We start from the raw sequence: 65,943 nt of genomic DNA, 5'->3' as shown, positions 1-65,943 counted from the left end.
CCATGTCCATTTCCTCTTCTTTATTTCAACTATGATATCCTTAACCCCCGTTTGTCCCCTAATCCACTCTGCTCTCTTCTTGTCTCTTAAGGTTACACCTACCATTTTTCTTTCCATTGCTCGCTGCGTCGTCCTCAATTTAAGGTGAACCCTCTTTGTAAGTCTCCAGGTTTCTGCTCCGTAGCTAAGTACCGGCAAGATACAGCTGTTATATACCTTCCTCTTGAGGGATAGTGGCAATCTACCTGTCATAATTTGAAAGTGCTTGCCGAATGTGCTCTACCAAATTCTTATTCTTCTAGTTGTTTAGAAAAAATTTATTGCCACAAACGTCAATAACACTCAACAGAACATTTCCGTCTTAGACATACTCTAACGATGATGACAAGACAGACGTCATTTACATGAACATGGATATGAGATGACGTTGAAAAAACATGTACATTCGATGGTTCACACAAACACAACCACAAAATACTTCAAGGTAAACAAGAGACAAATAAAACATAAATATGTACATTTTGCATATTTACATGTTGGCATGCCATTTCTGCCGGCACATCGACAGATCAGCCTACCAATACCAGGCCGGCCGAAAGACAAGTTTCACTCGTCCGTCATAGACCGACACAAAAGGGCAAGACCAGTGCCGAAGAAATTCCTCTTCACCGAGGAAGAAGAGCTCCTCCGACAAAACAGACAGCAGCTCCGAGTACAATCGTTCTAGGATCGGGTAGAGCGCGCGGCGGCGGCGGCCCGCTGCAACCGCCTCGCAGCGGTTGCGCCAGAGGCAGAAAGCGCCGGCAACAATGAGAAGACAAGCGAAGCGGCCTCGCGAACAACGCCCAGAAGAAACGAAGCGATTTACTCTGAGGCAGTGAAATCCAGCATGTACGGCTCTCCAAAAAACGCGAGCAAAGACACAATGCCTCAGAAAATGCTGATTTGTTTCCCGAAGGGAGCAGTTCGGACATGTTGCTGACTGGACTATTCTCCACCTTTCGAGGCGGTCGAGAGTGGGAAGTACACCCCATCCCAGGCGCCACATGAAGTCCCGAAGGTGTCCAGGCAGAAAAGAAGCCGTTAAGGAGCTCCAAGACACCCGTCTAGAGCGAGCACGGCGGGCTGGCGGGACCAACGGAAGCACCAAAGCAGCAGTTGTCTCAACTATGTGGTTGTTCAAAACATCTATGCCAGGACAGCTCGACTTGACATGGCGAAAAAATGCAACAGTTGTTGCATAAAACGCAGGAAGTGTTATTGACTGTGGCCCCCTGTTAAGTTGCACATTAGGCATCAAATGGCGAAGGTGAGTACCCAGAAAGTAATATGCAAGCGTTCGTGCGGGAGATTCCTCCCCTTGCACTAGGCGCAAAAGGAAACGCAGTGCCAGCAGCCGACAGCGTATGGACACTGAAGGGAAAGCAAAGCCTCCTTGAGCACGCTGCTGTCCCAGTGCCGCGCGAGAGACCAACTCAGTGCCGCCTGACCAAAAAAAGGAACACAAAGCAGACTGAAGTGATCGCACGATACGTAAAGATGGTTGCACGACGTGAGAAAGGTACCAAATGCGACCGCAAAATACAGTCTGCGCAAGGTACCTCCGCTCAAGAAGCGGGAAGTCAAAATCCCGTGCATCCTGAATTTTCAGTCTTACTTCCTCGAGATCGTTTAACCAAACAGATTCGCAAATGCCGTAGTGGTTGTATGAAATACCTAAAATACGAAGGGACGCGGCCGGCTGAATGGGAACACCAGCGCTAAGCCTGGAGTTTGGAGAGCCAATGAAGAAATACCGGGATTTGGAGATGTTCAACGCTGCACCTGAAATGTCGCCATACTGGAAAAATACATGCAGGCTGCGTGAAAGGCTATCTTCATCTGAAAGGTACAAGGTTATATCATCAGCGAAAGCTGTGACTTTCACGACACCAGGAAGCGCAAGACCCCGGACACGTGAATCCGCGTCAAGAGCACGCAAGTATGGCTCAAGGCTGAGGACAAATAGCACAGGAGACAATGGACATCCCTGACGGACCCCACGTGTTATAAAAAAGGCAGCACTTTCCCAACCATCCAGAACTAGTGTGCTTTTCAGACCAGTGTACGTATTTTTGATCATTTCCACAAACGAATGAGAAAAGCCGAAGGCTGTGAGCACATTAAAGATATACGCGTGCTCTAGTCGGTCAAACGCTTTTTCCTGGTCCAAAGACACAAGGATACCACGCGCAGATCACGACAAAGTATAAGCTATGATATCCCGTGTGGTATATGACAAGCTGTGTATTTCTCGTCCAAGCACTGATGAAGTCTGGTGATGACCTATTAGGGTGTTCAACAGACCCCTCAAACGTTGAACGGCTACCGCCGCGAATATCTTATAGTCAACGTTGAGAAGCGTGATAGGTCTCCAATCTTCAAGATTAACAGAGGAAGCATCACCCTTTGGAATAAGCCCAATGCGTCCATCTCGAAAACTTGATGGAAAGACAGCGTCCTCGTAGCATCGCCGGATTACCGCGGTAAATGTAGCACCAATCTCATCCCAAAATGTCAAGTAAAACTCGAAAGGTAAACCGTCTGGCCCTGGGGCCGTTCCACGTTTCATAGATTTCAGTTCCGCCTTTACCTCTTCAGCCGACGGAGGGATGTGCAGGCAATCTGCAGCTTCTTGAGGAATACGGGGCAAACTTCTAAGCATTGGCGGTGTTTCATCACAGTTAGTCCGCATGGCCGAACACGACATTGCTTCAAAATGCGCCAAGAAAACAGATCGATCACGCGTAGGAAGCCGCTGCGCAGGTGGTATTTGTGCTGTCATAGAGACAGGTGGCTCTGATTGCCCAAAAAAGGAATCTCTCGCGTAGCGCAGCACCTCGGGATGTGCACATGGGTTGTGTCTACAGCGCCATGCTGCTGCCGCCAGGGACGAAGCAGCAGTCAAGCGCTGAAAGCGTTCACGCAGTTCACGCTGCCACGCTCGCATCAGAGGAGAAGGCGTCTCGGCGCGCAAAGCAATGCGTAACTTCATCGCGGTATCAGCAAGCTCTTCAGAAACGCGTCGACGAAGCGAACGCCCCTCTACTGCGCAGCGCAGGCGCCACTGTGTTTTAAGCGCATCCCAATCTTCAGGACCAGACGCCGTGAGCGACACACGTATTGCGCGTGACAAATCTGATCTTGAGCGCGGTCCTGCAGGACGCGAACATCAAGACGCCATGGCTTTTCTGAGAAAGAAAATGGAACTTCGACCTTCAAGACAATAGGCCGATGATCAGATACGTACACAGGAGAAGGTGGGAAGGACGGAACGCATAAATCAGAGACAAACGCCTCTAACGCTCGTGGGATATAAGCCCGGTCGAGCCTGCTGGAGGATCGTCCACGTCGCCATGTCCAAACAAAGGTATTTCCGTGCACTACATTGTGCGCGTCTAGTAATGAAAAGTGGTGGACAAGGCGGCGAAGCTCGCGTGAATTCCAAGCAGACCGGCCCCAGCCAGGACCTTGTACATCGGTTCGCGTATTTAGAACGCAGTTGAAGTCGCCAATCAAAATGACATCACGACCGTCAAGAAAAAACACATCCAGGTCTCTAAAAAAGTCATTAGACTGTCCAGCTTGCGCTGGCCCATACACACACAGTATCCTTAATCTGAAAGAAAAGTAGCTACAGTCTCGAGGTTAGGCTCTGCGGTTATTACCTCTCCTAAGTAGACATAGTCTTTTACAACTTGAAGTGCACTATTACCTATCTCGAAGCGCTGCTCCTTTTCGAGGTTGTTGTACATTACTTTCGTTTTCTGCAGATTAATTTTAAGACCCACCTTTCTGCTCTCCTTGTCTAACTCCGTAATCATGACTTGCAATTCGTCCCCTGAGTTACTCAGCAATGCAATGTCGTCGGCGAAGCGCAAGTTACTGAGGTATTCTCCATTAATTCTTATCCCTAACTGTTCCCATTCTAGGCTTCTGAAAACCTCCTGTAAGCACGCGGTAAATAGCATTGGGGAGATTGTGTCCCCCTGCCTTACACCCTTCTTGATTGGTATTCTGTTGCTTTCTTTATGAAGCACTATGGTAGCAGTTGATGCCCTGTAGATTTCTTCCAGGATGTTTATATATACTTTATTTACGCCCTGATTCCGCAGTGTCTGCATGACGGCTGATATTTCTACTGTGGACATACACGAATCTAATTAGACTCTTTGAGCTAGAGCTTGCTAAGACGCGTAACAAGTCACCCCAGAAAAGCAGACACAAACCCAAAAGTTGGTGGGATGAGGAAGTTAAGAGAGCCATTGAAAACGTCAGGAAGCCTCTAGGGAACACAGACATGCTAAGCAGCCGGGTGAACCGACAGGTGATGTTGAAAGAAAATGGGAAACCTTTCTAAGCTGTAGAAGGGCTGCATCCCTTCTGATCAATGAAAAGATTAGAAGAAAGGGAGCTCAGTGGCTGGCAGAAGTACATACAGAAGATAGAAAGGCAGCTGCGAAATTTCGGAACCATCTAAACTCCCTAAGAAATGAGACGAGCCTAGAGCAGAGTTTTATAACTACAGCCCAAGGTGCCAGGCTAGAAGGGGACGAAGCTATTGAATATATAAGAACAAGGATGACAGAAAAACTTCAACAAAGAAGTACATTATGCACCACAATAGACAAGGACGAATCAAGTGGTGCAATGGCTCCATTTTCACAACAAGAGCGGGAAAGGGCTGAGAAAAGGGTTCCTAGTAGTACATCAACAGGCCCAGATGGCATTCCAATTAGGCTGATAAAGACATTAGGTCCGAAGTCTAAGCAGGCTTTGAGAGAGGCAGTGAGCAAAATAATAATCAATGGTGAAGTTCCCGATGGATGGAAATTTAGCAGGATGAGCATGATCTATTAAGGAAAGCGGGATAAAGCTGACATAAACAACTACCGTCCTATAACAGTGACATCAGTGGTCTACAGGCTGGCGACGCAGATTATAAAGGAAAGACTGCAGGTATGAATAGAAGATGAGGGGGTGCTGGGGGAACTGCAGAATGGGTTTCGGAAACACAGGAGGTTGGAAGACAATCTGTTCTCACTGACGCAGTGCATCGAAATAGCAGAAAAGGAACACAGGCCCCTGTGGCTAGCATTCTTGGATATCAAAGGAGCGTACGATAGCGTGGTTCAAGAGGAATTGTGGGGAATACTGGACACACTAGGCGTGGAACTTGTAGCCACTAATCTTTTAAAGGGTATCTATAAAGGTAACATGGTAGTTATAAAGTGGGAAAAACAGGTATCCAAGCTTGCAGAGGTAAAACGGGGGCTTAGGCAGGGGTTCCCCCTGTCACCATTATTATTCATGATGTACCTACAAGGATTAGAGGCAAAATTAGAGGGAAGTGGACTGGGCTTCAACCTCTCTTTAGTCAAACAAGGAAAACTTATTGATCAGGCACTACCAGCATTAATGTACGCAGATGATATAGTGCTAATGGCCAACAACAAGGAAGATTTGCAGAGATTGATGGACATCTGCGGTAATGAGGGAGATAGGTTAGATTTTAGATTCAGTAAGGAAAAATCAGCAGTCATGATTTTCAATGACAACGAAGGTAGTGAGCTTAGGCTACAGGAGGTCACGCTAGAGATAACAGATAAATACAAATATCTGGGCGTATGGATAAGCAATGGGCCCGAGTACCTGAGGGAACACGAAATATACGTGACGACTAAAGGTAACAGGAATGCAGCAGTGATGAAAAATAGGGCACTGTAAAATTAGAATAGGTATGATGTTGTGAGAGGAATATGGAAAAGGGTCATAGTTCCTGGGCGGACGTTCGGCAATGCGGTATTGTGCTTGAGATCAGAAGTTCAAGCAAGATTAGAAATTAAGCAACGTGGAATAGGTAGGCTTGCTTTAGGAGCTCACGGGAATACACCAAATCAGGGAGTACAAGGTGATATGGGATGGACATCATTTGAGGGCAGGGAAGCTAGCAGCAGGATAAAATTTGAGAAGCGATTGAGAGAAATGAAGGAGGAGCGTTGGGCTAGGAAGGTTTTCAGCTACTTGTACATGAAGAATGTCGATACAAAATGGAGGAAGCGAACCAGGAAGTTGACTGGTAAATACTTAGAAACCAGCAGGTGGCCAAACCAAAAAAAAACTATTGGTTAAGAAGAAAGTGAAGGAAACGGAGACTGACATGTGTAAAACGGGCATGATGAAGAAGTCCGCACTAGAGATCTTTCGAACTTTTAAGCAGGAAATTGCCAAGGAAAGGATCTATGATAATACTCGGGGTAGTCTCTACTGTTTGAGGCAAGGACGGGAGTACTGCGAACCAAGACATATCGGGCCAAATACGAAGGGGTAGACACAGTATGCAGTGCGTGTGGAGAGGAAGAAGAAACTGCCGCACACTTGATAATGTTCTGTAAAGGGCTTCACCCTATAGTTCAGGATGATGGCGCAGAGTTTTTCAAAGCACTGGGTTTTAGGGACCAGAAGGCCAAAATAGACTTTAACCAAGTAGACTTAACTAGAAGGAGGTTATCTGATTGGTGGCTAAAGTCAAGGCACGAGTGAAAATTAAACTCTTCACTGCAAAGTACGAATCCTCAAACTCACTTTTTAAGGAAAAAAATAAATATAGTTTTGGGTTCATTAAGTATTACGACTTGGTGGCGCTAGCCACCGCCCGATCTAAAGGGTACAGCTATATCCATCCATCCATCCATGGCAGGACCGGTGCCTCACATGGCAACGCCGGCGTGAAGCGATGAAATGAACGCCGGTGAGCACGCGCACCGCGTAACGTCGAAATGTATTGGCGCCTTGACTGTGGCATGTAGTCATGTTCTCACTTGACACGCATCTCATGATTATAATGTTTGCACCAGTCACATACCTTCGTCATTCATTGTCGTCACGTTATACCAAATTTGGCATATGTGAAGCTAGCGAAACTGCCGCGAGCGCATCATGAGTGTGGGTTGTAGTAATGTTGTTACATGACACGCATGTCGTGATTATCATGTGGCGATGTGTAATTTACTTACGTCGTTCGTTCGCGTCGCGTAGTAAGGAGTTTGGTACATGTGAAGCTAGCCAAACCTCCGTGAACGCATCATGAGCGTAGCATGTAGTCATGTTGCTACATGACGCGCATCTCATATTTATTATGTATGCACCAGTATTATGCTTTTGTCATCCATTCACGTCCTGTAATATCCAATTTGTTATAAGCGAAGCTATAGCAAAACGGCCGCCGGTGCAGCATGCGTGTTGCATGTAGTCATGTTGTTACATGACACGCATCTCATGATTATAATGTTTGCACCAGTCACATACCTTCGTCATTCATTGGCGTCACGTAATACCAAATTTGGCATATGTGAAGCTAGCGAAACTGCCGCGAGCGCATCATGAGTGTGGGTTGTAGTAATGTTGTTACATGACACGCATGTCGTGATTATCATGTGGCGATGTGTAATTTACTTACGTCGTTCGTTCGCGTCGCGTAGTAAGGAGTTTGGTACATGTGAAGCTAGCCAAACCTCCGTGAACGCATCATGAGCGTAGCATGTAGTCATGTTGTTACATGACGCGCATCTCATATTTATTATGTATGCACCAGTATTATGCTTTTGTCATCCATTCACGTCCTGTAATATCAAATTTGTTATAAGCGAAGCTATAGCAAAACGGCCGCCGGTGCATCATGCGTGTGGCATGTAGTCATGTTGTTACATGACACGCATCTCATGATTATAATGTTTGCACCAGTCACATACCTTCGTCATTCATTGGCGTCACGTAATACCAAATTTGGCATATGTGAAGCTAGCGAAACTGCCGCGAGCGCATCATGAGTGTGGGTTGTAGTAATGTTGTTACGTGACACGCATGTCGTGATTATCATGTGGCTATGTGTAATTTACTTACGTCATTCGTTCGCGTCGCATAGTAAGGAGTTTGGTACATGTGAAGCTAGTCAAACCTCCGTGAACGCATCATGAGCGTAGCATGTAGTCATGTTGTTACATGACGCGCATCTCATATTTATTATGTATGCACCAGTATTATGCTTTTGTCATCCATTCACGTCCTGTAATATCAAATTTGTTATAAGTGAAGCTATAGCAAAACGGCCGCCGGTGCATCATGCGCGTGGCATGTAGTCATGTTGTTACATGACACGCATCTCATGATTATCATGTCTGCACCAGTCACATATCATCGTCATCTATTCACCTACAGCAATACAATTTTGGTATATGTGACGCTAGCGAAACCACTGCGAATGCATCATGAGCGTAGCAGGTAGTCATGTTGCTACATGACACGCATTTTCTCAATTTTCATGTTAGGGTCTGTCGCTTGTGTTCGCCTTGCAATACTGGCATACCAATCCAGTTTTGCAACATGACATGTGAACTAAACCACCACAAGAGCAGCATCACCATGAATTGTAAATCATGACGTTCATAACATACATGTCATTATTTTCATGTTATGACTACTCAAATAAGCTCTTATTACAGTCATGTTATGACATACCAAGTTTGGTATTGATACCATTATCGAAACGGCCAGGAGAGCTAAAAGTCGTAGGTGGCTAGATGGACAGATACGCTCAAAGTCGCTGAAGTTCGCGAAGAAATGCTTCGCATTTAAAACATCACGTGATTATGTCCTCTTGGCATCACAGAATTCCAAAGTTTTTGTTGTCTTAATGACTTCACCAAGGGCAATCTAAATAGGTCACTAAAGTCGGAACCATAAGTGGTCCGAAACTTAGTGCGAACGACGTCAACCGCGTGACAGTTGGAGCGCTAGTACGTGATGAGGGGACAAATAATGAAAAAAAAATTAAACTTTTATATTCAATAGTTTTAAATTTATTTATTTAAAAATAGCAAACTTTCAAATAAATATTTAGTCTTTTGTATGTGGCTGAGCACCGGAATTTTTCGTTTAGTTTCAAAAACAGCGGGCGCATGTGCGCAGTCTGGTAAAATGGGCCTATGGTTTAGGGGGCGTATACCAGAGCGCATTACCAGGTCAACGAGGCATCACTCGATTTTCCAAGGTGGTTTCGTGCGTACCTTCAGTAGTTTACTGATTTCAAATATGATAGTTTTTCTTGGGGACCTTCGACACAAAAACTTTGGTCTGTCTGCCTGTCTGTCTGTACAGTCACCTGTTTGTCCCCGCTTGACGATACCCCAAACAGTACCAAACGATACTTCAAACGGCCAATGCCATCCGCAGCACCCACCATTATTGGTCAAGGTTGAGCGTTCATACTTGTGCGATTGTGAATTAAAAGGAAATTATTGCGCATATTTAAGGCCCCATAACTACACGTCAATATTCTGTATGTGTGTCTTTTTATTAGAAAATGCGTACATAAATCAATCTAAGCATCATAGCGTTTATCACACTGCGCTGACAGTGCAACGCTTGCACGAAAAGGCAAGTGTTTCCAACGCTTTGCTAAGACGACACTGTAGTGGCACCTACCCGTTGCCTCGCGTTTTATACCTTAGCACCTTCGAGACGGGCGCGCAAGCCACGTGCTTCGCTTTCAAAGATAACTGCCAGATAGCGCTCATGTCTCACGTGTGAAGTGACTTGATGGACTCGTTCGTCTTCGCTCAACTCCGCTGCACCCTCGAGACACTTTAACGCAGCGCCTCCAGAATATCATTAACCAATTTTCTTGCGCAGAGCATAAAATAAACGTTTTGTTCACTCTCCCCAGACGCAAGACTATCGTCTTTCGACGACATTTGCAGTGTGACAAGCAGACACGGGGCCGATTTTCTTATGTTCTGTTTGCTGGTGTGACATTTCAAATCTCAACTAGCTCATAGAATGTGTAGATAGCTGCTCCTGTGGCTGCCGACTGCTTTCGCTGGCACATGGCCGGCGTGCGTTCGTCTTTGTTCACTGCGACCGCAAGGGCCTAAGAAACGAGACGCCGTACTCTACGGCTGCCAAAGCTAGATTATCGAAGCAGCTGTCTCGCTGCAGTGGTTTTTAACGATTGAGCAACGGCAGGTTTTGAACTATGATGCTATTGGGCTCGTTAACAGTTCTCTCACAATTACCTCTGTGATTTTTCTTGTGCACATTGCAAGTACGTCATTTGGCTAATAGAAAAAAATTCTCCCTCAATCTTTTTTATTGTTTTTTCTCTCCCGCATGCAATTAGTGAGGCACAAGGCACAATAAGATCACGTAATATTAAAGGCAAGTAACAGGTCAGCAGTTCAGAAAATTTTCGATTTTGCACCATGTATAGAAATTGCGCGATGTGGCTACCACTTCCAGTTGTGACTTCATATTTTATTTTTTATTTTTTGTTTTTGCTCTTAGTTGTCCCCTCCTCACGTAGATGGTGACGGTGTCAATGGCGCACTGACTACCAGATCCATGGGTTTCTACGAGTTACGTCACCAGTTTACATATACCTTGACTTCACAGTGAGTTCACATACCATAACACAGAACACGATCACATCATCATATGACATATTTGTTGTGCTCAAGGCTGGCCAATTACGAAGAGAGAGCCAACTATTGAAGGTACTATCCGTCCTATAAACAATATAAAAGCAGGTGAGGAGTCAAAAACTTCCAGAAGAGCTGCAAGGCAGGCTCAACACATTAATTGAGATGAACAGATCATGGCATCCGTCAAACCCTGTTAGTTTTTTTCTCTTTTTTCTATTGTAGACTACTCAGTCGGTTGGATGGTAGGTCTGTCTTTCGGTTGGTCGATCAGTCGGTCGGTGAGACCTTAGATATGGGAAGTAGAACAAATCGGGCAAAATGTCGTAACACAGTTAAGCATGTGTGTTTGAAATTCCTAACAGTCGGATAAAATGCCACATTTCACGTGAATATCCCGTACGTCAGGCGTTATAATAATGTTTTTGTATAGTTAAAATTCACAGGCTACAGTAAGAATAAGTCACTGGTGCAATAATTTAAGCAGCGTAATTTGCGTATAGTGAGCCGCAGAATATGAAACGTTAGCTCCTGTCAGGCGGTTCTCTTCCTGATGAAATTTCGCGCCGGGTGGGGGGAGCAAGACGAAGTGATTCTTCGTAGAACACATCTCGCTCGTCTGAGTGCTTTTCTGGACTTTTTGCTACCGTTGTGGGGTGTATTGCCCCGTACATTGCGGTAATGGATGTACAACCTCACGAGGCAACGCCCCACTCCGGTTCGACCGTGGCCACTACCTCGAGGAAGCGAGGAAACACATCCAGTGAGAGCGATGACACTGAGCTGTACTCCGAATCTTGCGACGAGTCCTCAGATAACGGCTTTCAACCTGTCCTGCATTGCAAGGCCAAGCGACAGATCGTCAATCCATCGTCGGTGTCAACTACAGCCACCGTGAAAACGGCGCCCCAGCGATGGCCCCATTCCATCCTGTTCGTGCCAAAGAACGCTACCGAAAGTCTGCGTGTTCTCGACAGGCAAGCGCTTTCGCTCTATTTTGAGAACACTGTGCCAAACGAGATCAAAGACGTACGGCTTAATACAAGAAGAAACATCCTGGCTGTCGATGTGCTGCACCCGAGTGCGCTGAGCACGCTGGAACAAGTAACACAACTGAGAAACATTGCAGTTAGGTGCATCATACCAGCCGATGTGCGACCACATCAAAAGTCATTTACGATATTAACATGAAAATTCCAAACGCAGACCTTCCAATACTTATAAAACCAGCGGGTCAAAACAACGTCATTGTCAGCGTTGGACGGCTTGGTAACACACACAGTGTGGGAGTAGCGTTCAAAGGTGACTGTCTTCCCGCATACGTGAAGGCTGGCAACTTTCGTGAACAAGTTCGACAATTTATTCCCAAAGCCGTGCCATGCTTCAATTGTCAGAAGATCGGCCATGTAAAGGGTGTTTGCAGGAGCTCCACAGCGTGCCCCCGGTTCGCCAAACCACATGCAAAAGACAACTGTAGCGCTACCACACTGAAGTGTCCTAACTGTAAGGGTTCTCAGTAGGCTTCTTCGAAAGAATGTCCGCACATAAAGAAAGAATTTTCTATTCTGAAGCCAATGGTACGAAACAGCCCAACCCACTAAGAAACTGCTGAGAATATCCGGCGAAGACGACGTCACCGTCGAAAGTCTTCACGTCGGACAGCACCAACTTCAGGCAATAAGTCGACGCATCAGGAAAGATCGCCAGGTGCAGATTCCAGTACGGCAAACACATACGTTGGAAAAGAGCAAAGGGGCAGATCAGTCTCTACAGAATAGTGGCCGCCACTTACACGTACACAACGCGCAGAAGAGCCGCAGCAGAAGCCGCCGACTTTAGAGAAAGATGCTGCAATGGAGGACTTGCGAAACACAGATGAGCAAGTGATAGCTCTTTTGCGACCCTCAATTAACACAATTCGCTTGTTGTTAAGCAACATGCACACAACGTCAGCAAGAAGTGCATTGCAAGTACTGGACGCTTTGAGTACAGTACTCGCAGCGCTTGAGTAAATAATGGCTCACCAGCTACTGTCTTTCAGAGGAGAGGTCCGTAAGGCAGCGATTATTCAATGGAATGCCAGGGTACTGAGATCACGCATCGCCAATTTCCCTCGGTTTGTGTATACCAATAAGTTTCCCATCATTGTCATCTCAGAGCCAAATTTGCAAAACGAAGACTTTCTGGTTATGAGTCATTCATGTCGTCTACAACTGCGGACAATAGCAAAGTTCTGATGTTTATTCGCCGTGATTTCACCCACATTCATTATCCGGTGTCACCCTACGACGACAATCAATATATACGTATAACAGTGAAAAAGATACTTACCATCACGGTTGTGAGCGCCTACCTTTCTCCGTCGAGCCATTTCGACCATACAAGACTACAAGATATCCTGTCAGCAACCTCTCACTCATGCATTTTAAATGGCGACTTCAACGCTCATCAGACAATCTGAGGAAGTTCGAAGACCAATGTTAAAAGGAGAAAGTTGGTGTCCTTCGCCTCCGACAACCAACTTTTCTTGCTAAATGATGGCAGACCAACGTTCCTACGTGGTTCAAGGTATAGCAGCTGCCTTGACCTGGCCTTTGTCTCACGAGGCCTCGTCAAGCATGCTGAGTGGTTTCGAGACATAGAAACGCATGGAAGTGACCACATTCGTCCTTACGTCAAAATCGAAGGATTGTTCAATGCAAAGATACGTGATAGTGTTCAGAGAGTGGACTGGTTGAAATTTCAGTCTCTTATGGAAGAGCAATGTGAAGCAAACATATCCCTCTACATAGAGGAGATCATTAAAAGCACAATACACGACACTACGTGTACCCTCACCTACTCTCCCAAAGTAACGGAATTTGACATCGAGCTAGAACGACTGCGAGCAATCCGACGGCGTGCTGAAAGAAGATACCGACGTAAGGAGGCAATAGAAGTCTTACGGATCGCTCGATGTATACAAAAGAAGATTCAGCGCCGGATAAATAAACTTGATTCGCAACGTTGGACTGTTTTTTTGTGAGTTGCTTGACCCACGAAAACCTTTATCCCAATTGTGGAAAACGGTACGAGGTCTCCGCACAAAATCCACTCAGTGTTCACCATTCAGGGCTCCCGCACTTTCTGAACACACACGCGGCATTGACGTGGCAGAAGACTTCTGTGTCAGAGTATCTGGGCCACTCGCAGTGGCCAATAGCCTATTGCCCTCTACCAACTGCCCAAAAACACTGGATTCCCGCATGGATATGCTTTTTTCCATCGTTGAGCACAGAGCAGCACTAGTTTTGTGCGGACGCACGTCGGCACCAGGGCCCAACAGAATTCTTTATAGGGCCCTGTGTCATCTGGGTGAACGTGCGAGAATCCTCCTTCTGGAGTTGTACAACAACTCCTGGCAAGATAGAACGCTCCCGACAAACTGGAAGACAAGTCGCCTAGTTCCACTTCTGAAGCCAGACAAGTCACCGTTGGAGCTCTCATCTTGTCGCCCGATCGCATTGGCCAGTTGTGTAGGCAAAGGTGTGGAGAGGATGATAGTGGGATGCCTGGAGTGGTACTTGGAGTGTAACAAAATTTACTCAGATGACATGGCAGAATTTTGGCGTGGATCATCGATTGACAACGTAGTCAACCTGGTCACTTACGTCCAACAAGAGAAAGGCCGCAAGCGTCTCGGCGTATGTTTGTTCCTAGACGTCAAAAAGGCGTATGACAACATTACGCATGAAGCTGTTCACACCACTCTCGAAGATGTAGGAGTAGGTGGTCGGATGTATCGCTGGATACGTAGTTATTTGTCAATGCGATCCTTCTTTGTGAGCACTGAAGACGGTCAAACCTCTCCACATTACAGCCACCGTGGCATCCCCCAAGGTGGCGTACTCAGCCCTGTGCTGTTCAATCTTACGTTAATTGCTCTCACTGAGCACCTTCCAAGCACAGTCCGGCTATCAATGTACGCAGATGATATCTGCGTTTGGGCATCGGCAGTAACACGCCTGCAGTTACGAGGGAGAATTCAAAAAGCTGCCACTGAAACGCTACGATACCTCCGAAATCGAGGCTTGGTAGTTTCTTCTGAGAAATGCGCCCTCGTAGCTTTTATGCGAAAGTCTATGGATAAGTATACTATAACGACCAATGGTCAAACTGTACCATACGTTTGATCGCACAAGTTTTTGGGCGTAATAATTGACAGGAATGTATAATGAAGCGATCACGTTTTGTACATGAAGAAACGATTAATGAATATAGGTAATATACTGAAGTTCTTTGCAGGGAAAACTTGGGGAATGTCTCCCAGTGCAGTGCTAAAGCTGTACAGGGTATTTTCTTTCGGTTTCCTGCGGTACAGCTTACCGTCATTGACCAATGCGAGTAAAACAAACCTTCGAACGCTACAGAGTGTTTAGTCCCAGGAACTCCGGATTTGCCTTGGCTTGCCTCGTAGTGCGTCGACAATGGCTACTATAGCATCGCCGGTGACCTCATCACGACAAATATTGGCGTTGAGGCACTCAGGACACATATAAGGCATATTTTTCGGACACCCTGCCACCACCTAGCCTTTTTACCAGCAGAGAGACCACGTTCCTCATTTTGCCAAACGGTAACCACATATCTCGATTCTTTGCCAACATGCTTCACACCCGCTGCCAGGCCTTCAACTCTTCCTTGGTGCCTGACTCAGGCTAATACCAGGCTAACTATACCTGGCATCCAGAAAAAAAAGCAAATATGTCGTCACCTGCTCTTATGCAGCTTGCTCTGCTCTTGTTATACGAGACGTATCAAGGCTGTATACACGTATACACCGACGGCTCTGTTTTACAGAAGAGTTCAACAGCATCGTTTGTAATACCAATAAAAGACACAAGAAAATTCAAGACCTCCCACCTTACATCAACGGGAGCAGAGCTCACAGCTCTTCGTTCCGCATTGCAATTCATAAGCGATCAACAGCCACAAAAACAGACAATTTTCAGTGACTTAAAGGCGGCACTGCAATCCCTTCTATCACCTTTACGCCACGGCCCGTACGAACAGTTGGTATTCGACATTGTAGAAAAGACTCAACAATTCATTGAGGAAGGACATGAAATAGCCTTTCAATGGCTTCTAAGTTATTTTCGAATGATTGGCTATGAACGGGCCGATCTAGCTACCCGTTCTGCCCATACTGAAAGCGATCAAATATCAATTCCCCTTTCCAGAACTGACGATGCACGGAAACGCCGCATGCTTGCTCGCAAGCGCACCACGTCACAATGGAACGAGTCACATTTTATCCATGCATGGTTGTGTACCTTATACCTTCTCAGTCTTCGAATTCCTGCAGAATTAGGCTGACGAGATGCTACTATGCGGTGCAGATTATGGTTGGGCGTCGAATTTACCAAAGCGTACGCGTGTGCATAGGAATGATTGACACTGCTGCATGCGACCATTGTGGCAGTGACGAAACAACTTGGCACATTCTGTGTGAATGCCCACAATACTGCTCGCAGAGACAGTCACTCTCAGTGCACTAGATAAACTGGACAACCAGCCTCTTTCGAAAGAAAGAATCCGACAGGACCACCGGCAGGACTTCATGTCGCAGAAGAAGGCTGTGAAGGCGCTCCTGCGCTTCTTGCGTTCAATCGGCCTGTCCAAATGACTGTGATCGGAACTCCTTCCATGTGTGTGCGTGTGATATTTTTTTAAGTTATTTTATATCTCTATATCTCTATCCTCTTTCCGACCCTTTTCCCCACCCCGTACAAAGTAGCAAACCAGTTCTTCAAGGGAAACCTTCCTGTCTCTTGCTTTTATTTCTTTCTCTCTCTCTCTTTTGCACCGAGTAGTCTAGCCGAAACCCCTTCCACATGAGTTCGGTGGCGAGTGGATGACCACGGAAGTCACGATCTGTGTTAATTTGGCAATTTTCTCCTCGAGCAAGAACTGCTATCAACAATATGTCCATGCTTTCTTCTACCTTCTAAAGACTGAGGAACCAACTTGATAAGTGTCGCGAGATACGTTACCATTTGTGGCAATTTCCTAATTCAGAAGGCACTAAACTCACAAGGTGATGTTTTGTTGGGTTTAGCGATGCCTATGTTATAAACGTATTAAATGTGCATTTTAAGCAGTGCACCTAATTGCTCTCTGAAGAGTTGAAATGGCGTAGGCCTATAGCTCTTTGAAATTGTGAAAGATTGATTGAATGATTGATATGTAGAGTTTAGCGTCCCAAAACCACCATATGATTATGAGAGACGCCTTAGTGAAGGGCTCTGGCAATTTCGACCATTTGGGGTTCTTTAACGTGCGTCCTAATCTGAGCAGACTGGCCTACAACATTTCCGCCTCCATCGGAAATGCAGCTGCCACAGCCGGGATTCAATCCCGTGACCTGTGGGTGAGCAGCCGAGTACCTTAGCCACAAGACCACCACGGTGGGACGAGATTCTGAAAGATCACCAGACAGAATGAAAGTTTCCTTGTAGCAGCAATGTAATGTGGCAATTTGCAAATTAGACACACTTTTTAGACACTCCATAGTGCTACAGTCTCTTATAGAGACTGTAGCACTATGGATTTGTATGTACTATTCGGAAGCTACAAGCGCAATTGCACTCATTGGTAACACAAGTTTTAATGTTCAATCCAGCTCGGGGGGCCTGTTTTCTACAAATCAACCAGGGCACCTCGAGGAAGAATGAGATCAACAGTGAAATATAGTTCACTTTTATCACCAAGTGATGGACATTCTATCTCTGGTAGACATAGAAGAGTGAGGACGTATATTTTTTTGGTATTTCACAATAAACAAGCGGCAGAATACAAACAAAAATTTTCCAATGAGGCCTTCAAGTTTACCAAGTGGTCGCTGTGTGTCCGCCTGATAGGCCGGAAAAATCGAAAAGAAAATAACATGGCCACTCTTCAATATGCAACAATGAAACTTGAAAGTTTTTTTGAAACACAAACTTTTGTGGCATAATTTCGCAACGCATCTTAGAGAAATAGTAAAGTATTTAATACAACTAACTAAATGAATACGTAGATAGATAAATACTATATCAACGAGAAGATGAATACAAATCGGCGCTTAAAACCTTTTGTGAAAACATTGGTTAATAGTGAACAGCATAATTTGTAAGCAAATACAACGCATAAATATATATTTGCAGTGTATTTGAAGGAATATATTCTATGCTATTGAAAAAACAGAAAAGTGATATCTGTGTGCTACCTACGGCGTTTCCTTAATTGTTGCGGAAGGCACCTCCAGATGTTTACAAACAAAAATTATAACTGTAGGTATAGAAATGAACAAAATCAAAAATTTAAGAGTAGCAAAAAATGGTCGACTCAAATGAATCAATTCAAGTCCTTGCTGCGAATAGTCCATACCCACTTCGAAGTTTCTGACAGGTGGTCACTGGTTAACACGTATCAAGAAATCTGACTAAATTACCTGGTGAAACCGAAACCGACGTACCAAACAGTGGATCTAACATTGACTTTGAAAACACCCTCAATGACGACACTGTTTCTCTCAAATAGAATGAGAAGATTAAGCCAGCATCAATAAGCGAGCTGGAAGACTAGGCTAATTGGTATTCAGAGGTAGAGCGCACTTAAAAAGTCAGCAGAACCCACATACCTAGGGAATCGATGTTAAGAGAAGCATACGGAGGGAAAGTGACCACGCAGTCATTTTTTATTGGGCGACACGCCATGAAATGACGGTCAGTATATGTTTAAATGTTACACGTACCGACGTACGATGAAGAGTGGCAGTTTTTTTTATAACTAGATCTTTGTACTTGCGCAACGATTTCAACACAAACATGAGTATTGGCAACTCCAGAAGCGATAAACTTATTTGAAGCGTTGGTGCTCACGAGGATGGTGGCCCTGGACGCTGCATATATCAACTTCAACTGATGACACCTAACTACAAGTGACGTTAACTCGACGTGACGGCTGTATTATAGAAGCACATGTGCAGTGCCTATAAAATTCGATAGCCAGTGCTGCAGCCAATATAGATATTTCACTTATTAACACTAGGTTCTCTTTGAAAAGTAGTTCCGAGACCCGGCGTGGCTCTGTGGTAAAATGGCTTTGCAGAATGTCGGGGTTCAATTCTGGTGTGGACCCTGACATTTTTTCTTTGCATTCGTCGGGTGTACACTGCCGATGTGAGGTTACATTCATGATTGCCGTGCTCTCTAAGTAATATAATATTCATTACTTCTGTGCATCCTGTAATACAGCCATCGCGTCCGGTTAACGTGAATTGTAGTTAGGTGCCATGTGCTGCAATTGAAGATTGTAGCAGTGTCCAGGGCTACCATTCTCGTGAGCAGCGGCACTTGGTATCAGCTTGTCGGTTGTGGTGTTGCTAATCGTCATGCTCCTGATTGCATTGTTGCGGAAGTGCAAACTACTTATATTAACATATATAACTCTTCAATATATGTCTGTTAGCAACATTTATACACATATTTACCGTTAATTCACGAGGTTTCGCTGAATAAAATAAATTACAACTTGGTCACTTTCTCTTCACATCCTACAAGTAATGTCGTTTCCCAAGGTACGTGGTATCTGTCAAATTTTCCATATCTTTACCAGCTTCTCATATTCCGCACGCCAGCTCACCCTCCTATATTAATTTCTGTTCCCATCAAGTTAAAGGGGTGCCCACGGAAGCACCGAGATGTAAGTGCATAGATAGATAGATAGATAGATAGATAGATAGATAGATAGATAGATAGATAGATAGATAGATAGATAGATAGATAGATAGATAGATAGATAGATAGATAGATAGATAGATAGATAGATAGATAGATAGATGACAAAAGTGCTTACAGTTTGCAAAGAAATTATTCGCATTTAAAACCATAAACAAGATACGAGAGAAGGACGAGGGGACGAGCTTTAACGTTTCACTGGACATTATTGGGCAACAAAAAATGTATAGAAGAGCACTTGCATAGACAGCGGTGAGAGTCGGAGAAGAATTAAGAGAAGTGCTGCCCTTTCACCCCACAAACCCAGATACTCACTAACAAAAAACGTCGGGGGAGTCAGCATGTACGCATAATCACTCCATTCAAGAACGCAAGTTCCTTATCACGAAGTGAAACTAAAGGCTCGCTAATGCAGGTGCAACCCGCGCGTTTTATGGGAGCAGCTTCTACAATCTATCGAGCTTTTTTTGTCTCTATGCGGTTACAGAACTGTGGTGCTGTCGAACACATGGTGGTAATCAATCAATCAGTTTATTATCATGTCATAAAATGATGTTACAGGGAGTAAAATATACAGAAGAGGGTCCCAAAGTACAAGACTGCAACGGTACCCTCGGTGATCATTACGAATAATAAAAGCACAAGCAGCTGTTATAATCGTAGAAGCAAAAATATATAAAGCAGAATGAAAACAAAAAGGCATGGAATCAAAAAACAAATAATACAACATAAAACAACACAAACAAGATGATAGATCAACTATTTAACAGGTACTCTTTTAATGAGTTTTTAAATGAAAATAAAGAAACTTTGCATTTTAGCGAAGTTGGCAAATTATTCGATATGGTGATGGTACAGCAGAGAGAAGATGATTTACCATAGTTAGTACGAACCTTAGGAAGTAAAAAGTTATTATTAGCCGCGAACCTGGTTGTGTTAGTATTAACTAACATCTTAGGCTCAATTAAATTAGCGGAAAGTTGATTTCTTATTTGTTTATGCAAAAACATAATTAGATTAAACCTGAATAGATAGTTAACAGTTAAGATTTTATTGCATTGAAGAAAGGGAGCGGCGCTACTGTCGCAAGAACAGTTAAAAATAGCGCGAATAGCTCGATTTTGTAGATGTTGTACGGATGAAAAATGACACTGGTAAGTATTCCCCCATGATGCGATGCCATAAGTGATATGAGAATGAATGAATGCGAAGTAAAGTGAAAGGAGTGCTTTATGAGAAAAATATGAGCGAGCTTTGAGTAATGCGAGCTTTGGGTGAGCAATATGGAGAGCGAAGTTAAGGTAAGCGTCGAGGTGAACGCCAAGAAAAGATACACTGTCGCTGATATTAATCAAATGAGAGTCAACTGTGATCTGTGGTGAGGAAGTTAACTTGCGTTGAGCTGATCTAAAAACCATAAACTTAGAGTTATTTGGATTAATGATTAGGAATTTTCCTGGCACCATTTTGACACACTACAAAGTACAGCATTTAATTTATTAGTCACATTGTCAATACATCTATCAGCAATGAAAATGGTAGTATCATCAGCATATAAAACGCAGTGAGCCATGTGTATAATGTCAGGGAGGTCATTAATGTAAAGCAAAAAAAGTAACGGACCCAGTGATGACCCTTGAGGAACCCCTTGATTTATTGTTTTAGTAGAAGAAATTGAGCCCGATATGTAAACAGTATGCTTTCGGTTAAGGAGGTAACTGTTTAAAAATTTGAGGGATGGACCTGTAATACCGTATGATTCGAGTTTCTTGGATAAAATGAGATGATTGATGGTATCGAATGCCTTTGTGAAGTCTAAGAAAACTGACCCTACTACAAATCCTGCGTCTATAGAGTGTTTGATGATGTCTGATAGGGAAAGAATAGCAAGGTTAGTAGAACTTCCAGCGCGAAAGCCAAATTGACAGGGCTTCAGTATATTAAATTTATTAAGGTACTTGTTTAGCCGAGTTATTAACAGTTTTTCGATGACTTTGTTCAGGGAAGAAAGAATACAGATGGGGCCGCGAAGTTTCTCTTCTAGGAAACCTCGACTGCCCCCGAAGTTTCTCTTCTAGGAAACCTCGCGTCTTCACTTGGCCATTCTCCAAGCTTCAACCTTCTTCGCCGGAAACCCGTCGGCTTCACACACGCAGCTGTTGCTACGCGTCTTCGCTCGATAGCGGTAGACATACGCTCTTGCCTGTAGCTCGAGCCTTCACCCCTCAGGTAGAAATCCTCTTCTTCTCCTGCTTTGTCACTACGGACAAAACCTTCGCCGACTACACGCCGGAACACCCTACGCGCTCTGGCGCTAACTTCCGTCTTCTCCTGATCTCCCATCTCGGCTGCTCGATTAAATACCTTCCGCGCGAGATTCCAGAAAGTTCTCATCATTTCGTCGGCGCGATACGCAGCGAAGGCTGGGGAGAGGGCGAGACGGTTCGAAGGCCGTCCCCGACGGATGACTCAACCCGGCATCACCCCGCCCCTTTCAATCTAAAACATTCTAGGGCTTGCTCGGTCGCCGATCAGAGGAGGTTCGTCGGCGAACCCACGCTTTCGAGGGGAGAGGGGCGCGTGCCTGGGGAGTCTTTGGATGCTTGTTTTCTTTTTTTATCATTGACCTCTCGGCGCTTCGTTGCGAGAATTTGGCGGCGCGCCCTTTTTTGAGGGCTCGGTTTGTGACAGCATGACACAATCGTTCGGCCATCTCGCTAACGAAATTTTTTTATAATTAAATGCTTCTGTAATTAAGTAGGCGTCTTACTGATACAGATTAGGTCTATTTTGTGCCTTTCGTTGTAGTATTGTTACGGATTCACGTTTTTGACTGAAGTTGAGAAATATTTTTTGTACCATACATATATATATATATATATATATATATATATATATATATATATTATGTGTTTTTGATGTTGCCACGGCCATTTAGGTACACATTACTGCTCAGGCGCTAATAGAGTCTGCAGTATTTCTAAATACAAAAGCTTTCTAATACAGGAAAAGTGTGTGACACCTGTATCTTACTCCTGGGGCAGAAGATACAAAGCTTGCAAAAAAGGGTTCAATTTGGATGAATGCAAGAGCATTGATACGTTGAAAAAGGCATGTTTAACGTTTAGAGATATGAAGCTGAGTGTGTCATAGAACACATGTGTGTCAGGAACACCTCAGTTGAAGTGAAAAAAAAGAAATAGAAATTAGCTGGTAGTGTAGCGAAAACGTATAATAACCGCAGGAGATTTGTGTAATGAACTGACTTCTAAGAAGAGGCAAATAACCCAATCTGAGGCAGAAAGTCACGTGCGAGTCGCAAATAAAGATTGCAGGAGTACTGTGGCCGCAGCCAGCGTAGGACCAGGTTAACTGTTTAAACAAAAAAAAAGACACCAGCCCTGCAATGAACGCAAGTTTGTGATTATAAATGCTCTTGACATGTATCTTAATAATGACAGCAGACTTTTTTGATAACGTCTGCGGAGTTTGTTCGCATTCGTATGCCAAAGGCACAGCTTTGGCGTCACCTCAAGCGTACATTCCAGAATGGTGGAATGAGAAGTAGGGTATGTATATTTAAATACTTATTACATGTTGTTGGCTCTCCTTACGTAGTTCTGACCAAGCACAACTCCCTCTGGCGGATACCTGCTGCGCGGAACCTATATTTCGCAGCCTACGTTCGTGCACATAGGCCATACACTTTCATATGAACCATTTCACGAATAAATTGTTTATTGTTCATTGAGACCTCTGCCTGCCTTGCATGGACTTGGCGCTTAACTCGGTAAGTGAAATGCCTACAGAGAGTAGCTTTGAAAAACAACGGAGAGAGATGGCGATGAAGGGATTAGTTGTCGAAGTGCAGGTGACAGGCGGAACTATGGCTCTGCCGGCTGGTTCCAGTTGGTGTAAGAGGGAAGGTAAGTAAAATCCTCCATAAAAGATGTAGCATATGCTAATATACATCTACTAGCTTACTCATGCTACCATTTTTTTATTTTGTCGAGTTAAACGAATGTGCTCGCCAACTTGGCTAAGTAATGGTAAGTGTGGGAGTAGAGTCAGCATTAAAACACAAGGCTAGAAATGGCAAATCCGAAATCTTTCATTTCTAAACGCATGTAAGGATGCATGTGGTTTTTACATAGATTCATGTGCAATACAGACACGTTTTTGAATTTGTTGCCCTTCAAGAGGGAAGTGTATATTGAAATATGTTAAAGCACTAGCATGCTCCTGTATGTATATATGGGTGTGTGTGCGGATTTGTGTTTGTATAATTTTCTAAAAGTGCAGGAGTATAGAAGTATTTATAATAATATGTAATATGTTTGTAAAAAAATATTGCTGAACTGCCAAATACATAGGGTTGTAGGCTAGTCAAGCTGTCCGGAGATGGCTTTTTTCTACAATCCCCCTGTCTGTATCTCACATATAGATGGGAAATACACCGTTTATTATTATTATTATTATTATTATTATTATTATTAATATTATTATTATTATTATTATTATTATTAATATAAGTGCATTACTTAACGCCAATTTGTATTTTTAAAGAACTTTTAGGGGAAACCAAAGTGCATAGAAAAGTAACTGCGGGTAAATACTTAATGTTGATGTTCGCAGTAAAAAACAGCATTTGAAGTTTACTGGTGGGTTTATTCTCTGTGGACATACATACAATCATTTCCCAGAAGTGCTCACTGGCACCAAGCAGTTGCCACTTCGTGGTTTATATCTGACCCAGCATCTTCAGGCGAAACATTTATTCGGCAAGGAGATCTGGACGTCGAGTAAAGGTTCTGTTTTTCGGTACTTCACACTGCTGAGAGAAATGCGTAGTAACGCACACGCCGTCGCGGCAGTATCCTTTCCAACACCTCAATTTCGCAACGCTTCGGCGCTCCTGAAGTTGATTCCTAATTACCTAGAATAAATAGAAGCGATTATTTGCGTGAATTGAACACAGTGCACCACTAAATTGCCAAAACAATGTACTTCATATTTTTTCCCTTTTCTGCAATGATTTTGTGTAGTTTGTTTGTTTTGCTGTTTTGATGTGTCTGTTTTCCTGTGGAGTGCTTTAGGTCTATATTACCTCGGCAACTTCATATAGATAAACTCTCCAGCGGAAGCAAATAATAATAAATGGTACCGAAAATTGGCAATCAGCAAAAAAAACGTAGTAGCACACTAAATTCTGTTTAAATATCGTGTCAATATACAGTTTGCTGGCGAGGTTCACATTGTGATAAAACATTCGCACGCACACCTTTTTATTTCTACACTCAGTATAGGCACTAACACATCTTCGCATATATGTCAACTCCTAGCTTTAATACACAAGCGCTTAGCTTGTCTGGTCTCCACTAAGAAGTCTGTGAGGGCGATGTTCACCTTTTTCAGAATATGCATCTAAGGCCATGGGCCGAGTAATTTCTTTCATGTGAAGAGCCGCCCCCCTTCTCCATAGAACAGTGGTTAGCTCTTTTCATTATAAAATTTCGAATATCCACCCCACGCATACGAATTGCGCATTACCATCCTTCTTTGAATGCTTTCGTGGCGAGGCTGTCTACCTCTTCATTGCTCTTTATATCAATGTGGTTGAGTATCCATTCCAATACGATGTTTTGACCCTGCACAGAGGCGTATTCAACAGTTTCTGGAATACATTTTGCTATTTCACCATTTTTGAGACGTGACCTCACATGTTTGATTTATCTGAAGGGTGGGTTTGCCATCCGTGCATACCGTCCACTGTGGTGTCCCAGAATTTTCGCAGATAAACATAACTGCTTGAAAAATATCCATGAAATCTGTTGTCATTGATTAACATTTGTGTGATAATTTATACAATCTCTTCTTGAATTTTGGGCACAAAGACTGGACACGTGACACTTCTTCAGTGCCGGACACATCTGTATATATCTTCGTCCTTTCAATGTAGCTAATAAGGAAACGATGAAGCACCCTCAGTGCCCCCCCCCCCTATAGGACCATGTCTGCTTTATTTTCTTGCGTATGCCATCTATTTTACAAGCAACGTTCAAGGTGGTTTTAATGGCTTCCATCATTTATGTCCTTGTACTACTGATTGAAAAAAGACACGCTATCCTGCAGTCTTGTTGCCGTGCTTTGTGTTAGTTCACCAGATAAAATATGATTGTCATGTTGCGTTAAAATTTTAAATAAATTTCTAGATGTTTCTCTTGCTCGGAGTACTGCGAGAAGGGGTTGTAGAGCTTCTTCATACAACAAATCTCTGAAAATCCAACTTGGTAAACCCAAACATACCATCAATCTCCTTGCCAATAACAAGTGAAGCCTTCTCTAGATGTTGGCTGGAAGTCTCTAGAGCAGAGGCAGGTAGTAACACACCATGGGACGAATCCACGCAGCATGTAGGATCAACAGCGACTCTGTAGTACCATCTCATTGAGCCCCGCCAAAAGAACGGAGCACTCTATAGTGGCTTGATTCACTTTTTAAAGACGATAGTCTTTCTTGGGGACCTTCGACGGAAAAATTTTGGTCTGTCTGTCTATCTGTTTGTCTGTCTGTACATTTCTCAGTTTGTCTGCTCTTACTGATACTCGAACTGGCACAAAACGGCCAACCCCATCGAAAGCACTCATCAATATTGCTCAAGGTTTAGTGTTCATAGTTGTGCGATTGTCACTTAAAAACCAATTATTGCGCATATCACAGACGCCTTCACAACACGTCGATGTTTTGTATGTCTGCCTTTATACTAGAAGAGGCACACACAAGTAATACTAAGGACTGTAGCGTTTATTGCGCTGCGCTGACTGTGCAACGCGATGCACAAAAAGGTGTTTCCAACGCTTTCCTACGACGCCACGGTGGTGACACCTGCCCGTCGCTTTGCGTTCTACACCTTATCACCTCCGAGACTGGCGTGCATCTTTCTCCGCGGGCGCGCACGCCTTCGTTTTCGAAGATAACTGCCAGATGACGCTTGTGTCTAACGTGCCTCGATGCGCTCATTCGCCTCCGCTACATGCTCGAGGCGTTCTAACGCAGTGCCTCCAGAATACCATTCACAGATTTTCTTGCGTAAAACATCAAATAGACGTTTTCTTCACTCTCTCCAGGCACAAGGCTATCGTCTTTTGACGACATTTGCTGTGTAACATGCAGATTCGGGCTAATTTTTTGTTCAAAGGATTGAGCGTGAGGCGACTATGTTAGTCTCCAGTCCTAAATAACACCTAAAGATGTATTAATATTTACCATTTAAATAGGCTGGTATTGCAGAATAATCTGACAATATACAGGTCTTTTAAATGTGAACGGTAGTATGGCTGTTTTTGCTATACTCAGTGCCATACCATTTCGTGTAAGAAAATTGTCTACATGATCTAATTCTTCTTGCAAAGTTTGTTGAATTTTCAAAAACATTGAACCAGACGTCCATATCTTATAACATTAGTATACACCGAAGATGTGATGTTAGGTGGAATATTATACGGGAGCTGAGCTATAATTGCACTAAAAAGCTTTGGGCTTAGCACGCTGCCCTGTGGCAGTCCTTGGTTGACCACATGTTTTGAAGTTAGAGCCTCTTGGGTAACACGAAGAATTCACCAGTGCTTCAAGTTAAGCGATCCGGCGCAGAATATTGCCCTTAAACTTCTGCAACGCTAGGCTTTCCAGAACATGAACACGGCTCACTCTGTCGTATGCCCGTTGGACATCAAGAAATAAATGCGACAGTGATGTTTTCACGTGTACGGTTGTTTTCCACAACTTTGACTTTGTCCGAAATGCAGTTCATTGAGCATCTACTTTTATGAAGCTGGCTATGCTTTCTCAGAGTAGATTTTTCTTGTCTTGCCACCATAAAGTTTGTTCATTGATCATTTTATCTATTTACTTTCGAAATAAAACTCGCCAAACTCACCGGTTTACATGAATGCAATTGCACAGGGCTCTTTCGTGACATTAGTAACGGTAATAATGAACTTCAGATTTTCTCATAAAATGGACCTCACATTTCCTACTGAGAGAGCTTTGTTTGGTTTAGGTATAAAGATGGCCCTGGCAACTTTCCACAAAGGTGGAAGGGTGCCCATGTCAAAACAGTTGTTGAAGTACTCAGTCGAAGCGTTAATAGAAATAGGGTCAAGATTTCTAAGTAATTTCTTGTCAACGTGGTAGGGGCCTGAAGCCGACGTGGTATGGAGTGTTGCGAGGGCGTGCCTAACTTCCGCCAGCGTTATCGGCGAATCTGATGACTCATTAGGTTTCCCTGTGTAAGATGGTATAGAAACCTTACGTAATTGGGACAAATGCAACGAGCGGAGGTTATCGAACAGTTGTCCTAAATGGTCACTGTGCTCATGTAACAGTTTGGTGATAGCGTGGCGGTGTCGTGTGCGAGAAGTGCTGGAATTTAGCAGATGTCTAAGAAGTTACCAAGCTCGTTTATTAATGAGGTGGTTATGCATTCCTTCACAAAGCTGACCCCATGGTTGCGCCGCCAATGATTCACGTATCGGTCGATTTGTTCGTCTAGCTTTGCTATTCTAATTTGGAGTTTCCTGTTTTAGCGCAGGTGTTTCCACCGTCAAGGAAGGGACTGTTTTGCTTCCCACATATATAGAAGCTTGGAGTGGAGATAGTTATCGGGGTGTTGGGGGTAGGTTTTTTTGTGTGGATTTCAACATCTTTTTGACGCTGTGGAGTCCACTCAGTAAGGTCTTCAATGCGTGAGGGGGTGGAGCTGTTTCGGGTCTCTCTAAACTTGTCCCATTCTGTGATTATCAGTAGTTTAGGTGCAAGTGGTCTGTGTTTTAGTTGTGAAGTAACGCTAATAACGTCATGATCACTGCCAAGAATAATTTGGGTGTTAGTCTAAACCATTGTGGGAGACTGGTGAGTGAGGGAAAAATCGAGGAACATGTTTTTGCTCACACTGTTCCCTAAACGAGTAGGCTCCTTCGGGTCATTGTGCATTGTAAAACGATGTGCCTGAATATGGGACCAGAGGGCTCTCCCTTTCGGTGTAGATGCAATATAACCCCACGCTGGGTGGGAGGCGTTGAAATCCACCAATCTGAGCAGGGTGTGTTTGGCTGCCGAGGATGTAGCTCGGGCGAATAGGGAATCGAAGTGGTGGATTTTCTTTTGTGGTCTACTATATACGTTGAGAATGTATTAGAATGGCGAGTAAAGTTTATCAGGTTCGGAGAAAGTCGTGCTGAATGTCGATGTCAGCAAAATTTGAATAGGCAACTGTCAGGTGCTTCTGAGTTCAGAAAGCAATGTTTGGTTTGGTATCAGCCGGGTTTTGATGAATTCTATAACCTTGCAGCTGCACTACACCATTTGTTTCTTGCAACGCAATGATGAGTGGAGGGGTAGCTTGTGATTTGATGTACTGCAGGAGGTTTGCCTTTTTTTTTTGAAACCCCCTGCAGTTTCATTGCCATACGCAAAGTTCAGTGCGGTTATGAGGAGCCACTTTGGCTAAGTAGATTTGGCTTAAGTTGGACAAGATCTGGATGGTTAGCGTGGACTTTGTCGATCCACTGTAAGGCTCTATTCAGGGTTTGTTGCCTCGGTAACATGACTTGTTGTATCGAGGCCACGAATTCGTGTAGCTTCTGCAAGAAAGCTGTGAAGAAGGTTATTATTATATTGTCTAGTCTATCCTCAATTGTAGTTACTTTTTAACTTTCTCAACCCTCTCTAGTATTACTTCCACTCGGTCTACTCGCTCTTCAAATGACAATGTCAGAGTCGACACTTTTCCTTTTTGCGCAGGTAGTTGATAGGGGTCCCTAGTTATAGGAGTGGTTGTGGGAGGAGCTGGTGGTGGTGAGATAGGTGTACGGGTGATAAAAGAGAAAGGGAGGTGTGGGGAGGTAGATGGTTGTTTGTAGGACTTGAGCTCCAGACGTAGTTTTGAATTTTTTGCCCTCTATTGAGCTATCTTACCCTGCATTAGTTTGAGCAGCTTTTGAATGGAGCTTTCGGGGGAGGCAACATCAGCCCACCTCTCCTCGCAACCAGGGCCAGTCCGGGGGCTGGGGTCTTGATGAATGATTTTGTTGCTGCTTCGGCTGCGGCTGCGGCTTTTTTTACTTTGTTGTCTTGTGATACTGGGTGAGCGTCTTCTAGTGGCGTTCTTGAAAGACGTGCTTGGGTCGAGAAATCGAGCTGCATCTTCCTCGAAAGTGTAGGGTGCGTGCTTTGGTTTGAGCTTGTAGCACTGCGGGCGCTGGGGCGAGCCGGTGGGGTGGTCACTGTTGCACACCACACACTTAGGTTCCCATTCGTGATCAAGGAGTGGGTTCAGAATGCCCACATTGGATATAAAGACTGAGGGGCGCCTGGGCATATGTCTGGTCTGTGGCCAAGTTTGCTGCAGAGATTACAGGCTTCCGTCTTATGACGATAGGGTACGCATCTGGTGATGCCACCCTGATAGCTTATGTAGAAAGGCACCCGCGTACTTCTGAAGGTGACCAAGATAGACGTCGTGTAACCCAAGTGAGGTCCGGTCAACATGAGGCCTAATCTCTTATAGTTCAATACACTTGACAAGATGGTTCAGGTGTGTGTTCCATGGGAATATGTCCCCTCGGCAGCTATTCGATGGATCGGTAGTGGGCGGACAACTTCAAAGCTGCGCTCGTCCATCTTGATGTATTTGATACGGTGTATGCTTCGGTGCACTCCGGGTCCGGTGTGCTTATGAGCAGAATGTTGCTTACAGAGTGAATGCGGTATTGGTCATGTTGGGAGCTTCTGAGCGCTGCCGCTTTTAGGACAGCATGTATGAGCTTCGAAAGCGGAGTGTCAGCATAGCTGAGTCCTTAACGTAATTGCAGGACTTCTTTGTAGTCACTCGCTGGATGTGGAGGGGCTCTAGGGGCACTACGACGAGTCAATGGGAGGGCTTTCTGTTACCGTTCTTGCGAAGTGTTGATGGCAGGCGTCGATTTTTTCGGAGATGAAGCGGGCTTTCTGGCCCTGGCATACACTTGACACCAGCTGCCTTCATCATCGTCGAACATCGACGGAGAGAAGCTGCTCTCTCTCTACTTCGTGGATGACCATGTTTGTAGGCCTCGCTAGTAGGCCCACCGAGGTAGTTGAACGCTGATAAAAAGTCGATGTGCGCGTACGCGAAATGCGAAGCACTCACTTGAAATCACTTCAGATGATGGGTTCAATTCCATAGAAAGCTTCGCATTTGTTCAAGTGGTGATTGAATGACTTAAGCAGTCAAAAAACAGGAGTTTTGCCGGAGCACTTGCGAAACGCGGCCGCTCCCACTGGCGTCTATCACACGTCCTCGGCAATAGAAGACCAACGGCACCGAAGTGATGCGAGTCAAGTATGCCAATCGAGTTCGAAAAAGAAAACGGTGCGCGGGTAAAACCGACGAGACGATAACCGAAGAAGCCGAGCGGAAGCGCCGAGAGTGGAATGCCAACGCCAACAAATCCTGCGCTCGTCAGCAATGTCTCTAAAGCAGCACGTGCCTGCTCCCAAAGCGACCGCCCGCAAGCACCGGGCACTGCCGGCCTATTCGTTGGCCTCTCGCCGCCACAACGTCGAAAGCATTTTGAAGTGGCGCATGGAAAAAGCCGTCCGCGACGGTGCCAGCGGTGCCATGTGTGACGCCCACTTCCGAGGAGAGTTCCTCCAACGTAAATTTGGTCACAGTGGCCGTGCGTGCGACAGTCTGCGGGTCGACAACCACCTGCCCAACATCGGTTCCATCCGCAGCCACAAGCAGCTGGAGGCGGCGATCACCGAAGTGTTCTGTGTGATTGCGGTGCGGACCCATGCGACTTCGTGGTCTGCGCCGGCGGCAAGGATTCGCTGAAGTTCGGCAAGGTTCCAATGGTGAGCCTCACGCATGGTTATAGTTACTCGCCTCGCCTTCCGGAACTTCCCGAGCTCAACCATTCTTCCAGCACCCGCGTTGACGCCTGTTTCAACCTGGTCAGCGCCGTCCGCACCCCTGCTTGGCATCCTATTAGGGTTTCCTTCAGAGAGATGGTCCAAAATTCTTTTGAAGTAGGCACCAGTGTAGATGGAATATCGCGTCTCGCACACATCACTCTGCATTCAGCAGCTGGGCGTTCTACTTCGTACAGCACATTATTAGAGAGGCGGAAGTTAGGGGATACTCTTCGTTTGAAAATACACAAAATTGGAAAGCTGTGTTGAGCGAAGAATTTCCTTGAATTTCTACTCTTATTCCGCAAACCATTGCAGTTCTGCTTAATATGGCGCTTTTTTGTACCAGTTAGATAATCCGGTAACCAAGATCACTTGCAGTAGGGATAGTAAAATTGTTTTAGGAGCCGGAAAAATTATTGGCAAAATTACTTGCTCGTTCCTGGCTGTCTCCGCCAAGGCCGCATTTATTGAAGAATTGTTCGCTAACAGGTTACTTTCACCCGTCACTTTAGTACTAGATGATTTCGATTAGGATGTTGTAGGTAGCCAGCGGATCTTGGTAGTGGATGACTCCTTCGCTGTCTCTGCCCTGGCTGCAGGTGCAGCGTCAGCATGTCCTTGGGCCTGAACGTCCTTGCCGAGACAATGTTTTGGCGCCGAGCGGTTCAACGCAGCCGAGTAAGTGTCCTGGCGCATCTGTTTGACGTCTCGTTGTGGCGCAGGAAACTATTGGAGTGAATGTGCATTGGGTAGTGGATGTTATGTATCTTTTGATACTCTTTTACAATTCTCTCTCTTTGTGCCGCCGATGCTGAACGGTTTCGAGAGCAACCTGAAAATGACGCCAGATGTGGTCCAGCACACGATGCACACCAAGTTTGACGCTTCAACGTGCATTCTTTGCAATATTGTGGACTTGCGCATACTTAGAATCTCTTAATTCCCCAGCATGCCTAAGTAATGTGCCCATATCTCTAGAATTTGTAGCTTCTTACAGCCGGATCAACGTATTCCTCGACAGTGTGGACCATGAAGCCTAGAGCAACTCTTTTTGGCAATGGCACGCCATGCCTATACTGGAGTGTCATCGCCTTGTCTATTAAATTGTTAACGAACGCAGAATGGTTTCAAGCCCAGCATGTGTGTTCGCATGCATAGGAGTGAGCGAACTTTCACTCTGAGTAATTTACCAATATAAGAGGAATAAGTAAAATCCAAGTTTTTACATTCGTTTATACGGCCGAAATAATAACATTGTTATCGCTAACTACAGCCCATCATTGCCACTACTATTTCGCTAGTAAAAATATCAAGAGTACGTATCAATTATTACGTGCACACTCTCTCATGCCGACCCTCATGTAATATGAGCTCTCATTCTCTTCTTAATTAAGCTAACGATAAAGTCTTCCGAGCGCAAACGCATCACTGCTGAGGAATACACCAAACCACACAGCGTTTGTGATTCATAGCATGCAGGAAAACAAGTATTTGTACTCTTTCGTGCACTTACCATGTCAGAGAATACTGAATGTTGTGTATTCGGTGCTAAGGGCCACCAAAAGCTGTCGGTACAGCTCTTTTTATTAAATATTGCACCAACTTTCAAGCACTTAAGAAACCAGCTTGTCGTCTATGTAGAAGTCTCACGGGACGTGATTATACTTGAAATCAAGGGGTCAACACAATCTTAGAATAAGGCTAGCAAGTCTAAAAACTCTAAAACAAACAATCGAAGTCCAAAATATTAAAATAATATGGACAGATAAACTAGAATATATTAAATATTTAACAGAAAATCTATTCAAATTCTTCGCCTTTCCTAGTGGCCAGTTCTTCCGCTTACGTGCTCACTGCAGCTCTACTCGCTTTGCTCAAACTTTGCAGCAAGAGCTGGACACTAACAATTAAGGTACATTATCGTCAAGCACAGGTACACTTTTTCTTACATACTAACGTACGGCATGCACTCTGCTAAGATGCTGAAGCAGGCATTTATTACGTCAGCTAAAGTCGCTACTAAAAATATGTTAGTCGCATTTTTTACGTATATAAACAATCTCACCGCACTCTCACAGTACCATACCATGACACGCTTTTTCATTTTTTGTTATTTCACCCGGTAATTTGAGAGTAAAATACGCATACTCTTTGAGAGTAAATACGCATACCAGCTTTTCGTACTTTGCTCGGAATACTACTGTCACATTGTTCTCAAGATATACTGTAATGGTGACACATGGCATCGTCCTCTCTGGAATCATAAATTACTAAGTGAGTCGTGTTACGGGTTTCTATCCAATAATTTCAGAGCCCAGCTACTATGAGGGCATGAACGATCGTGTTCACACAAAAGACGCAAGAACAGCGGAGTTATGTCTGCGCCAGTATTTAGTGATAATTTACCCAGCAGCCTTACAAGCAGTGGCGAGAATTGAAAAACTTGAGTCATGAAAGAAACTCGCTTCGAAGTATCGGCTTTGACAGTTCCTACCTTCAAGGTAATAGCATTTTTGCGAACAACTTCATTCTACTATTTTTTAGATATAATTTGTACGTAGTCAGCTATCCTTCGGCACTGGCACTTTCCTACAACTAGTGCTTATGCGTCAAATATTGTGATAAAGCCCTTAATTTACGAAAATAACTCTCAGTGGAGCATACCTTCAAACAGGTCCTCCCGTCAGGCATTATTTTGTCGTACAAGGGACATCGCACTAGACAACTAGCAGGGTACTGGAAAAAATGAATAAATATATGTCCAGTCATGAGACGTACATTTCGTTTACGGAGTATTAAATGAGATCTAAGTTAATCATATAGTAATTTTGGGACGTTAAACCCCACATATAAATCAATCAGATCTAAGTTTCTTACCAAACTCCCATAAGATGAAAGAACTCTTCGGATACAGCCACGTTTGTTGACAATAACGGCTGAAAGTTCACATGAATAAGTGTGTTTAGAGACAGTGGAACAAAACGTTCAAGCATTCTAGTACTTCCTTAATATAAAAAAGGTGGACAGGTGCACAACGTCTGAAAAAGAAAAAGGCAATGCTAAACTTTTAGAGTGAAGACCTTGTTCACTTGGTTATCCTAATTTTCATCGAGGCACGTAGCATCTCACAGTCTCATAGGACTCTAAAATATACTATGGGGAAAAACACATGTGAAATATTGTTAGCAAGATGTTCTATTTTAGCATATTTATATGAAAATGTTTACGCCTTAAGACCAGCACCATTCTGAGTAATATGAAATATTCGGCCCTTGGTGTATTTTTATTCTGTGGCGGTGAAGCAAGCCAATAAGTACATTCAACCAAGCAAGAGGGTCTTCTATTAAAGAATTTTAAACAAACGAATACAATGCCGCAGAAAATGAACATGGTGCACACACAAAACGAACAATCACATATAGACATTGATAAAATTAACAAAAAGAGTCTAGCGAAGCAGCCATGACATTATGTGACTTATGTGCTACAACAATGGTAAATTAACTCCACTCACCCACTGATCAAAGGAAAAAAACGTACTTATAAGGCTTTCATGAAACGAAACTTGGTGCAAGAAAATATTTGGTGTTTTTTTATATTGGCTTAGTTGGCCGTCATGCAAAAGAAGGGGACGTCTTATTATTTACCAGCCAGAGTTTTGTGCAGAAGTACAACATGAATATTTTTCTGCCATATTTCTAATGTGAATTTTGAACTTGGTGACAATAATCTGGATCAGAAATTTTAGATGCAAAGCAGCCTATGGTTGTGGCTTCTCTACTGTCCGTCGTCGTAGCCACACTAGCACTCTGAGCACCCACTACAACGCTCTGTGGTAGAGCGCTTGCTCCAATTCAGTGTGTGCTCAGGTCAGAGTGGACACCACTGCTATATATTAAATGCGTTTACTTATCTCTCTTTTACACATAGCTAAGTGGTATGAAGACATCAGCGCGAGGGCTCGCATATCCACTGTCATTTTTCTGGTTCTGTGGGGGACGTTCGCAATAACAGCACGTGGAGCTTACATACCTTAACAAAAGCAGAACACATCTGCATTTACCGTCATGAACAGTAGTGTCATTCTGGTGGTCTACTACTTGCGCTCATCGAGGCTTTGGTTTTGCTGAGGAACTTGGTCAAATTTTGCGGCTGCGCAATGTTTACCAGGGGCTGATTTTTTTTTCGTATGCATGTGGGAGGTAGTGGCCAGATACTGCACCAGGGTGGCCAATCCTTCTCTGGTGAGATTTTTTTTTCAGACTACGAAAGCAACGTAGCCACTTTGCAGGAATGACCGCAATACTCTCATGGAGTGCAACAGCGTGTTTTGGCGAAATAAGATAATAATTCATCTATTGTATTTATTCACTGCCTTAAGTCGTTTGTCTAGTCATCCTAAGATGTATGCCATCACATTAAAACATATTATTCAGGCTGCGCACAAATATTACCACAATTTTATATACAATATGATTGTCGGACACACTTCTTGAAACATTTGTATAGGTCTATGATACATTAGCAGATAATTTTTTATGAAAGTTTGTTTTTCGTCACAAAACATATTATATGTAACAAATATACGATTTCTGCATATTGAGAAGCAAACAGCCATAAAAATTAGGGAGACAACGGTAAAGGTGAAAACTGAAATGCAGGAATGCAACGTGAGAGTGTTTCTTTCAACAATAACTTCATGCGTTTCACTTATTACGCCGCTATATCAAGCATTAAAATACACTTACCAAATCTTTCATTGCCACCTTGACGAGCATCTTCGAAAACAAAAAAAAAAGTTATGTTTGCAGGTGAATAGTGACTGCAATAATTCGACAAATATAAAACACTCGCATTTCTTAACATCGTGTTTTCGTTCGCCGAACCTACATATTGTTACGAAAGGCGGCGACGCCAACACGGTCCCGAAGGCGGCACTGCTTCAAACTCCGCCGGGAAGGCAACCAGCCGTTTGGTAGCGTACGTTTCTCAGCTCGCGACTGCTTCTGCGCAGAGCTGATAGACGAGCAGACAAGAAGACGGTGAGTTAAACAAGGTTTATGTACAGCATAGACACAGAGGCGCTACAAATTCGGATCTGGGGCTGACAGTTCAGCGACTCGAAGAGCTGAGCTCTTTTCTCTGACACATAGGTCTACCGCTAGCGACGCGCTGCAGGGCTTTTTTTTAGGAACCGGGTGGATTCTTTGAGTAACCAAATGTCCAACCAAAAGCGCCGCTGATCGTGAGGTCAGAGTCCTCCAATGGGGTCGCCGCTGGGCCGCGTCATTCTCATCAAATCTGGAGCCGCTGCGCTGCACGTGGCTGCACCCAAGGACGAGTAACGTCGCCACACATTGCGTCAGACTCGCCAGACTGGAAGGCGCCGATTGCTTCATGGGCTGGCTGGCTCATGTGACTCAGTGTGCGTGCGCGGCAGAAAGCCACCGTCGCCTGATGACGCCGTTGAGTTGTTCATCGCGTCAGGCGGGCTCGCGTGCTGGCCTTGACACAAATTGCCTTTTTCAGAGGCATGGACGTTCGCTGTGAACTCGCAGGCATAACAGCACCCCCACCGCCAGACAATGCGCCGGAAAGACGAGCTGCTTTCACGTGGCTCGGATGTAAGGCGCACTCGTTCGCCAGGTACCTCCAGGTTCACCTCAAGGGCCATGGGGAGAATGCAGCTCCAGACTCCGTTCCGGCAACACATTCCATTCTTGAGGACAGATCCCAGCTCCACTGGCTTGTCGCCACAACTTGCCGGCCAGCTTCGCTCGTCTCTTCTGAGGATACTTGTTTCCGGCACTTGTCGATGGTTCTGCAACTTGTCAAGAACGGTTCGACAACAGACAACACACGACACAAGCAAGTGCCCTCGGTCACCCGACAGAACACCAGACAAAGTATAGTACAACATATACCTAGCTACGTGTCTATCGCAATTTCGTTCCCTCTACATCAAGAGGCACATGTGGGACACAATACTCTTAAAATGAGAACTCAATTTTTTTTCTCGTACAACAACGTAACGAAATAGAATAGAGCATAAAGTTGGCTCCTTGAGCTCATTCCGAAGGAGAGTGTATAGCTAAAGCCGTGATGAGGACAAAATTTTGCCCCAAATCGCCAGCGAGAAACCGAAAGGTGGAGAAGGTACTAACACGCACGGCTCAATGCGTCTGCATTAGCATTTAGCTTTTCTTTTTTGTAGCGAACGTCAAAGTTGTGCTGTTGGAGCATCATGCTTCATCTCAGTAACCGGCCACTTTTAGGCGACGATACTCATGCGTACCAACAGCTGCTTATATTTGCGACGTTGCACAGGGGAACAACGATACCGCTTGCTAAGGATTGGCTCCTCACAAGTTACCTCGATATCGTGTTCGATCACTGTCGTGTTTCCGGGACGGTCCGAAAACACGTCTTTAAACTCCGAAACAATCCTTCTCAGGTCCTCCTTCATGACTTCACTTAACCTAGGCGCTAGGTTCAACTGCTCCAAGATTACCTCCGATCCCCTTTCGATTACATCACTAGAACTCAAACTTTCTGCTCCGTCTTCCTCTGAAGCATTCAACAGCAGATTTACGCCCGCTTTACGTTGAACGTATTGTTTCATCAAGTTACTGTGGTAAATTATGTTCGGCCGTCTTCCTAATTTCACTTCATAATTGGTATCAGGAAGCTTCGATATTACTTTGGCGGGCCCTTCCCAATGAACCTCAAGCTTGTTTCTTTTGGACGGCCGCAGCAGCATGACTTCCTGCTTCAAAAGCGCGCTTCTTCCCCGATTTGTCGTAGTACTCCTTCGACAACACTTGTGCAGCTTTCATGTGGCTTTCCACAAGCGCTTTAATCGAGAGGTCCTAAAGCTGCTCTCGAATGAGCGTTTTTCGATCAACTCTCGACAGCTCACTCCAACATTCCGCTACAGGCGAGAGCGTTGCACCCCTCTCGCTCCGACTTAATGGCGCCACGTCGTCTCCCCCTGCTACGGAAACCGCGCGAGTCGCTTCGGCAACGGGCCGCTCGAGTGATTGCTCACATGACTCACACAGACAATTTCCTCCCTGAGGTTCCGTCGACTCGCCGCCAAGGTCACTTGATTATTCACCACATTGAACAAGATCAAGCTCCTGCGAAAACTTCCGCGCTTGCGATCGCGTGAGTGCCATGTACGATAAGTTGGGGAAGAGCGATTTACCCTGCTCTTTGAGAAGCTGCTCTGAATTGTTAGAGAAAAGATAAGTAAAACGATCGCGGAGCGCAGCAGACACAGCCACTTCAGTGCGAAACTTACCGAACGGCCCTTCAATGACAACCGTAGCGATTGGTAAGCAAGCACTCTGCCCCTCGGCGACTTGCCTGATCCACGCGCATTCTCCTGTAAATTCATCCGGAGACACCAATGAAGGATCGACAACGTCCATGGTTGCCGCTGAGTCACGAAGTGCTCGAAACGTTTTCCTATTCACACTAATTTCTTGGATAGACGGCTTTAATAACCGCATGTTTTTTCCGATTCTCGCGTCGTCACAAAAGCAAACTTTTGCTTACAGTTTATCGCGATGAACCCTTCCTTTTTGCAGTTGTAGCAGATTCGCGGCTTTTGTTTGTTTTCCGATTCTCGGATAGTTGCAAACTTTTGCTTACAGTTGATCGCGATGTGCCCTTCCTTTCTGCAGTTGTATCAGATTCGCGGCTTCCGTTGATCAGGTTTCTTCGAAAAGCCATCTTTCTTTTAATCCTTACCAATGCGCACTGCCCTGCTATGCAACTTTCGGCGAGTATAATACTCCTCAGCTAACTCTGCTGCCTTGTTTAGCTGTACTTCACCAAGTTTGTCCTGCAGCCAAAGCTTGACATCCTCCTCGTTGCAGCGGTAGAATTGCTCCAATGCAATGCATTCTGCCACTTTATCGCGGTCGTCATAAACACCTTCGCCCTTGAGCCATTCAATTAAATCGGCTTTAAGACGAAACGCGAAGTCGTCGTGTGACTCATTTCCTTTTTTAGCATACCAGACCCTTTGCCTGAAAGCCTTGGGTGACAAATTATAAAGTCTCAAGAGCACTTCCTTAACCTCGTCATAGCTCCCAAACGCTTCCCTCGACAAGAAAGTTACCGCGTCGGACACTTCGCCGGGAAGAAGAGCTAGCAGGTTCTGCGCCCAAAGAGACCGCTCTAAAGCATTTCGCTCACAGACGTGTTCAAACTTGACGAGATACTTCGCCATGTTCTCGCCTACTACAAACGGTGGCAGTATGTCCCGAATTCTATAACCGCTGACCTGAACTGTCGGAGAAGCTAGCCTAGGCGCCTGCGAACACTGTAGGATTGCCAATTCTATTCGTTTGAATTCGAGGCGCTCCTGTCGCTCGGCCTCCTCACGCTCGTGACGTTCGCGCCTTTCAGCTTCTTCACGTTCGTAAACTTCTCGCCTTTCAGCTTTTTCACGTTCGCAAACTTCTCGCCTTTCGGCTGCCTCGCGGCGTGCTTTGATATCCGTCCAGGCCTCATCGACTTCCTCAGCCGACACTCCTTCATCCTTCATGATCTCAAGGATCGCTTGCCTTCGTTTCGCACGGCCCAAAGTATTGCCGAGTTCCTCACAAATTTCGATGAGTTCCTTCACTTTAAGGTTCTCCATCGTTCACACTAGCCTCTTGCTGTTTGCCCCTGTTAAGACTCTATTTGCCGTACCCACTATAAGTCTACTAGCAAGACGCGCAAGCAATTTTTACCACTCCCGTGTTTACCCCCTCCGCATTAACTTTGGTTCCAAAGCACTTCGACTTTGCTTGAAACGAATCAACGCTCACTGTAATGCTTCACACAGCCCTTCTCTAAACTACTATAACCTGAGCTAGAGTAGTCTGATGAACTGAGGGGAAAACATCAGGCACTCACCGCATCGATGTCGCTAACGCTGGCCGATCCCGCAGCTGCCAAACACAGTTACGAAAGACGGCGACGCCAACACGGTCCCGAAGGCGCCACTGCTTCGAACTCCGCCGGGAAGGTCACCAGCCGTTTGGTAGCGTAGGTTTCTCACCGCACGACTGCTTCTGCGCAGAACTGATAGACGAGCGGACGAGAAGGCGGTCAGTTAAACAAGGTTTATTTGCAGCATAGATACAGAGGCGTTACTATTTCGGCACTGGGGCCGACAGTTTAGCGACTCGAGGAGCCGAGCTTTTTTCTCTGACACATAGGTCTACTGCTCGCGACGCACCGCAGGGCTTTTTTTATATGCACCGGGAGGATTCTTTGATTAACAAAATGTCCAACCAGAAGCGCCGCTGGCCGTGAGGTCAGAATCCTCCAGTGGGGTCGCCACTGGGCCGCGTCATTCTCATCGAATCTGGAGCCGCTTCGCTGCAGGTGGCTGCACCCAAGGACGAGTGACGCCGCCACGCATTGCGTCAGACTCGCCAGACAGGAAGGCACCGATTGCTTGGGCGGGCTCGCTGTGCGTGCGCGAGCAGAAAGGCACCGCTGCGTGATGACGCCATTCAGTTGTTCGCATCAGGCGGGCTCGCGTGCTGGCCTTGACACAGATTGCCTTTTTCAGAGGCATGGACGTTCGGTGTCGACTCGCAGGCATAACAATATGTAAAACAAGGCTTGTCATCGCAGTGTCATTTAAATGGAGTACGTAATGAAGAATCGCATGGCGTATTGGCTGATTACGTGCTTTAATTACATCTCTATGTCTCCCTGACGGATTTCTCTGAACGAGCTACCTACATGTTAAAGTAAGGATGAACCTCTTGTACGCGGGAGACGTTCAGCTGAACAAAGTTAGTTGGCTGCTTTTCCGTGCTATGTGATTTAAGGTCTAAGAGTGAATATGAGGACAAACTAACGCTGATGATGTTCTGTGTAATGAGATTTTTTTTAGTTTTTACATAGACTGGCCCTTGAGGCATATAATTTTTTGTTCATATGTGTAATAAGTCTGTGCATTTTAGGACTGGTTTTAAGATTTATTGTATCTGTAGACCACTAATTTCTTGTCGGCGTCTACATTGTGATATGTCTGACTTATATAAGACTTTGCCTAATTTCATGCTGTTGCCTAGTTCAGAGTTTATAACTCTCGTACACTCTGCTAACATTGAACGAATTATACATCTTTAAAAGTATTGGCTATTTAAATGTCAGTGTGCAACAACAAAAATTACGTTTCATATATCCAAGTGCGCAGTGTTGCATTAGATTTTTTTTTACTAAGCACTATTAAGGTACTCATTTAAAAATATGCTCTACAGCTGTAACACCTGACCTCTGGAGAGAATTTCTTTCGTAGTTTCATGGCGAAAATCTGGCAAGTGAGACGTAAGAATACTGTGCATAGAGTGATACAAGACAACACTACTATCTGGATGTAGTAAGGTCTGTCGCGACTTCACAGTGCATAGAACGTTTGTTAGTTCTAATGCCACTCAAGTAATTCATTAACCTAATTCAATTATTGGCACTTTGATTGGATAACCAACATGTACCAGACTTGTCTCAGTCAGTCAGTCAGTTAAGAACTTTATCAGGCGTTCCTGAGGAGTTTAAGCCACAGGGGTGTCCACGAGGGACATACCAGCAGCCGCTACTGTAGGCGACGCGTGAGTCGGGGCGGGATCATGGTGGCGTCTCAAGCCTCCTTTTGTTTTTTGTGGGGCACCTTATTAGACCAGTATGTCTTGTAACATAGCCATAGCCCAAAATATTTATTCCAGATTCAGCGTCCAGATTTGTGTACTTGTGAAGATAAGTTTCTATATGTTTTCGGTGTCCTGACGTCATACTATCCTATATAACATCTCATACATCAAACGGAAATTCAATCTTTCAAATTTCAGTTGTTAAGTGAGGTCTTTTTCATTCCCCCCTCCTCCCTCGGCCGTATCAAACTTCTTTAGTGACAAAGCACATGCGAGAGCAATGTTCGTTACTGCGGTCCGCTAACAAAGGTGTGTTTGAGACCCCTGGAATATATGGAAGATGAGCGTCGTACCATGTTGTGAATAGTGAACTGCTTCTATCAATTCTACAACCACGTTCATGCGGAGAAGTACAATACAAACAACATACTGGACAGCCCGATTTACAACCGCACTTTCGAAAATGAAGTCAGTTTGCATAAAACTATGGTGACGCATGGCGTCAAACAAACGTTCCCAACTACGGCTATTGAAAACACTTTAGGATTTAGTTTTTTCCATTCCCTAGATGGAGAAACGCTGGCTTGCGATTTAACACTAGCTGCGGTACCTGACGACCTAATGCAAAAGCATGTCAATTTGTATTTCATGTAAAAAATCACATGGTTTGCTTAATCTCATGAAAATGATTACAACTCTTGCAGTGATTGTATACTGCCCCACACGAGCACTTGAAATCCAAATTTCCAAATGCCACATGCTAACAATCTAAATCTAAAGAAGTGGTTTATTTGCTGCACTGTGGAATAAGTTTCGAGGTGCTGCTATTAATTCACTGTTGCGGTAAAAATAGTGGCGGCTGAGTATATCTCTCCGTAGAAGCGATGCGTGCTTTAGGTCTCTCGAAAAGAAAACCATAAGAATATTTTATTCAGCATTCACTCTAATACTTTAGAAATGACCCCAGAGGCATAGTTAGTTTGCCTGCCACATTGCCCGGGTGAATTAGGAATCAACGAAGGAGATATACGAAAAATGCGGCTGATCTTTCTTTTTAGAAATCTGTAAAAAACAAAATGAAACTTGTCTTCCCAGAGGTCAATGAGTGTTTATTAAGCATTGATTCACCGCAAGGCGGAACAATTGAATGCTACAGCAACAAACTGCAAAATAACGCGAAGAACGACAAATGGCAATAGCTCCAAGCTTCCAGCGTGCACCTCGCGCAGAAAGCACCCACGAAATGAGCATACACGGGACAAGCGCAGACTAACAACTGGCGCAGGCACAGCTTGACACTTAAGGTACCCTGTAGAAACACAAAGAAAAGCGCACGAAACGAAGGCACAAGTACACACAATATTGGGGCGAACAACTGTTACAATTTTCACGTCTGTGTGGGTGATCAGCGTGCTTCTTTCGTAAATGCGGCCATGGCAGCGAGCGAAGTGACCTTCGTGCAACTCGCAACACGAGTCTGATAGTGCGCATGCAGGAGAGATCACGCTCCGCGTGGTGGCGGCGATGTCCAGAACGCGAGGGGTGACTGCCTTGAGAGCGGGCCCAACGCACGCTTGTCGCGCCTTATCACTACTGATGACAAAAACTCACCGAATCTGCTAATCTATAAGCATCGCCAAATCGTATCTTGTGTACAGGGTGTCCCACATAACTTGAGCCAAGAATTTGAAAGTCAAAGGCACTTAAAAGGCGAACCACACGCATACTACTCGCACTAGTCTGAAGGTATTCAGGCTATTTTTTACTTATCCCGATACGAATTGATTATTAATTCTTAATTACCTACTTTTTTAATTATGAGTTAGAAGCCCAAAACATGAACACTGAGATGTAGGGCACTTTCAGAAACCACTGAATAAATTGTTTTCTGTACGATACGCCCCGTGCTGTTACTTTTTCTACGTTTTAAAGAATTCCCGCGATACGTGAAAAAAAAAAGCCGTGTGACCGACATATCGTACAGGGATCATTTTCGTCGGTGGTTTCTGAAAGTTCTCTACATATCAGGGTTCAAATTTTGGGTTTCCAGTCCATAAAGAAAAAATAGGTAATTAAAGATTATTATTTAATTAGTATTGGAAGAAATAAAAATAGCCTGAGTACCTCCAGGCTAGTGCGAGTAGTACGCGTTTTGTTCAATTCACCACTGAAGTGTTTTTTATTTTCAAATTCATTGCTCTAGTAATGTGGGACACCCTGTATATAAATGGCTTGCTGTTACTGCTCCTGGCTGGATGTCCACAGGGGCGTATTGGTTAGCACAGCGCGCTGCTATTCGAGAGGTCGCTGGTTCGACGCCCCGAGGCGAAGTATTCACATATCGTTTTAATTTTTTTACAGTCTGTTTTATATAGTTTACAACGTCATATCTGTAATAAAAAAAAACGTCAGCGTAGCCATGCTGCACGTTACATAAAACACTCTCGTGTTAAAAACAAACGCCACTGATAAAGTGCTCTGTGCAGTGTGTTTTACCAAAGGCTTGTCCGCCACTCTGGATCGGTTATTAGCGCGCTCAGCTGTTGTCTTAAAGGTCAAGGGTGGGATCCCTGATGCAGTGGTCTCATTTCGGTATAGCCGTAGTGCTGGAGGTCCGTGTGCTGGTCTATGTTAGTGTACGTTAAAGAACACCAGATGGGCATGCCTCATAATGGTACCTTATTTTTGGGGACGTGAAAGCCTAGAGATCAATGCAGCATTGCTTTACCTCAGTATGGTGTTGATAACATTACAAATGTGACGGCTTCCTCCCATCTCCACCTCCTAAAAACAGTGCGTGAGAGCCTGCGTAATGCTGTTTCAGAAGTGGGATGACGTGAAACTTACGCCATTATATCTTCTGTCTCAATTTGACTTGCGAATATTAGGATGTATTAGTCTAACACGTAAAGGTAAACAATGCGCAAGTACTATATGCCACAATCTGCAAATTAGCAATGACTTGCTACACTTTGTGTTGTTGTTTAGTAGAAACACCATCAAAAATTTGTTTCGTGCAATTTTGTGTTGTATATTTCTTATATTATTTGTGACTGTAAAAGCCATGTACAAATAATTGAAAGTCGATTTTAGTATTTATGTTTCGTTCTCCGCTTACCTCGCGTGGTGGTCGTCGACAATGTGGTCGTGGTTGTGGGTGTGGTCGAGGTTGACGGAGACGTAGTGGTCGTGGTTGACGGTGTGGTCATGGTTGACGATGTAGTAGACGTTGATGGTGGGGCCGTAGCTGGCAGGGAGTCAAGAAAAAAATTAGTTTCAACTAAGGGCGAAGCGGCATTAAGAGTAGCATTTGTTTTTATCGGCTCCTCCTATATAGAAAACGCCGGTTCACAGGATTCCAACCATTTCGCAAACAGAAGTGGTTTTCGAGCTGGCGACTCTCTAAACTTAAAATTTCTGTGTAATGTGCAATGCATATGTTGAAGAGATGTAAAGAACAGAAGTGTGAAAAAAAAGCCTGCTATTAGGAAGTGCTCCAAACGCGGAAGCAAATGCGTAACACTGTATACGCATGCCCCCTTCCAACTTATATTTAATTCTAAAGACGGCGTTGTCGGTTAGAGCATATCGCTTTTTTTGCATTACTCTATAACAGCTCTTGGCGTCAGCCAGAATGTCAATAGAAAGTGCCCCAGCTGCATGCGCGCCTTTGAATATAGCGACGACTGAATACCCCTTCAAGAAGTTGAGAAATGGTTGTGGTCAAATGTTAGGGCAGATTGTTTTAGATCTACCTGATGGTATAAACCTTGTATAACCTTTTGGTCGTTCATTAAAATGAGTAGTATACTTTTTAGTCAGTGTAAAAATGGTGTACCTGCCACTTGAAATAATCCTCTTCCTGCATACTTAATGACATTTTGTCGATGTACAATTCTGCATGTCACGTGGGATTTTGAACACTTTGTTTTCGGGGTTGACAGAGCACGCACGAGTTGATTTTAGGAAAACGCTCATTGTTACACTAACACCACGACCCTTTCGTCGAAGCTTCATGAGGCTCTGCGGAGCCCCGCTTTTTACGACCGAACCTGGGCGACCCAGCACGCCCGTGAGGTGGCGTCGAGGCAAGTCCTTGACGTCCCCTCATGGAAGGCTTAGGCTCGGCCACCTAAACCTGCTGATTTATTATAATAAAGTTTATTCCTCCTTCTTTTCAAGTTAATGCGGCGATTAAAACGGAAATGCAGCAGTAGTTTCTCTGATGTACTATTCTTTTCATAAAAATAACATTTATTAATTTGACCAAAGTTATCAAATCCTTCAGAAGAATAAGCAATATGAGGAAAAGACTTTGCTTTCGGGTCTGTCAAAATACACAATAGAGGGAACAAGTTACATGCGCTTACGTTTAGTTGTGCTTGATGATGGCTGTGTCTTCCCTGGCATGCGTGATCAATGAAATCATAGTGTATTTGTCTATTGCACCATAGATAATATAATATTAAATACGAGATTCCAATAACATCGGGTAAGTTTAAGGAACGAATGGCAAATGCAGATGTCTGCCCTTGTAGGTCACCTGATCTTCCGAAATGTAGTGAAAACACTTCCTTATCAATATTTCAATTCTACAATATTGCAACTGTACTACTACAATACTAGCTTCTAGTGCGAAGATCAAGAACAAGCTCACATGAACAACAATATCATTCGAGATCCTAAAAACTTGTCTACGAATTTCATTCTCAGTTTTGTTTCTTTAGCCAAATGGGAATACGTCTTCCAGGCAGGAGCACCGAGAGGCATTCCTCCTTTTTTTTTCAATCATTATTGGGTAAGAAAAGACTGCTTAGCTAAATATTCGTTACAATATTTTAAAAAATTGAATATGATGATATTTGCGAGCTATTGGGAAGACTCGAAATTTTTTTCTCTTTTGGCAATAATAAAACGTATCGAATACCAATTTTGTCGAATACATCACACAGAAAATTATAGAGTATTTCAAGCTAGATACCAGTGATTTGAAATTATGCTTCTAGAAAAGCCTGTACACAACCTTGTGGCAAGACATTTTATTGTTTGAACAAATGCACACTTGTGCATTGAGACATGCTGCAACGTGAACCTTGCAAAACGCTGTAACAAGAAAGTTATAGGCCACAGGACGACTGACTTCAGTTGGTTTCAGTTTCTAGCTCGTCCTTTTTAACCACCTCTCACAGCGGAGAGGGCTAGTGGTTGGCGTTTATTTAGACAATGCCTAGCTGATTATCGTAGCTTCACGTCACTGAGTGCGTCATTGGCGCGCAGCCAAAGATTGAGGAAGTTTCCTTCTACGTGCGCACGTACTTCACTGCACCTCCTTTCACCGCATCACAATGATAAAGCGCGATAGGGAGAGTTGTGGTTAAGTAAGCAGAGTGAAATGACCATTTCAACCAACAAAAAAAACTGACGCGGGTGACACGGGAAAGGTGAGAAGGATAAAAAAACAGAATGCCATTTGCAGAAAACAACTGCGAGCATTGCGAATAGAGGGAAGCGGAGTAAATCGAGGGTGAAAAGTAGTCGCACGAAAGCATCGGAAAAGACCAGCCACGCGTCTCGGCCGTCGGGTTTGGGACCCGACACAAGGCGTCTACCTGAGTCAGGGCTGAGTACAGATACTCATAAAAGCATTCCTAAATATCGATATCGAAATACATATGCAAGAAGCCTGAAATAGAGCCACTGTGGGGCATTAGCCTTTCACTGAACGGCATATTTCAAAGCTACTTTTGCAAAAAAAAAAACAACAAGAATGCAGACAAAGGAAGGCAGATATTGCAACATATATCTTTTTATTAGGGTATGCTCACACTCCCCAAAGACTTCTGTTGAGTGCAGCTTCTTGTTTGAATAATGTCTCAAGTGGTCATATTCAAAGGTTTTTCATTCATCTTGTATTTATTTCTCACAGTACCCTCTGTGCTAATTATGCACTACAAAAGTGGTAAAGTAAGGTAACTATTCATCTGGGCTGAAAGGGTTACTCTTCAGTAATACTTTCATCCTCACCGATGCTAGCAGAACCTTTTTTCAGCCAGCAGTCACCGGCGAAATCGCCTACGTTGTAGACACAACAACAACACACTTGTAAATTACTTAGTGACGTACGCTTACAGGCTGGAGGAGTGGCTGAAAACGCGACAAACATAGCTACTTACTAGCCATCTCTATACTACGGGAACTGCTTTGTAAGTGCCACCTGTGAGAACTTGACGCGCGCGAAGCGCTGCGAGGCGTCTGCTCCAAGGTCGTTTCCGGGCGGCGGGTAACGAAACAATGAATTGCCACCCGAAAAAATTGGGCGTGCAGCACTGACCTAGAGATTTTTTACTTTCACTGGCTAAGGGTGAAGTCATAATAAAATAAGGATTGTTAGATTATAGCATTTTAAAACCATCATATTAATATGAGACACGCCATAGTGGAGAACTCTGAAAAAATATACCACCCGAAGTTCATTAACGTGCACGTTATAATAAACACGCGGGCCTCAATCATTCTCGCCTCCATCAAAAGTGCGGGTTTTGAGACGTTAAAACCTACATATCAATCAATTAATCAGAAGAGCGGCTACCACGGCCGGGATGGCCGACAACATAGCCACCACTATTGCGCCATCAGCGATCTTCCGCGCTTGATCACATGCACCATTCTCTGCTTGACCCGCGGACAACCGACACCGCCTTTTTTATGTGATCTTCCAGGTGCGTATCGTTCGTTTTCTTGGCACACAGATAAAAAAGGAAAAAGAAAACTTCATTTCTTTTATGGAAACACGCCTGAGCTCATGCGCTGTAGCAGGCCACACAGTACTTGATCAGGCCAACCATTTCGCCTTCGTCTGGTAAAATAAAGATAATATTTTTTCGTTTTTTTTTCTTTTTTTTTTGCTAATTGAATGCATCTCTCGAATGCCTGGCATGGTATGCGAAAATCAGCAGTTTCCTGAGTTTGCTGCTAGAAAACTGCGCATATTATTATTTCAGTCACAGTCATTTGTCCTGCTCTTATCATATCATGCATACAGAAAAATTCGGTTTTTGAAATTGATGCCCCTTGTTTCAATATTTTTTGCTCTTTTTTTTTTCTAGAGCAAATAAAATGCGAAATAGTTTTTCTCGCGCAAAATAGGTAATGATAATTTGCCGATATTACAGATGCGCTACATATACAAATATTTTCTAACAGTCTATAACAAATTTTGCTATGAATATTTTCTTGTTTTTCACTGTATGGAGGAGAATTCAGTGTTTCTTGTATTTTGTTTTTGTTTACCAATAACGTTATTTATTGGTATGTTACTTATATTGTTTCTTCGCTCTGTATGAATGAATTCCATCTGCAATATGACCTATGTAATGACTCTAAAACTGTGGTCAACAGTATTGAAAATATATAAATTAATTAATTTCCAACAGAACAAGCCTAGAGGGATACTTTGATCTGCATGGGATCGCGATACAATCAATACAACGTGAAAGGATTTCACCATCGAGATACAAATTGATATCTAAACATGCATTTATACAGATATATAAGTACTCAAAAGTATCCCTGAAGTACGATCACGATACTTAGATGCCCATACTCCACCCATCCCTCACCTGAATCTACCCGAGACCTGAGCGAACTATATAGTGAGTACCTGCAGTTTCTGATGGCGGGTAGCTAGTGCGCTGCTGCTGGGGAAAAAAAAAACTTTCTGTATTAATGAACACAGCACTTCGAGCCAAGCTATGGCGCCGCTATGCGGCTGGAACCAATCCTCGGAGTCAGCACTTAGACACCGCCATCAACATGTTTCCTAGGAAGCTGCCAGTTATCGCATATCCGTGAGCCGCTGGACGCCGACGGCATCCTTCATTCGGTCGCCATGCTTCGCTCCAAGGCATTTTCCTGAGGACTGACTTTGGAGAGATCAGCATCATGGCTACCTTTCTCTCCACGACCAACTGAACGCTTAGAACTGAGTAATCCGGAACTGCGTGTATAGAAACTAAGCATGTAGTTTGTGTCTTTCCTAGTCACTCTTCCTCCGGCGTTAAGTGGGTTATTTCAGTATTGTAACGTTCTCCCTTTGTTCGTGTTTTGCGTTATAGCGTGTGTCTGGTTATGCATGTAGTTTTCAGGTGGTCTCTTCCTTAAGCCACGCCACTGACGTTCTAAAAATAAGAGAACCTGCACGTTGTGTAAACCAGAACGACAACGTGACAGGCATATGAGGCACTGGTGAGCCATGTATTTTTAACGAGCGTTCAAGCTTAGGGGCGCACCTTCATCTTGGAGGCTTTCGCTCGATCACTGCAGCTTCTGCCGGTAGTCTCAGAGCACGGCAAATAAAAATGCGCACTGCCTGGTGAAAACTCGCATCGCCATTTTTAATGCGCTATTTCTTGCTGGAAAGGAGCAATAAACGAGTTCGGTATAACTCAATGTTACCCATGTGCAAGATTTTATCACCGCTCATGCGACACAAATTACACAGGTGTATCAAAAGTGTCGTGGGAAAGGTTTCTCGAAATAGAAATTTTGCGCGGCATGTAATGTTGGAAAGCCTCACCGTGGTGGTCTAGTGGCTAAGGTACTCGGCTACTGACCAGCAGGTCGCGGGATCGAATCCCTGCTTCGGCGGCTGCATTTCCGATGGAGGCGGAAATGTTGTAGGCGTCTGTGCTCAGATTTGGGTGCACGGTAAAGAACCCCAGTAGGTCGAAATTTCCGGAGCCCTTCACTACGGCGTCTCTCATAAACATATGGCGATTTTGGGACGTTAAACCCTGCATATCATTATCATGTAATTTTGGAAAAAGACAAGGTGGAAGACTATGAACTGTTCTGCCTTCGATTCGCGCGCTGTACTAGCAACCCAAAGAGCCAGGCGTCGGTTTATTGAAAGTAAGCCTTTCTTTTACAGAACGACAGGCTCGATTTTACTCAAGTGGTGCAATTTTATTCAAACGCAATCACCGTCGTCTGCTGTGAGAATCAAGGAGCTTTTTTTAGGGTGTATATAGTATCAAAAACTTACTAGCCCCTTCGTTTTCCGAAATATTCGAGGAGCATTTTAGTTGCAAAAGATGACGTGGTGGTTTTAACGATTTGCAATAAAAATAATTTTCATGAGTCGAGCACTTTTTCAGCATGCCAATGGTGACACTTTACTCAACACTTAGGCGAGCAACCAAATGTCAGCAGTGGTTTTCTACCGAAACTAGTAACAAGAAAGGCATGCAATGAGTGTTTTATATACTGCTGCTTGCCACAGCATATCGAGAGCTTAATTGTGGTAATGGCATAGAGCCGACTGGTAACGTGGTCACGCTGGCCATTCTAATTTCAACTCGGACAGAAGGCGAAAAGGCATTAGAAAACTAGACCATTGATATTTACAATGTTTAAACTAAAACTAGGATCACCAAATGAACACTTTATGAAGGATACTCATTTTTCCATGGCTGGCGCAAATTATTCGCAGCAGCATCCTATGGGTATAATATAAGCAAACTTGCCAAAAAGAATTACTGATTTAGTTGTAGAAATATTACTTTATATCTCCTTATAGTAGGAAAGATAGCTTGAACGCTGAATCAGATTGTTCACCAATGACAGCGTACCCACTCCAACAGCACCTATGATTAGGTGAGACAATTATGTTGGTTTTATGTGACACGGAATATGAATGCGAAATAGGGTGCTTCTAAAGTCACACCAGTTCAGAGCAGCAATACTAGTGACAATCTATTGTTTTGTTTTTCGCCTACAATCTTCCCTATGCACCTTCGCAATCAAGTGACCATGCTTTGGGGGTGTCTGCTATGCGAAGATCACAAACAAGAAAACTTCCTTACATACCTGTGCTTGACGTCGAAGAGTTCGTGGCTGCAAAAGTCCAAGTTGAAAAAGAAATACATTTGAGTTTTTTTTTTTTTTTTTGCACTTTGGCATGGACGTGAGATGTCACAGATATGGTAGGTGTCAAAAGAATACTTTTGTTCTTGAATTTCACACAGAAAACTATGTAGTGTTTCACTGGAGTGTATGTTTATCATCAAGAAAATATGATTCATAATACTCGGCTCTAAAGGCGATCAGTTAAGAAAATGTGAAAGGTGGTACTTGAATATCAGGTATATAACAAGTAAATATAACCAAATAATTACAAACTTATGAACCGCTGGTGGCTTTTAGCAAGGTTTATCTTGGAACGCATGTGCAAACACATGCGCAAATGCATAGCCATTTCACATTTTGCAATTGTGGGAAACTGTGTACTAACACGCTGAAAATAAAACAGAACCCCAATGTGCGTTAGTTCTCGGCTCCTCAGATTCTCATTCATTGTGGTCTTGCCTGCATGACTGCAGTAATTCTTTTACCCACGCTATGAATGCATCCTTAATGAGTGTTATTTTTTTAATCGCCATTCATATCAGTCACATATTTCACCCAACACAGGTATATATTATAGATGATTGTTTGTTAACTGCTCTTGGGACGGCAGTCGGTGACAATACCTACTAGCCTATACAACGTATCAGTGCATTGCTAATTATCATGCTCAAACCAGCGTTTTGTGTGTCGATTCAGTTATGGCTGTAGTTGATTTTGAAACATGGCTTTTTTCCCATACTAAACACTTATGTGGTGAAGAATATAAAAACTCCAAACGGGGTGCTTATGGCTGGTGCCGTCATGGGGCGAGTGCAACGACGCCTTTGCAAATAGGTACTGTAAGCGCAAGGAAACGTGTTAGAAGCAGGTGGCAGGAGAATAAGTGAGTACGACATAATACGTGACAACCCAATTACGATAATGTGTGAATTTCAAAGTAGTGTGTGTCGCGTAGCGCCTCTTTAAGGGCACTGGGCTCTTTTAACAGGGGACAACTCATGCTGCGCACAACCGTCCACTGTTGCCTCTTTCTGTGAGATCGTTAGGAATGCCACAAAAACGCATTGCTTGTTCCTAGCACGAGCGTTATTACTCCGTAGCTTTCAGTGAGCCATCACTTTGGTGTTTTGCGCTTTATGTGGAATAGCCTAATAATTTTCTTTATATTGTAAGAGTGTAGAGAGGCACGCAAGACTTTTAATACAAATAACATTACATACAGGCCCTATGAGCACGCAGTGGCTGCTGGCGTGGGGGGTAAGGGCACGGCGGCTTGAATTTCTATTATTTTCTTTTTCATTTTGAAGCACTTTATATTGAGTTACTATTAGACACGGACATCCAGCAGCGAGACCTCTTTGTTGTAGAGAATATTTTTAAAAGTGTGTTCGACTTTACATGTGTTGAGTGTGAAGCACACTGAAAAACTCACCTCCACCTTGCCCATTCACTTCACCGCATCCAGGTGCAGCTTTAACGCAGAGAAAAAAAACACATTATATAGTGACTTGTAGAGATATATAACGTCATGATTGACAGATTACTGTAACACCACTCTACAACAAGTAATAACTGAATTTTACAAAACTCTTACTTACTACCAATATCAGAAAAGAAAATGCAATGAATGGTTGTTATAGAAAAAAAAAACGTTAAACAGGAAGACCCACGAAGCAGTAAGCGAGTATAGGCCCATATCACAGGGTTTGGCCTAAAGACAAGTACAGGCATACAGTTCATGACAGGCTAATGTCTTCGCATATTTGTCGCGTACTCATGTACATTACTGTATATAGTATGCTAATTTATTTATTTATTTACAGATACTGCTGTCTCATGTTTGAGACATTGCAGGAGTGGTTACAACAAACGAACAAAAACGTCACAATTAAATAAAAAATATAAAAATTGCATAATTAGACACCTGTTCAACAAACAATAAATGATCAAGCAAAAGGAACCACTGCAGAATTAAGAACATCAATTTACATAATTGGACACTTGTTCAACAAACAGCGCATGCGGTAGTCGTTTTAAAGTAGCGTCCAGATTATTCCAAGTGTCAACTGTGCACGGAAAAAAAGAGTATTTATAACAATCAATAACACATCTGAATGGCACAATATTCAACGGATTGTATCGGCGAGTCACCTGGGTGGGATGATTGGTGAACGAAATGGGTGTGGCTATGCGGACGGAATTGTGCACGATGTTATGTAGCATGGTAAGCCGATCACACATACGTCTGTGTTCTAAACAGTTTAGCGATAAAGCACGGTAGTGCTCAGAAGGGGAGAAATCACGGTCATAACGGTTAAAAATGAATCTTATCGCTTTTCGCTGGATGGCCTCAAGTTTGTTTATGTCAATTGCAAGATGTGGTGACCACACAACAGACGCATATTCAAGAAGAGGCCTGACCAGTGATTTGAAGGCTATAAGCTTGCATTCCCTTGTGGCGCCCTTTAGCGTTCTTCTTAAGTAACCTAATTTCTTTAGCGATTTTGCAGAAATAAGGTCGATGTGTCTGTGCCACTTCAAGTTTGGAGAGAATACAACACCAAGATACTTAAATTCCTGAACTTTTTCCAGAATGTGATTGGAGTCGCCATATCTAAATTGCAATGGCTCCTTTTTATTTGTAAAAGTTATTGTCACAGTTTTCGGAAAATTAAGCTCCATTTGCCAAGTTCTACTCCATTCGCAAAAGGAAGAAAACACATCATTCAACAAAACTTGGTCAGCGACGCTACGTACACTGGAATACAATACACAGTCATCGGCGTATAGGCGAAGCTTAACTGGAGTGTTAATGACAACCTGAGTGACATCATTAATGTAAATTATGAATAAAAGGGGTCCCAAGACAGAGCCTTGTGGAACACCTGAGGAAATATGAGCTTGTGACGACTGTTCATGGTTGTAGCGAACAAACTGACTCCTCAAATACAAATAATCTGTAATCCAATCAAGTAATTTGTCAGCATTTGGGCCTGTAAGAAGGTTACCAAGTTTGAGCAGAAGTTTTTTATGACATACTTTATCAAAAGCTTTGCAGTAATCAATAAAAATGGCATCGACTTGTTCGTGGTTATTAAGTGATGAGGCGATGTCATGTGTAAATTCGATCAATTGTGTGACAGTCGAAAAACCACAGCGGAAACCATGCTGATGCTCTGAAAGGATACTGTTGTCAGTTAGGTATTGAATAATGTGCTTGTGAATGATGTGCTCGAGTAGCTTGCAGCACGTGGATAATAATGAGATTGGTCTGTAGTTAGAAATTATTTCCTTCTTACCCGATTTGAAAATAGGAACAACATTAGCGATCTTCCAAATTCGCGGGACCCGTCCGGAGTCAAGCGATTTCTGGAATATAATTATGAGGTATCGTGCACACCATTCAGAATACCTTTTCAGAAAAGCGTTAGGGATACCGTCCGGGCCAGCACTTTTAGTAATATCTATGTTGAGTAAGAGATTACGAACTCCAGAGCAGCTTAACTCAATATCCGAAATAGCTACCGATACAGAGGGTGCGACAAAAGAAGGAACTTTACCGTTATCAGTGGTAAAAACAGACTTAAAATAACTATTAAAGGCCTCCGAGATCGTCTGAGCATCTGAACATATTTCGTTTTCTATAATGAAAGAGGAGGTTCTCCTGGAGGGTGGATTAATTGTCTTCCAAAATTTGATCGGATTTTCCCTAATGAACGTTGACAGCGTGTTATTGTAATAGAAATCTCTAGCTTCGTGCATTTTATTTCTGAGTGTTACCTTTAACGTACACAAAGTGAATTGGTGGTTTGGACTAGAGCGGCATCGGCGACGTAGTCGCTTTATGCGGCGAATAAGCTGTACTATTTCTCGGTTATACCATGGGTGTTTAGGATTGCGCTTCACGCATTTGTTTGGAACAAATTTAGATATGCAGTCGGACACAATCGTGCCGAAGTGTTCCACCAACTCATTTACACCACAACTGTTGCTAGAAAGAAGAAAATTTGCATAAGAATCTGCTAGCAGGGAAAGTACGCCTTCATCGTTGGCACGTGAGAAATCAGTAAGAACTTTGTATTCTGGTTTCTTAAGTTCGTAGTGAATAGAAAATTGGACAAAGACTGCATTGTGATCCGAGATACCTTCTACAACCTCGCACTCTGAATCATCATTCAAAAGGTCAGCTGTAACAAAAACAAGGTCCAGGATTGAACCACCCCTGGTGGGACTTTGAACAACTTGAGTAAAATCATGGGATACAGCGAAGTCAATCATTGAATTACAGAGAACTTTGTCACGGCCGGTCGTGGTGAAAGACTCCCAGTTAATGTGGGGTACATTGAAGTCCCCGCATAGGATCAGTTTGCTGTCAAGTAGTCTCTGCTTAACGATATAGTCCGTGATTGCCGATATGCAATGGTCATCTTCACTTGGTGGCCGGTAAACAGTTCCAATCACTATAAACACGCCGCATACCCTGATCTTGCACCAGACAGACTCTGTTTCGAGGAGATCAGGCAGTGTTGTATATTCAATGTCGTTTTTGATAAAGAGCGCAACGCCACCACCTCTACCAGTCGACCTGTCTTTTCGAATGACCGAGTAACCAGAGGGCAGAAATTCGTTTTCAGAGATGGATTCATTAAGCCAGGTTTCAGTGACGCATATAATTGATGGACTATGACACTGTACTAGGCAACTGAAGTCAATCAACTTATTTACAAGGCTGCGGGCGTTCAAACACAGAAGCGTTAGGTTTTCTGATTCGTTGTGTCTGGTGTCAGTTCATTGCTTTCTTTGCCTTCTTTTTGTCTTATCTCTGCTATCGTGCACCGGGATTCTCTCGTCATGCGCATCATCCCAGGTGAATAGTTCTTCACCAATCTTAATTTTGTTCGAGATTAACTTTACCTTCTGACCCGCCCTCCGAAGTTCCGCAGTGCTTTGCCATAGTTTCTTGCGTGCTTGCCTTGTAGTAGGGGAGTAGTCTTCCGATACAGAGTAGCTACTGCCCTTTAGTCTGAAGCAATGTTTTAGTATGTTTAATTTCTCACGGTGATCGAACAGTTTGATAATAACCGGTCGATGCTTGTTAGGTTGATTCCGACCCAATCTGTGAATTTTTTCTGCCGAAGTAACTTTTATACCTAATTTATCAGAGAACACTTCCTTCAACACAAGCTGCGACAGTTCTTCATACGTTTCCTTTGGTTTTTCAGCTATACCAAAAATAATTAGGTTGTTACGCCTCCTGTAATCTTCTAGGTCAACAAGCTTTCTTTCCAAAACTGTAACTCGTAAATCAATGTCATGCGTCAAATTCTTGATTTCATTTATCGCAGATGTAGCTTCATCAACTTTCTGCAGTTTGACCTCAATATCCCCCAGCCTTTGTTGAATATTTTTCTGGCCCTCAAGTAGTTCAGCTAGAACCTGCTGAGTGGTAGGCCCTGGATTAGGCTCGACGTCACCACATAGCATGAGTAGCGACAAGACGAAGTCACAGGCAGTAAAGTACATTTCAATAAGTCTACGTGGGCACGTCAGCTGGACAAGGCAAATGTCATTAGATTTAATTGTGGAAGCATTGTTACTAACCTGCATGAAAAACAGGAGCGGATTTAACATGATGCTCGCTGGATGCCAGCCGACGTGCCCACTGAAGAAATCCGAAGGAAATGGGGCGTTTATATCTTGGCTCGTTGTTATCGACGAGGTTGCGCACGGGTGTCCCCAGTCGGTGCCCAGGCTTAGGAATTCCTCCGCGCAGTCTCCATGGATTGCTCGTGAAACAGGCGTAGATACCGTGATCGCTGTGCTGGCTTCGGTAGTCGAGGCGATCAGAGCAAGCTGCATGAAAAACAGGAGCGGATTTAACATGATGCTCGCTGGATGCCAGCCGACGTGCCCACTGAAGAAATCCGAAGGAAATGGGGCGTTTATATCTTGGCTCGTTGTTATCGACGAGGTTGCGCACGGGTGTCCCCAGTCGGTGCCCAGGCTTAGGAATTCCTCCGCGCAGTCTCCATGGATTGCTCGTGAAACAGGCGTAGATACCGTGATCGCTGTGCTGGCTTCGGTAGTCGAGGCGATCAGAGCAAGCTGCATGAAAAACAGGAGCGGATTTAACATGATGCTCGCTGGATGCCAGCCGACGTGCCCACTGAAGAAATCCGAAGGAAATGGGGCGTTTATATCTTGGCTCGTTGTTATCGACGAGGTTGCGCACGGGTGTCCCCAGTCGGTGCCCAGGCTTAGGAATTCCTCCGCGCAGTCTCCATGGATTGCTCGTGAAACAGGCGTAGATACCGTGATCGCTGTGCTGGCTTCGGTAGTCGAGGCGATCAGAGCAAGCTGCATGAAAAACAGGAGCGGATTTAACATGATGCTCGCTGGATGCCAGCCGACGTGCCCACTGAAGCAATGAAGCAACCCAGAAGGCATCATGAAGTTTGTATCATCTCACTTGTGCTCTTCCTCTTATTAAACAGATAAAATGCGCCCTATGAACGTTCATGGCATCAAATGCCGTTCTTTTTCATCATGCGCTTGCGTTGTTTGAGCTACACTGATCTCCTAGCAAGGAAATAAAACGAACACCATGACATCGTGATGACACCTTGTCATGTGCGTTATGAGGTACAAGGTGTGAATTTCATGATAGGTTTGTCTTAACTCACTGTCAATGTCGCTCGTGCATAAGCGTCACGTCATGCCAATTTAGGTGTCTGCTTATTTTATAAAACGAACACTAGAGCCGCAAGACATTTTTTTTTTTTGCATTTCGCAACGTATGTGACATTCTCAACGCCATATTCATGTGATGATTTGTAGATAGTGTGATTAAAAAACTGCGGTGCAGGTAGTGTGAAATACAAGATTACAGAGACGACACAAAAAGAAGTGAACAATAAAAGTGCTAAATATCAACTGAATTCACTGAAAAAAAAAACTTGATGGTAAGAGGACGTTCATGAGAGGGAAATATTGGTTTACGATGAAAGTACAGGGTTGTGGGAGCGTAAATCATGCTGAATTGTCTTCAGGTGCTACTCGTAGGCTCATGGCGTAAACTTTTTTCAATAAATTCAGTTGATAGTTCGCGCTTGTATTGTCCATTTCGGGTTATGTCTTCTCCCTAACTGTGTTTTTGGCCATACCTGTAACGCAGTTCTTTAATAATGAAGAATCAACTAGTTCAATACCTAGCTTCTCTCATGTTGTCAATTGTAACCATTCCGCTTTGATTCGATGCAAATTTGGATATATATCAAGTTGACGGAATGGCTACGTGAGCAAAAAGACTATGTAAGAACAGTGCAGGCTTGCATGACGTTATGTTCGTGTGATATTATCTCAGTCATCCTGCTCGTCATGTTATATTCTTCCATGCCTAATTAAAGCTTATGAAGATAATGAAGTGGATGTGAAAGCACGTCTCATATGTGGTTGTTTGCGTTTGACACGTGAGGAAATGGTAAGAAGGAGAACGTCTATCGTAAACTGTTGTCACATTGCCAAGAAAGTAACTGATAATGACATAACAGTGAAAAAGTCGCCAATGCTTCAAACACTTTAGGCAAGCTTTAGCACCTGAAAAGCAAGAAACACTAAAAGCACAATAATATTGGCTAGCGAATGGACGGAAGCATGAAAGCTCAAACTTTTTCTTTACGTATGCTTTCTTCACAAAACATCCAAGTTTATTTTTTGTTGCTATCCGCTGAAAGTACCACGGTCTATGCCATGCCATCAATATTGGTACAGAAAATAAACTTGTGCTGTAAGCTTTGTGATAGCCCTTGAGTGCGCTGTGAAACATCAAAGTTTGTTGTGTGTTGAGCGACTCTACAGTAATATTCTTTATCGTCTATGAAATTCGCCCTGTAGCAAAGTAAATAACTACAGCCCTTGTCTATGGGCTTCAAAATGTAGTATTTGAGCAGATAATGATGTTTTGTATGATTTATCTTAATATGTCGTCTTAAACAAAGGCAGTTAGGCCATTATGTTTTGCCAAACTCAAAATAATGCCATGGAAACTTTGCCCTAGTTCGCAGAATGTGAGTGCATCACTACAATACCAGAATTTCAGTTCCCATACTTAATTATAGCGTCGAAATTCGTAAAACATTATCTTCTTCTTCCCTGCACATTGCTTGCATCATACATGCAACAGGTAACACACTGAAACACCCAAACAAATGTAATGAACTGATTCATTTACTACGACTACACGAAAATCATTCCTGCTATTTCCTCCTTGTCTCTTTGTCTTAAATACAAGCACATACTTTTCCAGTGGTAACAAATAATTTAGCTGGAACATTGCACTTTGTGAAGACAGTGTGTTATACTACGGTATATTTGTTTTCCAAAGCACTCCTATTGCATTTATTAATGTATTACTATTTATAACACAAAACTTTAGCCAAACGTCGGTTGTGCGAACATGAAAACCTGTAGTGAATTTGGAACTAAAACTCACGAGGTGGAGGAGGATCCTTCGAGGCACCTGCGAAACACGCGCACAAAAAACTGCTTCAACAAATGATTGCACCATATTCAGCGAACACTTGAATTCAAGGCTACAAAATAACGTCTACTACTCATGAACTACAAAGTTCGTTCAACACATTGTCATTGTGATAAATAAATAGATGGTCAGGTACCAACTTCGCTCGCTAAAAGTGACAACTATGAAGCTTAAGATTGCTTCCTTTTAATAAACAACCATAGGCTAACTTTGAAATGACTCATTTCAAATTTTGTAGGGGATACAATAAAAACTCACAGCTTTGCCGTGAACGCGAAGCAATGAACGTGATAGCAACAAATTGGAAGGTCATGCGCAAAATGAAAAGCAGATCGAAACGTGCCCCGCGTTTCTCAGGCAGAAATGACGACCGAAACGTACACATAGCTACAGATGCACGCGAAGAAGCGTCTCAGTTGTTACTTCACTGTGACTAAAAAGCACTCCCTTTTCGCAAACAGAGACTGCAATGATTGCAGTGACCTTTGTGAGCCAGGTAACTACAACAGCACCGTTCCAGGCAAAGCCCGAGGCCAGTCAAGACGTACGATGTTCCGCTCCGCAGAATAAGAGCACGCGATAGAGCCCCCCCCCCCCCCCCCCCGCTCTAAGCAGAACAAAGTACGCCTGAGAGATAAGAGCGCGTGCCGCCGCGCGATGTGGCAACGCGCGCTCATTGCGCCATGTTTTTGGTAAGGCTGAAAACACGATAATTTCCCCCTTCAGAGACGCCCAACAGCTGCGGTAAGTAGTAGATACAAATAGCTTGCTATTTGACCGTTGATGACGTGCCCCTCTGTGGCTCAGTGGTTAACGCTTCGTACTCGCGAGTCTGAAGACCCATGTTCGATTCCACGTGCTGGAGTCTTTTTCTGGATTTTTTTTCTTTCTTGCATCTTTATCTATATAGATACGTGCACGTTTACGTTGAGTGAAGGCGACGCTGACGCCGGTGGCAAAATCCAGCCGGGAGTGTCCATATAATTTCTACCGCAATAAAATCACGTTCTGGGGATCTGCCCGAGTGACTGTCTGGCCATATTCTGAGAACAGCGCATGTAGTCAAGCTTCATAATGAAGAAGTGGGAAACACTTCGCATCCCCATTCCCATGATCACACTACGGCTGTTGAGCTAGCATGCAAAGAGGGCACCAGACTCGGCTAGGAAGCCCCTAGGTTGTACTACGTAGCGGAAAGTTCCTCACAAAGAATAAAGTTGTGTGTACTTTGACCTATGAATCAAGCTTATTGGTCGACACGATCTAGACTTTTCTGGGTGTAAAAGCATCTATTTATATCCTGAAAGTCTCATTGGTACATTAATATTCAAAATCAAAAATGAAAACCAGCATGATAGCAAACTGAAGTGGCGAAAAATGGAGGCAAAGATTATACTTCAGATATTTAATACTATGAGGACTGAACGCTGAGCAGATTGGTGTTCTATAACAACAAAACTGCGCGAAAAAGAGACAGGCACACCCAATGCACATGCACAAGTGCAGTGCATGTGCCTTCTGAGTTCCTGTCTCTTTTTTGCGCAGTTTTCCTAGTTCTTATAATATTATTTCAGTATTCTGGATCTACTCCATTGATGCAAATTTAAGACTGACAAGCTGATAAAAGAATAATTTAGCACAAACCTACTGAGTACTTTCCGCGATTGTAATGTCAGTAAAAAAGCTAAGCGTTCTAGACGTGAGTTTCCTCCTGTATCAATTTATTATCGCGTCGATTGCACCCATTGGAGCTAATAATGCATTCACTGGGGGCGAAGACATACCTTCAGCGTGCGTGCTGTATTTGGTACACATGTTTTGAGATGTCCGTTATGCGTATGAAATATAGTAATAAACTCTAAACTGCAGTAATTTTTAACAAATCTAACATGAATTGTCTGAAAACACATTGATGTGATTATCTCGGTTTGAACAGAAAAGAAGAGTTAGGTATTCATATAGGACCACTTTTTTTCTCAATTTTTGTTCCACGAGAACACCAAATCATTAGTAACCGTAAATTGCCTTTGAAATAATGCTGAATAAATAAGGACAAACCATTTGAAGCTTTTCCCTGCGAGGATGCTGTAATGGATGATGAGACATATTTTAAAATGCGAATCAATATTTCTTCTACATATAAAAGCATAAGTCACAAAACACTGCAGATGCGGTGTACCGTGTGACTGATATTCTCAATGAAATTCTAAAGAAAAAGAGACTCATTTCGCGAGTGAAGATTTGGATATAAATATACAAAGAACAAACAAACGTTTTTCATCAAGCCTAGCATGAATATGCTACACAAGATACTATACTATTTCATACCACTTCTGTTACGCACACATAATCACGCTAGGCTTTACGAAGAAAACTCAGTGTCATTCCAGTATAAACATATTCCTGTGGGTCTATCTAGTTGGTTTCTTTTGAAAAAAAAAATAACAGCTTAAGCAGACTGACATGTTGTCATCATTTGTTCCGAAGGGAGTTATATAGAGCATTCGAAAGCAATATTTTCGCAATATTGAAGCTTCTTCAGTGGTTCACAAGTTTCAAAGGTTTCCACAAGCAACATTACAGCTTGAGCCATATCTCAAAGAGATGGCGGAGCTGATGGGGTGGTTTTGCACTAGTGATGCCGAGCTTGCAAGAAGTGGGAAACTGAGCAGCCTTCTTTTGCCATTTCGTCTGGTTTTTTTTCTTTCTCATTCGCCATTTCTTCCTTTTTTCCTCTCTCTCTGTTTTTGCGTCCTTTTTACTTAATTTACTTTGTGTTCATCCTTGATTTTTCCACCATTTTTTTCTATTTCTGCCCTTTTCTCTGTTTTCATTTTTTGTGTCACTTTCTGTTTATTGCTCGTTTCCTCTTTGATGTTTCTACATACTTTTTTCTCTGTGCATTTATTTTGATGTCTCTCTCCTAACCTTTATGCTTAATTCTTTCTTCCCTCTTTTTCTGCGCCCTCACACTCATGTCTCTCCTTCCACCCTGACTTCCCTTTCCTGCTCCCTTCCTATACGACACTGAAGAAGGTTATGTTTTGAGAGAAGAGAGAGACAGAGCTCTTCATTGAAAAGCAGAGAATTTAGCCGGCGTGTGTATATCGCTGACTTGCTACTCTGCGTGGGGAAGGGGATTGGGAACCTAAAGACAAGAAGAGTAAACGTTTCGCGCACTACAATAAAACAAACTTGACGAATGAAGAGTGACACGGGAAAACACAAACGCTTGTTCTGTCGCATATTGTTCTTTCTCCGTGCGATATTTGTTTCATTTTGACGTGCAAAGACTTTATGTTCTGTCAGCTGACTAGATAGCATAGTGCTTAGAACGCTGGCCTTCAAACCATGGATACGCAGGCTCAAATCCTACCAGAGGATTGGTTTTTCGCGTCTCTTTCTCTTTCACTTTCCTCTGATTTCTTTCTCTGTTCTCCTGGCTTACTTGCCATACGCTGCCAATTCGGCGCACGTGTTATAAAAGTGAAGCAAAAAAACGTCAAAAGTGGACAGAAAGAGCACGTGGGGTTTGGTCATAATTGTAGTTTTGGGTGACTACAGCAATTTTTCCTGAGCTAGAACTGCTTCGCTACATAAATAGTTAAAATACTCAGTGGTGCAAAACAGTGACTACATAATTAATTAGAAGGAATTTACTCAATCACGCAAAAGACATGAACTTGCACAACGCAACTGTGCCTGAAATATTATTATGTTACTAACGATAGAAAAACACTTCGTCTCAAACCAAATAAAACATTTTACTAATATTGCGCGCAATTATTTCGTGCATGACGAGGTATTGCGCCAGCCGTATTAATCAGTGGTCTATTTCTAGAGCTGGAAAAATATACTGCTTGTTTCAGGACTACATTCACACTTTGTATGCAAGTGAATAGCATAAACAAAATAAGAAAAACTGCGAGTGTTAAGGTGTCGCAAGAATATATCCTTCCAGACTGAAGTTAAGTTTATTACGTTTTTGGGAAACAGAACTTAAGTTTATTAGGTTTTTGAGAAACGTAGGCGGAATAAATGTTCAAATCAGTCTTTAGAGCTGACGCTTGCAAACATAAGTACCGTGACTCAAGGAAAGGTCTTTTTATTTCCTTTTTTTAATTTTGAGCTATACTAGTCATGGACACTGGCGGTGGTAGTGGTTAACTATGGCACCTTTGTTGTGATATTGCAACAGCCTTCGCTGTAGAAGACGCTGCATGCGCAGTATCAGAGGTGGCAGGGCAACCAAAGGCTATATAGACAGATGGAAGGGTAGGCATGAAATCTATTGATACACCGTGGAGGAGAAACCATCTCGCACAAAAGAAACACCAGCGAATACAGTAATTTTTTCTACGTTCAATCGCTGTTTTGCTGACAAAGAGTATACCCGTCAATTGTCAATTTGTTTGAAATTCTCATGACTACAAACGTCAATGGTCGCGAAAAGTTTAAAAATTCTGTTTCTAAATGTAACTGTATATGTATTACAGAGCTGTCCTAAGAAAGTTTTGATATAACATGATCACAAAGGTACAATTGCCATTCTTTTAAACAACGCACGCACAGAGCATGCATGGAAACAAAACCAAGTTATATCCACGTTACAAACTTACCTACTGCAATCAGAAGAAACAAACACCACCACACATTCATTGCCCCCTTTCGTACGTAACTATTGGGAAAAGAACGTACAAAACTGCTAAAGGCCGTGGCTATATATTCTACAGACGCACTTGCGCTGTTTTATTCAGAACTCAGGTTGATACTGCCTGTTCTGTATAAAGTTTGAGCTTCGTCATAGTTCAACTCAAAAGTACTTCTTAAACAATTCATTTCAGATTTCTGACAAATGCGTGTTATTTCTTTTAGTTTGCTCACTTGTAGTAAGCAGTGTCTTGTCTCTTTGTTGACCTGACTAATCTTCCCGCTGCTGGCAAAGTTCACAATGTCCCTAGAATTGAGATGTATGGACACTCAATTGTTTTTTTTTGTTACTAAAGAATATCCCGAACACCAATTGTTTTTTTCTGTATATGGTTTGGCATGCAACAATCCATCCCACAGTGAAATCAGCAAAAAAAGCAATATTTTTGCGCATTGAACTATAGCGTGTAGCCTATAACTATAAGCTCAAGTGTAATAAAAAGCTGAAGAAAGACAAAAGTCACACGGACTTTTACGCTTCATCATAACACGACCCGAAGGCTCACGTGATCTCCTTATTGTTTTTCGCAGTAGAATGAACGTGACTGAATTGACCCCCTTTCTCCGGTAAGCCTTCTTCCACCAACATGGTTTTGCAAATCCTTCAGGATCAGAGACATCGGAAGATTAACGAGTTCTTAGAGAGCCTCCAGGATGGGCCCACCATCGATCAAGCGAAGATGTCAAAAAATAGCGTCATTATGGGCCGTTGAGTTAGCTCCCGATTGGGCCTTCATGCCAAATTATGATGACGTCAAAAACTTTCACGGTTTATGGTGCCTTGGGTATGCCGTAGAGTGAAGTCATCAGGTCATCCTAATGTTTTTAACGCCACAAATGGTCATTTTTCGCCCTTGCCTCCAAATGTTGCTCGATTTTCACCCTGCTCTAGTTAA

The 65,943-nt window shown here is 43.5% G+C and overlaps 1 protein-coding gene across 1 annotated transcript; it reads right to left on the bottom strand.

The window, feature by feature from the left end:
* Positions 1 to 23,920: 23,920 nt before the first annotated feature.
* On the bottom strand, positions 23,921 to 65,094 carry LOC119179951 (uncharacterized). The gene is made up of 10 exons (XM_037431079.2): positions 64,957 to 65,094; positions 62,396 to 62,422; positions 60,290 to 60,316; positions 53,231 to 53,269; positions 51,760 to 51,786; positions 45,011 to 45,139; positions 35,977 to 36,006; positions 34,106 to 34,164; positions 33,893 to 33,964; positions 23,921 to 24,209 (listed from the first exon to the last, which is right to left on the bottom strand). Exons 1-10 carry the CDS (start codon positions 64,994 to 64,996, stop codon positions 24,048 to 24,050), a joined length of 612 nt encoding a protein of 203 aa, XP_037286976.1. The 5' UTR covers positions 64,997 to 65,094; the 3' UTR covers positions 23,921 to 24,047.
* Positions 65,095 to 65,943: the final 849 nt, after the last annotated feature.

The sequence above is a fragment of the Rhipicephalus microplus genome, chromosome 7 (genome assembly GCF_043290135.1).
Source record: "Rhipicephalus microplus isolate Deutch F79 chromosome 7, USDA_Rmic, whole genome shotgun sequence".
Taxonomy (NCBI): Eukaryota; Metazoa; Arthropoda; class Arachnida; order Ixodida; family Ixodidae; genus Rhipicephalus; species Rhipicephalus microplus.
This window is presented reverse-complemented; position numbering and strand designations above follow the sequence as displayed.

Coding starts and splice junctions, on each gene's coding strand:
- LOC119179951 (XM_037431079.2), bottom strand. CDS start 64,996: ATGAATGTGTGGTGGTGTTTGTTTCTTCTGATTGCAGTAG. Junction 34,165..35,976: donor AGGTGGCAATGAAAGATTTG/GTAAGTGTATTT, acceptor GTGAACTTTCAG/CCGTTATTGTCAACAAACGT. Junction 33,965..34,105: donor TTTCATCTTATGGGAGTTTG/GTAAGAAACTTA, acceptor CATTTTTTCCAG/TACCCTGCTAGTTGTCTAGT.